The following is a 72,089-nucleotide window of genomic DNA, read 5'->3' on the forward strand; positions in this document are numbered from 1 at the left end:
AGACCCAAAGATAATGCCCAAAGCAGGTGCTATACAATCAATTATGAGTCAATATCACATGTTCTAGATAAAGTATTCCATTAAATGAAGAATTGCAGATATCAACAAGCAGATGACTTTTTTGTTTGTTTCTTTGTCTGGGAGTGTTGTGGTAAAGGGGTCTTGAAATCAGACCAGGCCTATTTTTGAGGATAAAAGATAAAATTTTCCTTTTAGGTGTGTATCAATTAAGAATGCATTTTTTTTTCTGAAAGTAGTAAATGACCCCCTCCCCCACAAGGAATAAAAAACAGTGGTTTCAGGAATAAAGAATAAGACATTTAATTATCTCACTTGACAAAACATCTGGTGGAAGAAGTTCCTTGATAGCCTCACAGTTCTGCTCTTTCATCCTTAAAATATTGTGGCTTCATGGTTGGAACATGGTATCTGTTGCTCTAGGTATCACTTCACCATTTAAGACAAGAAGAAGGAAGAAAGGAGTTGTCATATGCACCAATGCTCAGCAGACATCATTGGTATCAAACTGCGTTTGACAAATATTTTAATGAGCTATCATGTGCGTGGCAATGTGTCAGGCTGTGAAATTTAATGCTTTATATTCTGGGTCTTTCCTACATATCTAAATATGAAACTTGTCCTTCCTAGGGATTCCTTTTCCACTCTACTCATGCCTGACCTTGCGTAGCAGGGTCTTTCTCCAATCCCTATATACTTAAGGTAATTCCTCTGCTTTGAGCCTTCCTGGTACATTTTAAGAATTATCCTATTATTTATTTTTGCTATAAAATGTTTTTAGGATAACTTTTTCTAATTTTTTTTGTGATAGAATTAATATAAAATCATTTTAAAAAATATAATTTATACTGATGGTATGAAAGATTAAAAAAATTTTTTTCTTAACATTTATTTTTGACAGAGAGAGTGAGAGACAGAACATGAGCAGGGGGAGGGGCAGAGAGAGAAAGGGGACACAGAATCCAAAGCAGGCTCCAGGCTCTGAGCTGTCAGCACAGAGCCCGACATGGGGCTTGAACCCACAAACACGAGATTGTGACCTGAGCCAAAGTCGGATGCTTATCCAATTGAGCCATCCAGGTGCCCCTGATGGTAGCAAAAAATTTATTCTTTCTCTCTCCCCTCTCTATCTCTTATCTTTTAAACCTAATAAACTATTATGCTAAATAATATGAAAGTGCCATCTTTCAGGCACATTCTTTGTTATGAGAGTCTGATTTCTATTTAAGCAGGGGGTGATTTATGGTTGATTTTGATGGCAGAAAGAATATTTCTTTTCTTTTAATAACTTTTACTAATAATGACAATTTCTTATTATCTTACAACTTTAGAAAGACTGTTCATTCCTTCTGTAATTTCTTGGACTAATTCTTAACACTCATAGAATAACTCTTTAAGTGAACAGAAAAAAACAATTTATTAAAAATTCAATATAGGTGGGCACCTGGGTGATTCAGTTGGTTAAATGTTCAACTTTTGATTTTGGCTCAGGTCATGCTCTCACAGTGGTAAGATTGAGCCCTGTGTCAGTCTCCGTGCTGGGTATGGAGACTGCTTAAGATTCTCTCTCTCCTTCTTTCTCCCACACCCCCTCCCCCACCAAAAACCCCCATAACATAGTTAACACATGTTATTTGACAACCTTGTATTACTAAGTTTCAAGTATCTATGAAAAAATTCATCCTCTGATATCTTCTCCTTCATTTGCTTCCTATATTATGGAATCCTCTCTTACCAAGTTTGTCTCTTCGGAGAAGTAGCCTGTCCTTGGCTTGTTTGTATAAACATTATATAAATAATGGAGAGGATTTCCCCCCGTGATATTTTTCTGAGATGGTTTTTTTCTCCAAAAACGTTTTCAGTTTCAAAAGCAAACTCCACAGATCCACGAAAGATAAGTAGACACAAAAACAGTTTAGCTGGTTCAACAGAATGTGCAAAAGACAGGAAGCAACAGCTAGATTCTCAGTCTTTCATTGTCCCAAATCACAGAAGTCATCAACTGAGTAATCACAGAAGGAAAACAAGCCACTTTTAGTTGCAAGAAGATTTGAATCCGTAATATGCACTGTAAACCCACAACGGATGTTTCATAACCATACCAAATGATTTTTGTGACTTAATTGGAGTTTCCCAGTACAACATACACTGAAAATTCCACAAAAATACCATACAGGATCATTGTGTAAAAACACTCAAATACTGAGATACAAGATTTTCTTGCCTCTTGGGAGCAGTCTTAACAGGCATCAGTAGCAGGTGCAAACTATTCCAGGCAAAGGGCGGCTGGAAAGAATATATGTATTCCTCAGTTCCAGAAATCGATGTTTCTGAGGGATTAGGAGGAGGAATATCTGGTACCAAGTAAATCTTAACTATTCTGAGTCACTGAAAGAGGAATCTAGAAGTGTTCATTTCGTTTGTGTGATCATATAAACTTAAGCTTGACTTATTGTTCTTTAGTGTTCCTGATGTTCAGCTTCCTAGTTGTAAAATGGGGATATACTGTTGTGTCTAATAGGCAGCATCTGGATAATCTAAGGTGAATGAGGTAGATTGTGGAGAAGGGCTGGCTCTAGCTGTGTCTCCAAGAGTGACTCTCAGAATATCAACTGAGGAAGAGTAACTTCTACCACTGTCAGGAAGCTGAAAAATCAGGAAGGCATTGTTGGGACACTTGGTTCCATGATCACACCACCTTGGCTTTGGACTGGAGTTCAAACTGCCACTAGAAATAGCGCTCCAGAGCAGACCATGCCTACTAAATCCACTCCAGCAGGACGGATGTTGCTGGCATCCCCATCTTTCCTTCCTTTTTATTTACTAAACGAACGCAGCACACATTTATTGAATACTTACTATAACAAACAAGTAAAATATTTGGCATGTTAGACAGTGATGAGCGCAGTGGAGAAAAGTAGTGCAGGAAATGTGGAGAGTATCGAGGGGGTGAGGGAAGGCCCCCCAAGAAAGTGACATGTGAAGACATGAAGGGAGTAAGAGGATGAGACGTGTGAGTTTTGGGGAGAGCGAACAAGGTGAAAATCTCTGAGACAGAAGCTTCCCTGCAAGTTTCAAGGAACAGTATGGAGACCAGAGTGGCTGGATGAAGTGAAGACATGAGATCTCAAAGTAGAAATTTCTTCAGAGATTTCTAAAGTAATTAATCTCTTGGTTTGCTATATTATTTGTATTTTGAACTAGGATATTCAAGATTCAAATAGGATTCAAACTAACATATGCTTCTTGAAATGAAAGAACTGATACCAATCTATTGGAAGCCATTGTGCTTTTAGATAACATTCTGTGCTATTAAAGATGCTATGTGTAGTTTGGTGTTTTTTTTTAATTTATTTGTTTTAGATATTATCAATGAAAAATTTAAAAATACATGCATCTTTGATGTAACATTTTTGTGTGAAGAATTGATGGGTTACATGATTAAATCACCATTTAGGGGATTTTTACGATAGGCTTCAGGTTTATTATAGTACAGTCATTATATCTGAAGAAAATCTGAGTGTAAGTTGTCAGATGCACCATGGAAACATGTCTTAAGGATGGAGAATAATAAGCAGGCTGTCTTTGACATACTACCTATTTCCAATGGAAGGCTAAGAGTGAGAAAATAAACTCATTTCTGTAGGAGACAGCAACTTACATTTATCTTTCTATGACAAATACTCCACCCTCACAAATAATATACATATTCTCTGAATATTAGTTTCTGTCTGAGGCAAAAGAGATCTTATTGTAAAAACCATTGTGTGGTCATTATAATCATGTATAACTCTAGAGATTAAGAAAAACACATGGAAGGTGGGCTGAGAAGAAAACTACTCAGAAGACATCTGAGAGAGAAAGCATTTGAGCAGAGGTTCTCAGCCTTGGCATTATTGTTATTTTGGGCTGTACAATTATTTGTCATGGCAGCTGTCCAGTGCCTAGGATTTTTAGAAGTATCTCTGGCTTCCACCTACCAGATGCCAGTAACATCTCCCTCTCCCTCCCTAAATTACAACCAAATATGTCTCTAGGCATTGCCAAAATGTCTCCTGGGGGCAAAATCACCCAGGTTTGAGAACCACAGAGTAAGAGTCAGAGGAGTGAAACAATTTTAAAAATAAATCTGAGCTTGAAATTTGGAAGAGACAGCTCCCTTCATGAATATGGGAGCAGAAAGACTCAGTGAAGAGAGACGTAGTGATTTAAAATTGGATCTTAGAGACAATTTTAGTATTAATTGCAACCCTAGTTACATAATTATTGGTAATAATTGCTATTTTAATATCTAGTTTTCAGACTAGATTGTAAGCTACATGAAGGAAGGGACTGTATCTCTTTTTTTTTTTTTTTTTTTTTTTTAATTTATTTATTTTTTTTATTTTTTAATATATGAAATTTACTGTCAAATTGGTTTCCATACAACACCCAGTGCTCATCCCAAAAGGTGCCCTCCTCAATACCCATCACCCACCCTGCCCTCCCTCCCACCCCCCATCAACCCTCAGTTTGTTCTCAGTTTTTAACAGTCTCTTATGCTTTGGCTCTCTCCCACTCTAGCCTCTTTTTTTTTTTTTTTTTTTTTCCTTCCCCTCCCCCATGGGTTTCTGTTATGTTTCTCAGGATCCACATAAGAGTGAAACCATATGGTATCTGTCTTTCTCTGTATGGCTTATTTCACTTAGCATCACACTCTCCAGTTCCATCCATGTTGCTACAAAAGGCCATATTTCATTTTTTCTCATTGCCACGTAGTATTCCATTGTGTATATAAACCACAATTTCTTTATCCATTCATCAGTTGATGGACATTTAGGCTCTTTCCATAATTTGGCTATTGTTGAGAGTGCTGCTATAAACATTGGGGTACAGGTGCCCCTATGCATCAGTACTCCTGTATCCCTTGGGTAAATTCCTAGCAGTGCTATTGCTGGGTCATAGGGTAGGTCTATTTTTAATTTTCTGAGGAACCTCCACACTGCTTTCCAGAGCGGCTGCACCAATTTGCATTCCCACCAACAGTGCAAGAGGGTTCCTGTTTCTCCACATCCTCTCCAGCATCTATAGTCTCCTGATTTCTTCATTTTGGCCACTCTGACTGGCGTGAGGTGGTATCTGAGTGTGGTTTTGATTTGTATTTAAGGGACTGTATCTCTTACTGTCAGAGTCATATCATAATACTAAGTCAATCACCAGTTATTTACTGCATTGTTATTAGAGGTTTAGCAATGGGCTATTGTGCTTTGGAAATAAAACTGAGGACTTAGGCTTGAGTCCTTAGAATAGTTTCTTATCTAGTTGCACAGAAAAGAACTATTGTATATAAAACAACGAAAGAATAAGCCATGAACTCAATAGTACTCAGGACCCTTGCTGGAAGAAGGGTGAAAAGAATATGAAATAGACTTTCAGGGAGGGAGAAGGACTGGACTGGAGCTGCCTCTTGTTAGATGCACAAGTGGGTGGAAGAAAAAGTAAATGAGTGTCCAGATATGGCGACCAGCATAAGCAAACTCCCTTTGATGGAATATTTAGTTGGGAAGGTGGCCAATGTTTATTGGTAATAGGAGTTTGTGTTATCATAATAGGACTTTGTTTGGGGTATTTTAAGGCTAAAACAGGTCTTTGATGCCAGATATGAGTCTAACAACCAGACAACCAAAAGGACATATCTTGTTTGACACCAGAATCTTCATGGGAAGATACAGGCAAAGGCATATTTTTGGATATCATCTTCTAAGGGAGTAGATTAGACTATTATTAAAGGAATTAACCAAAAGAAGAATTGCTTGCTGAAGCCAGAGCCTTAAAGACACCAGGTGTTGAAGCACAGAACAATGACTAAAAGGCAGCAAAATGGGTAAGAGAGAAAGAAATCAAAAAGGAAGGAGAAGAACCAGGAAAATACAAGGTCAAAACATGTTTAGAAAGCAAATGATGTATAATCTTTAATATTTTCTACTATTCTGTGAAATACAAGGGAGACAAAGCCAGTTTGGGGAGCCCCTGAAGTCATCAGACCTGAGTAATTAAAAAAAAAATTAATGTTTATTTATTTTTGAGAGAGAGAGAGAGAGAGAGAGAGAGAGAGAGAGAACGAGCGAGTGAGCGCAGGGGAGGGGCAGAGAAAGAGGGAGACACAGAATCTGCAACAGGCTCCAGGCTCTGAGCTGTCAGAGTAGAGCCTGAACCCATGAACCACAAGATCATGACCTGAGCTGAAGTCGGACACTTAACCGACAGAGCCACCCAGGCACCCCTGACCTGAGCAATTTTATCAAGAAGATGAAGAGCTCCATTTGACCCTTCAGTTCTCATGGCTACAAAACATCATGAGAGGATGATTCAGTTACTCTGTAGTTTGTATTTCTATTTGTGGTTACAAATTGGATGGTTTACACTTGGTAACAATTTTTATAGAAAAACAATTAAATTTTAAAAAAAGGAATTACTGTAAAAGGGTGAGTGTGGAAGGACAAGTGTCACATGTACAATTGACAATGAGATCTAACACAGATCATAACAAAGTTCTCTAAACATGCTCAGTGTTACAATGAGCTAGAGCAACATGTCTTCTCTCATGTATCCACCATTATAGTATCATACAGGGTTATTTTCACAGCCTTAAAAATCCTCTGTGCTCTGCCTATTCATCCCTCCTCTCTCAACTCTTGGCAACCCCTGATCTTTTTGCTGTCTCCATAGTTTTGCCTTTTCTAGAATGTCATACAGTTGGGATCATACAGTATGTAGCCTTTTCAGATTGGCTTCCTTCACTTGGTAATATATATTTAAAGTTCTTCCATGTCTTTTCATGGCTTGATAGCTCTTTTTTGAAAAGTGTTGAGGGGCATCTGGGTGGTTCAGTTAAGCATCTGACTCTTGATTTCAGCTCAGGTCATGATCTCACATTTCCTGAGACCCAGCCCCACATCAGGCTCTGTGCTGACAGCACAGGAAACTGCTTGGTATTTTCTTCCTCTTCTCTCTCTCTCTCTCCCCTGCTCATGCTCCCTCTTTCTTTCTCTCAAAACAAACATTAAAAAAAGTGTTGTATAATAGTCTACTGTCTGGAGATACCAGAGTTTATTTATCCATTCATCTACTGAAGCAAATTTTGGCTGCTTCCAAGTTTTGGCAATTGCAAATAAAGCTGCTGTAAACATCTGTGTACAGATTTTGGTGTGGACGTAAGTTTTTAACTCCTTTGGGTAAATGCCACGGAGCATGATTGCTGGATTTTATGGTCAGAATATGTTTACTTTTGTAAGAAGCCACAGCTATCTTCCAAAATGCCTGTACCACCTTGCATTCCTATCAGCAATGAAAGTTGATCCACATCCTCATCAGCATTTGGTGTTGTCAATGGATTTGACCATTTTAATATGTGCATAGTAGTATCTCATTGTTTTACTTTGCATTTTCCTGATGACATATGATATGGAGTATCACTCTGTATGCTTATTTGCCATCATGCATTTTCTTTGGTAAGGTATGTGTTAAGGTAGTTTGCTTATTGTTGAGTTTAAAAGGTCTTTGTATAATTTGGATAACATTCCTTTAATAGATATGTATTTTGAGAATATTTTCTACTATGTGGTTTGTCTTTTTATTTTCTTGATATCTGGAAGATCAGAAAACTTTAACTTTTTAAAAAGTTTATTTATTTTGAGATAGAGAGAGAGCATGCACGAGACAGGAGGGGCAGAGAGAGACAGGGAGAGGGAGAGAGAATCCCAAGCAGGCCCTGTGCTGACAGTAGAGAGCCCCATGCAGGATTCCATCTCACAAACCATGAGATCATGACCTGAGACTAACAAGAGTCAGAGGCTTAACCAACTGAGCCGCACAGGTCCCCCAGAAAATTTTAATTTTAAAGAGGTCTAGCTTATCAATTATTCCTTTCACAGATTGTGCCTTTGTTGCTTTATCTAAAAAATCATCAACAAACTAAAGTTATTTAATTTTTCTTATAGTTTTGTGTTTTACATTTAGGTCTGTGACCCATTTTGAGTTAATTTTTGTGAAGAGTGTAAGGTCTTCCTGGTCTTCCTCATCCTCCCCCTTCTCCCTCTCCTCCCCTTCCTCTTCCTCCTTTTTTTTTGCATGTGGATATCCAGTTGTTCCAATATCATTTGTTGAGAATCTAAGCACATTTTAGGTGTTAATTTATTTAACCCTTATGAAAACCTTATGAATTAAGTGCCATACCCATTTTATAGACAAGGAAATTGATAGCAGAGAGGTTTAGTAACTTATCCAAGGTCACTAGGAAAGAGTGGAGGTTGTATTTAAACCTTTAGTCTAGGTTCATAGACTGATTGTAACCATTGGGCCAATGTTAACTCTTGCCAATAACTATAATAATGATATTGATAATCACTGATATTTCTTCAGCATTTTCTATAGTAAAGGAACTTTGATAGGTGGGGAGTGAAATTAGACATGGCACTATTTAGTTTCTAGAAAGAAATATTATATGCATATATTATGATATCTATATATTATTTATTCTGCTGTAGGTAATATTTTTATCCCATATCATAGCTAGAGAAACTGAGATGGAAGGAGGTTTAAATATCTGATAGTAAGTGGCAGACACACTCTGAAACGAGGTCTGTCTGACTCCATAACCATGTGCTCAGTTGTACTTGGCTTTTGGAAATTTAGTTTTGCCAGTTGTCTCTGCTGCATCCTGCAGGTCTTTCCCAATAAAAGGAAATAAAAACTCTGCCTGAAGTCTAAAGATGGGATTAAGAACCCAGTGTCTCCTTTAAATTGTGCCATTCCAGCCCATCTAGTGTGGTTTTACAACTCATCCCAGATTGCATTTATTATTCTTGTTCCAAATACAGGCCATAGAGACCAACTAGTCCAATTCGTGAAATATGGGAGAACAGACAGTCTTTTGGTTTTCTAATGGGGAAGTAGAGGATGCCAGCAATAACTTCCCATGTTTCCATTAAGATATATTATTGGTGTTTGCATTCACATAGTTGGATCCATAAATTTATGGAAAATTGTACTCATTTTTTCATCCCAGAAGTTGAAAGTTTCCAAGTAGGAAAGCAAATTGACTTTCATGTAATTTTCTTAGTTCATTTATGTTGAAAAGCCTTTTACTATCTGAAGTTTTCTGAGTGTAGCTCAGAGGCAAATGAATCTTTCACTTTAAATAGCATGAAACATCTGGGAGTTAGTTCTTATCTGTTAAATTAATAGTTCATGGAACTCCACTTCTGTAGAGTTTGTCCTAAATTCAGGGTTGAATGAAAGTCCTTTTCCCTGATGGAAAAAAACCTTTGCTGCTATGCTGAGATTGGTTTTGCCAAAGATTGAAGTCTGCTCATTGATTTAATTAGGTGATTCTCATTTTATTTGACTTTAAGAAGATATCTCTATGGGATTAAGTGAATTTTTTTTAACAGATATGATGCAGACAAAAATTAGCTATCAGCCAATATCAGAAATTGTTGATTCAACCATTAGACTGTCAAGCTGAAGTCACCTGAGGTTGAGATACTTTTCAGGAGCACTCTTCAGATGGTAAAAATTGAACAATGTTCCATACAAGTTCACCCTGTTCTATTAACCATTTCACTTTTTAGAATTCAGCAAATGGTAAACATGAAATTCTGTATTAAACACCTTTCTATAATAAATACTGTTAGACATTTTCTATGGAGAATTTATTTCACTAAAAACTTGCAAGCCCAAACATGCAATTCCATTCAACATACAAAACTGTCCCTTTTTGATCCAAACATAGCACTGTTCTTCAAATGGGGTCTGACCTTCACAGAATAAAACTGATTGATCTCCTTTCTCATTGTAAACCTTTAATGATAATATGGAAGACCCAAACATAGTGTAAAATAAGAAGTTACTAAATATTAATTGCATTTGAAAATAGGCTAAGTTCATATGACCTTTTTTCTGTATCCTACATTTAACCCATAATAAGCCATCAATCAAAGCCCCTCTGATTTTTAAAATTATTATTATACCTGCTGCTGTTAAGTCACATCTCCCTGGATTTGTGCAATTGTTTCCTACATTTGTTCTTAGTTAGCTTCTTATTTGTGAATTTTTGGTTCATCTTAGTTCATATAGGTCTTTTTCAGTTTTGATTTTGTTAACAGTGTCTTCTGGAAATTTTTTGGCTATAACCTTATCCAAGTCATTAACAGCAAACAATGAAGCGAATAAGAAATATTACCTGGACAGCACCAAGGACAGAGTCAATATCTAGTTAAAGCCTTTGGACTGATTCTGTTACCTTGTGTGTATATACAAGGACTCAACTTTAGCATTAACACAGACTTTTTTTTTTTAATGTTTATTTTTGAGAGGTGGGGGGGAGCAGAGAGACAGAGAGGGAGACACAAAATCTGAAGCAGGCTCCAGGCTCTGAGCTGTCAGCACAGAGCCCAATACAGAGCTTGAACTCATGAACCATGAGATTATGACCTGAACTGAAGTCAGACACTTAATTGACTGAGCCACCCAGCTGCCCCTAACACAGACTTTTTAACTTACAAAAGACTAATTCACACACCAGAATGCCAATGGATTGATTTGTAACAGAAGATTTATATACTGTGACTAATGTTATCGTGTCCATCAGCTGAAATTCTCCTTCCTATTATCAAATACCTGGGACTTTAACTCAACTAATCAGAGTTGCTTTTTTGAGAATGATCTTGCTGAGCATAATCCAGTTGAATTTATCTAAGAATTATTTTCATCATTTTATATTCTCTCACACAGATAGCAAGAAGTCTTGAATTACCAGTTGGCTCTGTTTCAAATGTCAACTTGGGATTTTTTTTTTTTTTTGGTTAGAATTTGTAACATATTTTTTCATAAATAATGACATTATCATGGTGGTTGAATTCCAAGCCATTCCCAAAAGATTTGCGTGAGCTGTCACATAGGTAAAACAATGTACTTTTAGCAAAAAATAGGTAGGAAATGATACCTATCTTATAACTAATGATTAAACAGACACATTGAATGAAAAGTGGTCCATGAAATATTCACAGAAATTCTCCAACCTTCAATTTCTCTTGTGTTAACCCAGTCCCAGTCTACTTTCAACACATCTCCATCTATCACACTGGATAGATTTATAAAGTGGCATTATTACACTGCACTGTAATTATCAGCTTATTTCACTGTCTTCTTTACTAGAAGATTCTTTTGTAAACTATGATGCTAATGGAGATGTTCAAAAAAGTTTTTGGAGGAGTTAATTATGAGCAAGACACAAGCAAAAAGGCATCTAGAAGTTTAATTCAAGGATTCAGTCTTGGTAAGGACACTTACAGGAAAAGGGGATGATTATCTAATCTGTATTGAATCATAGAAAGTAATGTTTTGTAATAGTCACTGAGTGAGTCAGCTGGGAGGGTGGATGCATGATTGCTTTCTCAGAAGTCTTAAACCCATTAGACCTCATGAGAAAATGCTTATCCATTTTTTTCAGGAGGGCTAATTTCTTCCCAGAGGCAGGTTTGGAATAACATTACAAAATAGGGCTCTGTCTCATACTAGGCGTTGATTTTTTTTTTTTTTTTACAAAGCTAATGAGGTCTTGTATATATAAACAACATTAATGAAAAAATATGTGGTTTAGTTCAGTCTTGTTAATGAACCCAAATTTAGCTCTTCACTCTTGGAGATCACAGGTGTATAATTAATGAGGATATTACAGACAGAAAGTGTGTGTGTGTGTGTGTGTGTGTGTGTGTGTGGTATGTGTGTGTGTATAAGCTCCATCTCTACAGATATGAGATCAGGAAAACCTTGCCCTCAAGCACTGTGATCGTTTATGATAAGGCAGATGTTGCTGAGCACGTTGAAACAAATAGCAAGAATGCAAGTGTTAACCACATTACATTTCAAGCCAGTAAGGGCTAGTTCAAGCATATGAAGACCTTAAAGACCTGCAAGGTATTAAAATTGTGGAGAAATCATTTTTGTCTTAGCAAAATGATACCATAGCAATGTATCCTGAACAACAGAAGAAGGTGATTAATGAGAAGTGTTACCTAATATGTCTGGGTTTTAATGCCATGGATCTGATTTGTTTTGGAAGCTGCTTCTTTTAAGAATATATTTAAAATTGCCATTTCAATCATTATAACTCCCTATTTTATATGAGACCCTGGTTTGTGCCAACCTAATGCTTGACAAAAGTACGATTTTCCAGGATGATAGACCCCACAGGTTGACAAGAGATTAGTATATATATTCACCTAAGGCAGGGATTATCCCTAATTTGTTTTTGCTCAGTGGGTGGTTGGAAATTTTTCATGGGTGAACTTATTGGATAGAAGAGAAAATGTTTTCTGCAGTTCTGTTTAATCTATCAGGGGTTAACCAGTGCAGGATACTATGCCAAGTCACAGTAATTTGATGAATGAATGAATGGAATTACTATTGATCACCATATCTGTCTTTAGTAACTACTCATTTCCTTTACTCTTTTTAACATATCACTTAAACTAAAATATTTTACTTTTTCAAGAGGCTTTATTATTATTCCTTTTTATTTTTTAATAGCTTAAGAACAGCTGTTAAAAAGATTAGACGGAATATAGACGTTAAAGTAATGTGATGCCATTACAGATTTGTCTTGTGATTATATTTTTCTACAACTAGTATTACTTTTTATATAAAAACACATAAAAATATCTTATACCTAATGTTTACTTACTTTCTTCTCAATTCCTGAGTTTCCTCATACCCAGAGCTAAATACTCACAAAACAACTGGACCCTATGCTCACATTCACGTAGCCCTCAGTAGATATACTAGAAGAATTGTAGTACAAGGAATTCAAACAGCAAAAATAAGATTGGACTAGATTTTATGTTTCTACAACATTCATGAAACAGCCTATATTAAATAAAATTTATTATTTATTTTTGAGAGAGAGAGAGTGTGAGTGAAGTGCAGAAAGACAGACAGACAGAGAGAGAGAGAGAGAGAGAGAATATCCCACAAGGGGCAGAGATAGAGAGATGGAGGGAGAGAGAGGGAGAGAGTGCAGAGCCTGAAGCGGGCTTGAGCTCACCCAATGCAGGGCTTGAACTCACGAACTGTGAGTGTGCTGTGCCTGTCCTGTGCCAAAGTTGGATACTTAACCAACTGTGCCACTCAGGTGCCCCAAACAGCGTATATTTCTTTTAAGCACATAACTGGTATGATAAGGAAGACCAAGATAAATAAGATGCTGGTCCTATCTCCATGAAGCTTTTATGTAGGCAGGTACACATACTGTCTACAATTCAAGTAGTGAGTGATAGATGAGTAAAATTCCAGGGATGCTATGGAGTCCAGAGGATGTTGTGACTCATTGCACTGTCCCAGGAGTATCAGCACGTTTTAAAATAGGCAACTGATTCCTTTTAATCTGAGTGTTGAAGGTTTGAGAGTTGTGAGGTAGACAAGGGAGGAAGTTTAGTCCTGGTAATGAAGAAGGAACCTGTACAAACATGTAGCCAATGTCACAGATGGCCATGGTAGTAACATGGTTAATTTAGAATTGGTGGTCATCACAATTTCTGGGTTCACTTTCATTGTTGCCACTAAATGGAAGCAACTCACACAAATTGGCAATTGTTAAAATGATAAGACTCAATAGTACAATAGAAGAGGTTATATGTCTGTTCTCAAAGTATTAGAGTCCCCTTGACATCAAGAAAAGATCATGAAGTGGGGAGCCTGGGTGGCTCAGTTGGTTGAGCAACCAACTCTTGATTTTCGCTCAGGTCGTGGTCTCATGGTTTGTGGGATCGAGCCCTGCATTGGGCTCCATTCTGACAGTGTGGAGCCTGCTCAAAACTCTCTCTCTCCCTCTCTCTCTCTCAATCTCTCTCTCGCTCTCTCTCCCTCTCTCTGCCCCTCCCCTGCTCTCTCTCTCAAAATAAATAAACTTAAAAAATCCTGAAGTTTCAGTAACTATATGACATTCTATTGAAATGCTATTAAAAAAAAAAAAAAGAAAAGATTGTGAAGTGAGGCAGATAGTGCTTTTAAATGTAGATTCTAGAGTCAGACTGCCTGGCTTCATATTTCCAGCCCCACCATCTGGTCCATCTTCCAACATAAGATTACTTGGCTTCTCTCTGCTTCAGTTTCCTCATCTGTAAAATGGGAATAGTTCAAAGTGACTATTTTACAGGGTGTTTGTGAGCATTGAAAAGTACAATATAAGAAAGATCACTGTGGGTTTCTGTGTGTGCATGTGTGTGCATAATGGAATATTACTCAGCCATAAAAAAGAATAAGATATTGCCATTTGCAACAAAATGGATGGATCTAGAGGGAATAAGTTAAGTAAAGTAAGTCAGAGAAAGATAAATCCCATATGATTTCACTCATGTATGAAACTTAAGAAAAAAAATGAACAGAGAAAAAAGAGACAAAAAAAAACCAGACTCTTAAATACACAGAATAAATTGGTGGTTGCCAGATGGAAGGTGAAGTGGGTAGGGGGATGGGTGAAATAGGTAAAGGAAATCAACAGTACATTTATCATAATAAGTAGTAATGTATAGAACTGTTGAATATTACACACCTGAAACTAATATAAGAAATTATTCTTCAATTTAAAAAATGAATGGAAACAATGAAATAGAAATAACCTAGTGCATTTTTTTTTTTTTTTTGCCTTCATTGAATGTTTCTCCTGACAATTTACTATTAGCACTACTATTGCTACTATTTACTCATAGCTTCTTGGAGAGACATTTGTTTTCTGTTGGAAAAATCCCATACTTACTGAGTTATCCAGGAAACATTGAAAATTGAAGAATGTATAACAAAGGGTTTGCTTTGGCCTGTTCATGAGTCAGTGTTTTGGGGATGCTGGTAATGTGCATTAATTTTATCAAAAAAAATTTTTTAATGTTTATTTACTTTAAGGGGGGGGGTGGGGAGAGACAGAGCGTGAACAGGGAAGAGGCAGAGAGAGAGGGAGACATAGAATCTGAAGCAGGCTCCAGGCTCAGAGCTGTCAGCACAGAGCCTGACGCGGGTTTCAAACTCATGAACTGTAAGATCACGACCTGAGCTGGTTGGACACTTAACCGACTGAGCCACCCAGATGTCCCTGTGCATTAATTTTAGACTTAATTTGTCTTCTTTACCCTCACATTGCTGGCGTTTTATTCTAGGAGGAGCTTCATGATGGTTTAACTCATCCTGCATTGTCATTCTTGATGGTATTCATCATGAAATAGAGACATATGGATGCAGCTCAGGATAAGAAACTAAATTAAAATTTGTTAGTTTGAAGTTAAGACTGGTTATAGTTGTGAACCTAAAACTGTCTTTATCTGGAAGTCAACCCTACCCATGTACCTTGCCTTAGATTTAGAATGCAATTCCTCTTTTTTATTTGATGTTCACATTTTTCTTCAACCCATGTAATTTATTTTTATGATTGGCATCTTGGTTAGATTAATTTTCATCATTTATGCTCAGTTATGTTAATACTTACACATAACTTTATTAGTTCCTGCTTTGACAAGTACAATTTATACTTAATTAATGAAATATCCTACCTAGGCTAAATGATATTCACAGAGAATTGTAATAAATGTATCAGAGAAATAAAATATATTGAGTTATTTTTAGAAAGTGAATCAAGATAAGTTTTAGTGAGGAATAGCATTTTTTTTACATCCACCCCTTCATTAATAATACTGTTTGATTGCTATTACTATTAAACATGTGCCTAAAATGTTTCTTAATTAATATAATAAAATATTTCTACTGAATTTCATAATCTCAAGTAGTTACTAGAAAGACAAAAATTGATTCTCTGGTCCAAGACTCATAAATATCCATTGAGAGGTGTTTAAAAATTTAAACAACTCCTAGAATAAGATCTTTGGCTTATAGCTTTTTTATTTAAATAGAAATGTTCCCGTTCTGGTGAAAATTTTTAAGGTATAAGACAGAGCCGATTTATAATGCTGACATTGGAAGAAAGGTTCACGCTTGATTAATAAGTTTATGTATTATGTTTAGAGGAAAGAATGTACTATAGGAAGTTTATTTGACTCTCAAGCTGGTTACATAAATATGAGCCACATTTTTGCTTTCTGATTTGTCAAACAAAAAGAGCCACCTATTAATTTGCCATAAGAAATACAACTATCAAACCAATCAGAACCTTCTTATTATTTTTAAATTTTTATGTATGTATACACACACACACATTTAATTTGAGAGAGAGTGTGAGTGGGTGAGTCGGACAGAGGAAGAGAGAGGGAATTTCAAGCAGGCTCCATGCTGTCAGCCTAGAGCCTGACATGGGGCTCAATCTCACCAACCATGAGATCATGACCTGAGCCAAAATAAATAATTGGATGCTCAACTGACTGAGCCACCCAGGTGCCCCTTTCTTTTTTTAATCAAAGTATAATTAATATACAGTGTACGATATAAGGATTCAATAATTCTATACATTACTCAGTGCTCATTATGATAAGTATACTCATGATCTCCTTTATCTATCTCACCCCTCTCCCACCCACCTTCCCTTTGGCAACCACCAATTTATTCTTTGTAGTTAAGAGTCTGGCCTTTTTTTTTTTTTTTTTTTTTTTTTTTTTTGGTCTCTTTTTTCTCTGTTTGTTCATTTGTTTTGTTTCTTAAATTCCATACATGAGGGGCGCCTGGGTGGCGCAGTCGGTTAAGCGTCCGACTTCAGCCAGGTCACGATCTCAGGGTCCGTGAGTTCGAGCCCCGTGTCAGGCTCTGGGCTGATGGCTCGGAGCCTGGAGCCTGTTTCCGATTCTGTGTCTCCCTCTCTCTCTGCCCCTCCCCCGTTCATGCTCTGTCTCTCTCTGTCCCAAAAATAAATAAAAAACGTTGAAAAAAAAATTAAAAAAAAAAATTCCATACATGAGTGAAATCATATGGAATTTATGTTTCTTGGACTGATTTCACTTAGCATTATATCCTCTAGATCCATCCATGTTGCAAATGGCAAGCTCTCATCCTTTTAATGTCTGAGTAATATTCCATTGTGTGTGTGTGTGTGTGTGTGTGTGTGTGTGTGTGTGTTTGTGCATACACATACCACATCATCTCTATCCATTCCTCTATCGATGGATACTTGGGTTGTTTCCATATATTGGCTATCATAAATAATGCTGCAATAAATATAGCAGTGCATATGTCTTTTCAAATTAGTGTGTTTTTTTTTTTTTCCTTTGGGGAAATACCAGTAGTTGAATTACTGGATCATATGGTAATTCTTTCTTAATTTTTTGAGGAACCTCCATACTGTTTTCCACGGTGGCTGCACCAGTGTGCATCCCCACGAACAGCCCATGAGTGTTTCTTTTTCTCCACATCTTTGCCAACATTTATTATTTCTTGTGTTTTTTATTTTAGCCATTCTGACAGGTGTGAGGTGATATCTCATTGTGATTTTTATTTGTATTTCCCTGATGATTAGTGATGTTGAGCATCTTCTCTTGTGTCTGTTGGCCATCCATTTATTCCTATGTTTTCTTTGGCAAAATGTCTATTCAGGCCCTCTGCCCGTTTTTAATTGGATTATTTGGTTCTTTTTGATGTTGTGTTGTATAAGTTCTTTATATACTTTGGATATTAAGCCCTTATTGGATATATCATTTACAAATATCTCCTCCCATTCAATAGGTTGCCTTTTTGTTTTGTTGGTGGTTTCCTCCAACATGCAGAAGCTTTTTATTTTGGTGTAGTTCCACTTATTTATTTTTGCTTTTATTTCCCTTGCCTGAGGAGGCATATCTAGAAGAATGTTTCTCTGGCTTATGTCAAATAAGTTACTGCCTATGTTTTCTTGTAGGAGTTTTATGGATTTAGGTCTCACATTTAGGTCCTTAATCCATTTTGAGTCTATTTTTGTGTATGGTGTAAGAAAGTGATCCAGTTTTATTCTTTTGCATGTAACTATCCAGTTTTCCCAACACCATTTGTTGAAAAGACTATCTTTTCCCCATTGTATATTCTTGCCTTCTTTATCACAACTCAAAATAATAAAGGTCATATATGAAAAACCCACAGCTAACCTCATACTCAGTGGTGAAAGTCTGGGAGCTTTCCCACTCTCATCATTTTTATTCAACATAGTACTGGAAGTCCTACCCACAGCAATCAGAGAAGAAGAAGAAATAAAAGGCATCAAGTAAGGAAAAAGTTAAGTTTCACCACTTGCAGATGACATGATACTGTATACAGAAGTGAGTTTGGTAAAGTTGCAGGATACAAAATTAATATACAGAAATCTGTTGTATTATTATCCACTAATAATGAAGTAGAAGAAAAAGAAGTTAAGAAAATAATCCCACTTACAATTGTACCAAAAAGAATAAAATACCTAGGAATAGACTTAACCAAGGAGGTGAAAGACCTATATTCTGAAAACTATAAAACACTGATAAAAGAAGTTGAAGATGACACAAACTAATGGAAAGATATTCCATGCTCATGGGTTGGAAAAACCAATATTATTATAATGTCCATACTACTCAAAGCAATCCCTATCAAAATACCAACAGCATTTTTCATACAACTAGAGCCAATAATCCTAACACTTGTATGGAACCACAAAAGACCCTGAATAGGCAAAGCAGTTTTGAAAAGGAAGAACAAAGCTAGAGGTATCACAACCCCAGATTTCAAGACATATGGCAAAGCTGTAGTAATTAAAATACTTTGATAGTTGTTACTGGCACAAAAATAGACACACAGATCAGTGGAAGAGAATAGAGAGCTCAGAAATAAACCCATGTGTATATGGCCAATTTTCCATTCAATTTTTAAATTATAATTTCTAATTTTTTGCAAAATTTCCCCTTGACACACACCCATTATAGAAAAAGTTTCAAAATAAAGAGAAATCAAAAGCAGAAAAATATCCTATGAAATATTTACTACTTAAAGAAAAACACTCTAAATAATATTGTACACTCTCCTAAACAGTTTTAACCTAATATGTTCATACTGAATATACATTCAAAATGTATATTGCATTCTTTATTCAATATGCACACATATTATATTCTGTATTTTATTCATTTATCAATGTATCATAAACATGTATCCATGTTATCATTTGTAACAATTTCACAGTATTCTGATAAGTATACAGTCCCAGAATACATGAACATTTTATTAAACTGATACATATAGACCAGTAGCTTTCCAAGGATTGTACCAATTTACACAAATAGATCTTCATATTATGTGGGAGTATTTCCCTATTTTTTTAAATATTAATCTGTTTTTAGATGGTTTGTTCCATTTCTTAGATCTCTTTATCAATTCTTTTTATTTTTTTATGTTTATTTTTGAGACAGAGAAAGAGAGAGAGAGAGAGACAGACAGAGTGTGAGCAGGGGAGGGGCAGAGAGAGAGGGAGACACAGAACTCAAAGCAGGCTCCAGGTTCCAGGCTCCGCACTGTCAGCACAGAGCCCCACATGGGGCTGGAACTTACAAACTGTGAGATCATGACCTGAACCGAAGTGGGATGCTTAACCAATTGAGCCACCCAGATGCCCCTCTTTATCAATTCTTAGGTCAGCACCACAGTTTAAATAATAAAGCTTTAGAGCGTGTTTTGGTTTTGGACAGGCAAATGCCCCCAAAGATTCTCCTTTTGCACCACGTCTTTAAAAAATGTATTAGGCTTGGGGCGCCTGGGTGGCTCGGTCGGTTGAGCGTCCGACTTCGGTTCAGGTCACGATCTCACAGTCCATGAGTTCGAGCTCCGCATTGGGCTCTGTGCTGACAGCTTGGAGCCTGGAGCCTGCTTCAGATTCTGTGTCTCCCTCTCTTTCTGCCCCTCCCCCACTCATGCTCTGTCTCTCTCCTTCAAAAATAAATAAAAACATTAAAAAAAAGTGTATTAGGCTTTCCCCCATAATAACATTACAATTGTTTCTAAATTTTTAAAAATGTTTATTCATTTTTGAGAGACAGAGAGAGAGACAGAGCATGAGTGGGGGAGAGGCAGAGAGAGAGGGAGACACAGAATCCGAAGCAGGCTCCGGGCTCTGAGCTGTGGGCACAGAGCCTAATGTGGAGCTCAAACTCACGAACCATAGGATCATGACCTGAGCCGAAGTCAGACGCTTAACTGTTTGAGCCACCCAGGCGCCCTGCAATTGCTTCTAAATGCAGTAAAAACCTTGCAATTTTTATTGTGTCTTATTGCTTTAAACTCTTTAATGACTTATCTTTTGTTTAGGGCAACTGTGCTCAGCTAGGGGTGACTTTACTCTCCAAAATCTGACAATCTTTGGAGGCATTTTGGTTGTTGCATTTGGGAGGGCAGTGCTGCTAGTGCATCTAGTGGTTAAAGGCCAGAGATGCTGCTACACAGTCTTCCATGTACTACAGAGGACAACCTCCCTTGCAACAACACACAGTTTCTCCACATTGTTCAGTGTCAACAGTGTGGAAGTAGAGCAACCCTGGCTATGGGAGAAATTGCAAACTCCTTTGCTTGGCACATCAGTGCCTCATTCGAGTAACTTAGTCTTCAAATGGGGTGTGTATATATATATATATATATATATACACACACACACACACACACATACATATACACCTTTGGTGGTCAGTTTTCAGATCCTCAAACTGGTCTGCTGGATCACCTGCCCAAGTTCAAAAAATATTTCTACATTAAAAGAGAGGGAGGCAGGGGAGGAGGTGAAGGAGAAAAAGAAGGGGAAAAAGGAGGAAGAGAAGAAAAAGAAGGAGGATAGAAGAAGCAGAAGAGGAGAGAAACATTTTTTACCCATCTCAAATCATACTATGCATAAATCCATGTGGCTATCCATGTGACTTCAGCCTTTTTTTAAAAAAAGATGGAACACAGCATATTGGGTAAGCCTAGTCTTTAATTTTTTCTAGATAGTTTCACAAATTTATGATTACGTTTGAGCTTGAAAACTGGTTCAGTTAAAAAAAAACTCAATTCACTGGCATAATTGGATTACATTGACTTTATGGATTAATTTAGGGAGTGTGAATGGCCATTTATCCTTCTTTTATATCCTTCAGTAAAGTTTCAGAGCCTTCTTTCCATTTCTTATTATTGTGAGTCAGATCTATTCTCCCTTGACATTTAAAATGGTTAGTGTTTGAATATGAAATTGATCTGATGTAGACTCCCCTCCCTGTGACTCTTGACCACACATGCTTGTTTGCAATTCTCCAGCCTTGTGGGCTGGCTGGGTCTCACTCATCTTTGTATTCCCCATGCCCAGCAGGGTGCCTTATACATAGCAAATGGGCAAGAAATGTCTGCTGGATTAAGAACTGTTAAATGTTTGAGATAGGATGCCTGCATTGTAGTTCCAAGTACTTCACACAGTGCGTCGTTTCCCTCTAATTTACATCCAAATTAGGATATAGTGCAACAATGATTTCAGGAATAGATTCCTTAATTCCCCTTACCCATTTAGCCCATCCCCTCTCCCATAACCCCTCCAGTAACCCTGTTTGTTCTCCATATTTAAGAGTCTCTTATGTTTTGTCCCCCTCCCTGTTTTTATATTATTTTTGCTTCCCTTCCCTTATGTTCATCTGTTCTGTGTCTTAAAGTCCTCATATGAGTGAAGTCATATGATATTTGTCTTTCTCAAATTTCGCTTACAATAATACCCTCTAGTTCCATCCACATAGCTGCAAATGGCAAGATTACATTCTTTTTGACTGCCGAGTAATACTCCATTGTATGTATGTATGCATATTGCATACACACACACACACACACACACACACACACACACACACATATATACCACATCTTCTTTATCCATTCATCCATCGATGGACATCTGGGCTCTTTCCATACTTTGGCTATTGTTGAATGCTACTATAAACATTGGTGTGACCCTTTGAAACAGCATACCTGTATCCCTTGGATAAATACCTAGGAATGCAATTGCTGGGTCGTAGGGTAGTTCTATTTTTAATTTTTTGAGGAATCTCCATACTGTTTTCCAGAGTGGCTGCACCAGCTTGCATTCCTACCTACAATGCAAAAGAGATCCTCTTTCTCCGCATCCTTGCCAATATCTGTTGTTGCCTGAGTTGTTAATGTTAGCCATTCTGACAGGTGTGAGGTGGTATCTCATTGTGGTTTTGATTTGTATTTCCCTGATGATGAGTGATGTTGAGAATTTTTTCATGTGTCGGTTGGCCATCTGGATGTCTTCTTTGGAGAAGTGGCTATTCATGTTATTTGCCCATTTCTTCACTGGATTATTTGTTTTTTGGGTGTTGAGTTTGATAAGTTCTTTATAGATTTTGGATACTAACCCTTTATCTGATATGTCATTTGCAAATATCTTCTCCTATTTGGTCGGTTGCCTTTTAATTTTGCTGATTGTTTCCTTTGCTGTGCAGAAGCTTTTTATTTTGATGAGGCCCCAATAGTTCATTTTTCCTTTTGTTTCCCTTGCCTCCAGAGACGTGTTGAATGAGAAGTTGCTGTGGCCAAGATCAAAGAGGTTTTTGCCTGCTTTCTCCTTGTCCCTCTCCTTTTTTTAACCAAGTATTTAGATTACTTCATTATTATGCAGGAAATACATGTACAAATTAAGCAATTGCCTTGTTTATGTTTTTCCCAATGACAAAAGCAATGATAAACATTGAGCAGTTATAATACGCCTAGCATTGTACTAAGAGCTTTCCCTATAGATAGCTCATTCCATTCTTCCCAAAGCCCATGATGGAAGTATTGTTATTAGTTATATTTAAAAAAAATAGACTATAATTTTTAGAGCAGTTTTAAGTTCACAGCAAATTGAGCAGGAAGTAACAGAGATTTCCCATATACCCCCTACCTCTGCACTCCCACCTCCAAGCCTCTCCTACTATGAATATCCCCCTACCTGAGTGATACATTTGTTTTAACTGATGAACCTACATTGGTACTTCTTCATATGTATACATATACATCATTAACATACTCATACTACCTTTGTGATTTTGGAGAACTGTATACTTTTTGTGTTTCTAGTTATAAAATGCAAATAATCTTTCCTGAGGGCAAAGAACAGGATCTATTTCCCTCTGTCTGAGGAGCTCTTTCTAGAATTATCCCAGAAGGTGGGTGGGAGAATTCGAGAAGTGTTGCACTTGAATACAGGGTGGGTGGGAGAGAAATGTGAATATCAGGTTCCCCGAGTAAACCAGTGAAATCAAATAAAAAAGCTAACTCCCACTAAAAGAACAAAAGAAAGACTAACCTCCTTTTCCCCCAAAAGAGAACACAATGAAAACACAAAACACTACACTAAAGTTGGTGGTATTATGATCCTTGTTTTATGAGGGAAACAGGCTCAGAGCAGTAACTTGACTCAAGTCATAAATCCATGAAGTATCTAGATTAACTCAAATCTATCTGATGACCATATGGCCAGTTTTTTTCCAAACAGCAGTCTTTTGGGTTTTACCTCCAGGTGTGTGTGTATGTTTCGAGGATAGTTTTGTCCTAAGCAATAATTTCAGGGAAATTATGTTTTTGATGTGTTAGTTATATTTCCCCCAAACAAGATTGAACACATTCTACCTGCAATTCTCTCAGAGACACTGACTTTCTGGTTTGTGTGCAGTTAGGAGCACCTTGCTTGAAAGGCTAACACAACAATAGCCTAAAGGCAGGGACATGAGTGTTGAGTCTAATAGGCTTCAGGGTCTGTTATGGAGGGAGGGACTAGTGACCAAAAGAACGCTTGTCCTCAAATACTTTACCAATGGCATTGGATTCCTGAGCTTGTCCTATTCCTACATCTCAGGCATCCAAGAGTGATGTGTCTTGTAAGTTATTCCTTCTCAGTCACTTATAGGAAATATCAGTCATTACACCAATAAAAATTATTTTTTAATACCACCTATGCTAATTAACACACCCTCTGGTGTAGATATCAATAAGCATATTTCAAGGACACATTAACCAATTCTTAATCACCTGTTGCAACTACCCATTACACAAACGAAAGATTATTTTTAATACTGCTTATGTTAACTAACACACCCCCTGGTATAGCTATTGAAAAGAGTACGTTAAGTACCAAATAATCTCTTAAAATGTGGATCCTTTTTAGCACATTTGAGGTAGTAATTAATTGCCCCTACAATGTGGATTAGGGATAATTTGCATTACACTGCCAATTGCATGCCTACAACCCCCCTCCCCCTCTTCCCCCACCCCCCCCACCCCTGCCCCATGCTATGTTGATGCAATTTAAAGTAAATGATCATGCACACCACAGAACAGCCTCAGCAAGTAGTAATTACTAGGGTATTCATCCCAATGTTATGTATACAAATGCATTTTATTTAAATGTCTAATAAGAATGGCTTGTTTTAAAAAAATCATGATACATTCTCAGGTTTCTCAATCGCAGCACTTTTGAAATTTGGGGCTGGAGAATTGTGGGGGATTTTCCTGTGCATTGTAGGATTTTTAGCGGCACCCTAGATGCTCACTTTCCCCAGTTGTGCCAATCAAAATGTGCCAATCAAGCTTTCAAAATGTCCACTGGGGGCAAAATTGCACCTGACTGAGAACCACGTATTCTACAGCACAGAATACTATACTATAAAGCTATTATATATACATTGTAAAGAATTTTAAGGGCCTAGGAAGATGTTCATAATATTTTAATAAAAAAATCATGATATGAAACAAAAGGTAAGTGTGACTCTGATTTGCAAAATTAAAAATAATGGAGATAGTCGTTGAAATATAATGACAGCTAATCTTTTGTGTGTGTGCATACTCTGACCAAACATTAAGCTTTCACGTGTTTTATCTATTTAATTCTCAGAATAACCTCATGAGGTTGGTACTATTATTAACTTCATTTAACAGATAAAGCAACTAAAGCTCATAGAGGTTAAGAAACTTTGAAAACCATAATATTAACAGCAGTCGTGCCCAAGTAGTGAAACTGAGTGGTATTTATCCCTCTGTATTTTTCAAGCTTTCCTCAATGAACATTACCTTTTATCAGAAAACTTAAAAAAAGATACAGAGTCATAAACCTTTCTTTTACTGAGTGCTTTCTGATTGTTTCATCTAATACCTACATCCTTAGTCTTTTTCCTATGCCTTAACTTTTAAAAAATTTTTCTTTTTTTATTGAGATATAACTGACACACAATATTATGTTAGTTTCAGGTATACAACATAATGATTTAATATTCACATATATGTAAAAGGATCAGAAGTCTAGTTAACATTTGTTACTGTACATAATTACAACTTATTTTCTTGCGATGAGAACTTTTAAGATCTACTCTCTCAGCAATTTTCAAATATGCAACACAGAATCGTTAACTATAGTCACCATGCTGTACCTTGACTTCTTTCTAGATAACATTTTCTTATTTGATTACTAAAAGCTGTAATGAAGAATCTTCCCCATTATTCTACTCAGATGTATATTTAGTGCTTCAACCTAAAGCCTTGAATCACTAAAATAAAACCTTGATGAACTCCTTCTTGAGAAGCAAGGTACCCAGATACTTTGAAACATTTTTTTAATTAACTTATAATTACCTAGAAAATCAAAAATCCCTGTTGAAGATCTTTTGAAAAGAGATCACCCAATGTCTCCCTCCTTGGTGAAGTATACTAACAGGCCGAACAAGTAAAAACAGCATTCCTGTTCTTTGAGGATGGAGCTTCCTTGGGGCTGTAGATGTATAGGTTTCATGATTAGGACACAATACTGATGTTGAGGAAAGACATTTCTGACCACTGGAAACTTACATATGTTGCTCCTTGCCTGTTTGAGGATTATTCAAAGTTGCAGACATAGTTGGTTTCTGATTATTAATTCAGGTATTTTCTGTATCCTACTTATTTATGTTATACTCCTGATAGGACAGAGAGAAGCCTTCATGATTGGCCTTGTCTTTCTCTTTTGGCCTTGACTTTTCTTGGCAATTCCTCCAATTTCCCGATCCTCATCCAGTCTGCCTTAGTAGCCCTCTCTTTGTATTTTCCTAGAAGCCAGTGAGCTACCATCACAAATTTATCACAGTGCCATCAATGGAAATGTTCAACTTCATAAGCTGCCTCTTTCTGGAAGCAGGTCGGGGTATTAGTGATGAATAGGTATCAGTGTTGAGTGGTAAACATCATCCAAAGCTCACATTATTTTTTATATATTTTTTGATGAAAAAAATTACCAAATGATATTTGACTTTAAACTTCCAAGCAAGTTCCAAATTATGGAACTTTCAGCTCTACTTTGTTTCAAGTTCCCATTCCTACAACCTGCTCACCAAGAAGATATTTCGCAAAATAATCATCAAACAAACACACACAGTTTTCACATGTATATTGGATCTTTGTCCAATATTCTCTTCATTCAATACTTTTTTCTTTGGAGTAATTCTGTAAGAAAATAAAAGTCAGGTATAAATTTTAGCCAAACGTACTTTAAAATAGACATCCAAAGATGGAAGAGCTAGATTCAGTATTAGCCATTTCATTACAATATGTTTGAGCAACCTTAGAATCAATGAGGTCTTCTCAGGTTGGTTTTTGCCTCTAAAGTAAATCTTTATCAGCAGCCAGGAAAGGACTCTGCAATCTGTGAGGATCAGACCACTTTTGTCCTCTACCTATTCTCTTCTTTCCTATCCCCCACAAATGTACGTGGCTAGAGGTGAGAAAGTTTAAAACATCTTAGTGTATATGATGGGAAAGAGGAGACAACTGGGGGAGGAAGGAGAATGGATTCTGCATACTCAAGTGCATTGAAATGTATCTTCTATAGAAATCAAATCAAATCAAAATGCTCAAATGTGTGTGCCAGTCACTTGTTTGAAATTATCTGCTAAAAGATTTTAGGTTAAAAATTAGCAAAGTGAACAACGGCTCAATCTATATTCAACTAGCATGCATTTACTAATGTATGTTACTAGTAAAACATTTTAATAATTCAAAAACATAAATTATCATTAATGTTAATTTGTATTTGCTCTTACAACATTCACTTATCTAATGATTATTTCATATGCTCATATCTTACCCTTCACAAAACACCTAGTAAATGCTATTGTTACAAGTTAGGTAGTCAATTAATTATAGGTATTATTATTTCAAAGTTTTTTGGAGAAGAGAGTATTAAGAGTGTAAAACAATGGAATTATTAAAATTCATTTTGTATTATCTGTACAATGACTTGGGGAAAACATTTTAAATATTCAGTTCTATTACCACATTAGGCTAGATGGTAAGTCTTGTTCAACATAATGCAATTAATAGGTAGCTAGCTAAGCAGGGGCTCAAACCCACGTGTCTCCAAAACCAACTCTTCCAGTTATTATGCCATTGGTAACCCAGCTTTGGTGGAAGAACACAGAAGTTGAGGTAGTGCTGTCAGCATTAGAAGACAACAAAAAGTCTGTTGAGCAGACTCATGACAAGATGGGAAAGAGAGATCAAGTAAGTCTCTTAGACCTGAAACATGGCTTTAGGACTTTAAAGGTCAAAAGTCCAGCAATTCTAGAAAGAGTGGATACTTCTTGAATGTTAGGAAACCAGTTAACCAAATTGATAAAACTAATGGTGAAATATCATATGTCAGCAGAATGAAACAAGAGGGGAGGAGCACAGCCAGGACTTTTATCATGGTTCAGGTGTGATATAATAAGGAGCTGAACTGTAGTAGCACAGGGCTTTAAAAGGAGGACTCAGGCTGGATGCAGAAGCAGTGGGTTGGAAGGGAACATCTGCTTAAGAGCTCTGCAGCCAGAATTCCTGGTTCAAATCCCAGCTTTGGGCCCTGCCATATCTATAACTTAAGACAAGTTACTTAACCATCTTAAGCCTCAGTTTTCCTTTCACAAAAACATAATAGCTTGTCCTCAATAAGGGCTATTGAGACTACTGAGAGATTAAATGATGTTTAGTGCATGTGAGGAGCTTAGTGCAGTGCCTGACACATAGCAAAGTTCAATACATGACCATGATTGCTGAGAAAGAGGATAAGGAGGAAGGACAGTTTGATCCAGGATGATGTGGATCCTGGTGGTACCATTAAGAAAAACTGAAAACTCATAAAGAAGACGTGGGTGATTCTTAAGGAAGATGTTTAATAAAAGCAGTTGATAATGATGACCTGGTATAAGAGATGGTGAAAGTAAGTTTTTAAGGTTTATGTTAAAGTGTCTAACACCATTAGCCTGGGGGGAGGTTGCAGTATTTATTTTTATTTTTCTGGACAGCAGGGGGCTCCAAGGCACTGGAAAGCAGTAAGCAAGTCTACTGTTTTCTGTACTTTGCAGTTAACTTTCTTACTGCTGGCAAAAGCGAGCTGGCCTCGTCTGATGTCATGGTTAAAAAGAAGTTATGTAATTCTAGAATCATAAATGCACAACTTTCTCTATTAGGTACCTGACATCCACTGAACCTTATAGAGCTGGAACGTATCTCAGTCTATAGTTTAACGTCCATCCATCCAACCATCCATCCATCCATCCATCCATCCATCCACCCATCCATCCTTTCTGCAGCAATTATGGAACAGTCTCTAGACCCCATGAATAAGACAAGATGCCTTCATCAGAAACTCACAGGTTAAAGGGGAAAACAAAGGAAGAGCATCTAGCATAAAAAGGAATAAAAGTTGGAGTTACAGATCCAGCAGTGGAAACTCACAAGAGGGAGGTTGTATTCCTGCTCAGGGAATTTGAAGACTCATCATAATAGCTGGGTAAGGTGAGAAGGGTATTCCACACACAGGAACAGCACATGTGCAAAGGCGTGGAGGAATGAAAATGTCTGAGAAGTGTTCCAGGAGGAGCAAATGTAGTTTGTAGAAAAGGAACAAACAGGATAAAGAGAAGTCAAAATTCAAGTGAATAAAGAGTCCACGTCTGTAGATTTCTAGTTCCCTACTTCCTTCACTTCACTGTTTTATAGAGAGCTGGGTCACAGAGCTATGGGTGACTAAATCACAGATTCTGTAATTCTAGACATGGTATTTCTTTCAGCATATTTTTTAGTTACTAATTCCTTTCTTCCTCATTCAAAGAATCATGTCTCAGAAGTCACTTTTCTCTCTTTTTCTAATTTTGATATTACATTTTTTCTTTAACAATTTTTCTGTTATTTAAAAAATAAGTTTTTAAAAAAGTGGGTATCTACATAGTCTGGCTTTAACCCAAAATAGCAAACAAGTAGAATCCACTCCAGGTACTCACTTTTCATTCTCTTAGTTCACATTTAGCACTTACCTGTCCTAAGCAATGTGAGTGTACCTGTAGCCAAATAAATTAAAAGTCAACCAAGATGCCGGGTCTCTTTGAAAACTTTGGAGTCTAATCATTAGATGAATTTAAAGCAAGAGAGAGGCTGTTGTTTTTGTTTTATTAGTGGAGTAGTTTCAGGTATGTAAGTTAATTTTGAGCATTACTATTTTTCAAGACTGAGAAATTTTTACTGTGTGGATTTGAAGGGATGGAAGGAAATAAAAGGTTAGTAAGGACAACCTAATTAATGTAAAAACAAAACAAAACAAAAACAAAAACAAAACCAACAGTGACAAGAAAAATGTCCACACTAGCATCTAGAGCACTGTGCCTGGCAAATAATAAGTGCTCCAAAATACTTGAATGTTGAATGAATGTTGATGCTCTGTCCTTTACCTCCATAAACATTAAAATCAGTGTGAATTGGTGCACATGAGTTCAGATGCTAGGCTATTTCAATACTGCATAGAAACCAAGCCTCTACTTGATAGCCTTGGTGTTTTTTTCAAAACAACAAACTGTAAGTTGAAGTACGAACTGTTTCTTCTTATCTTATGCCCATCTAAAATGCCAGGCTCTTTTTTTTTCTGTTATATGCATCATCATTTATTAAGTGTTTTTCTATTCTGTGTCTGGCAGAAGTTGTCAGTATGGTTATGATGGTGATGACTCTATTAACTGTTCCTTTAATAGAGAGATTCCATAAAAAGTAATACTGATGTGTAAATGAGGTGTAAGGAGCAATGCCCTTCATTTCTCTACCCAATAAGAGGGAAAAGAGTGACTGATAGAATTCTTTTAGAAATTCTGATTCTCTTTCTGATTAACTTGACACAGGTCAGATGGAAATGGTCTCTTGGTAGAAAACAATGGCATTTTTCTGCCCAATGGAGAAATGGAGAAATCTTATCTGTTCCCGGTAAACTCCACTTGGTTTTATTGATCTATGAGTATTGCTAGGTTAAGTTGTAGTTAAATGTTACCTTGTTTTTCCTACTAGAAATGTAATGTTTTCGAGACAGGTTGGAAGATGGGGGCATACGAGGACGCGGGGCTCACCACGCGTCCTGCTGATCACTTAGATTCCACCTACACCTGCCTAAATAACCCAGAAAACCACCAGAGGATTAGCAGAATGGAGTCTCCGGAGCCAAGCCCAGACGAGAGGCCCACGGAAGAGGGTAGGAAGGGTGGCGAGGCGGTGCCCGCTCCACGGACTGGCGGGAGGGAGCCGGGGCGGAGGGGCAGCCTGCCGGCCAAGCAGAGCCCCCGAGTCTGGCTGGCAAAAGCGGAGGGGCCGGATGGAGTGTGTTCCGACAGCAAGTGTGACTTAGCGTCTGGGAGGTCATAAGCTAACAGCTCTGCTCAGAAAGCGGGAAGGCTGGAGGACAAAGGGAGGGAGAGCTGCTGAGCCCCCGGAAGGCAGAGCTCAGCTTGGCGGGGAACAAAGGCGCTCGCCAGCGCCATCTCCCTCGCCCATCCCCCAGCCAAAATCCCAAAGGGAACCAGTTCCTGCCAGGGAACTTGCTCGCTCCTCTGCGCAAACACCCAACTCTGTGCTTCTGCGGAGCCAACCCTCCGGCAGCGATCTGACTCCCTCCCGCTGCCACAGGGCCCCTCCTGAAGTGGATCACCTAAGGAAAAGTGAGCTAAGCCTGCCCCTCCTGCCCCCTTGCACCTTGCCTACCCACCCCAGCTAATACGCCAGATCCCCAGCACCACAAGCCTGGCAGTGTGCAAGTAGCCCAGACGGGCCACGCCACCCCACAGTGAATCCCGCCCCTAGGAGAGGGGAAGAGAAGGCACACACCAGTCTGACTGTGGCCCCAGCGGTGGGCTGAGGGCAGACATCAGGTCTGACTGCGACTCCGCCCACCAACTCCAGTTATACACCACAGCACAGGGGAAGTGCCCTGCAGGTCCTCACCACTCCAGGGACTATCCAAAAAGAGGAAACGGAAGAATTCCCCTCAGAAAAACGTCCAGGAAATAACAACAGCTAATGAACTGATCGAAAACGATTTAAACAATATAACAGAAGGTGAATTTAGAATAATAGTCATAAAATTAATCGCTGGGCTTGAAAACAGTATAGAGGACAGCAGAGAATCTCTTGCTACAGAGATCAAGGGACTCAGGAACAGTCACGAGGAGCTGAAAAACGCTTTAAACGAAATGCAAAACAAAATGGAAACGACGACGGCTCGGATTGAAGAGGCAGAGGAGAGAATAGGTGAACTAGAAGATAAAGTTATGGAAAAAGAGGAAGCTGAGAAAAAGAGAGATAAAAAAATCCAGGAGTATGAGGGGAAAATTAGAGAACTAAGTGATACACTAAAAAGAAATAATATACGCATAATTGGTATCCCAGAGGAGGAAGAGAGAGGGAAAGGTGCTGAAGGGGTACTTGAAGAAATAATAGCTGAGAACTTCCCTGAACTGGGGAAGGAAAAAGGCATTGAAATCCAAGAGGCACAGAGAACTCCCTTGAGACGTAACTTGAATCGATCTTCTGCACGACATATCATAGTCAAACTGGCAAAATACAAGGATAAAGAGAAAATTCTGAAAGCAGCAAGGGATAAATGTGCCCTCACATATAAAGGGAGACCTATAAGACTCGTGACCGATCTCTCTTTTGAAACTTGGCAGGCCAGAAAGGATTGGCACGAGATCTTCAGTGTGCTAAACAGAAAAAATATGCAGCCGAGAATCCTTTATCCAGCAAGTCTGTCATTTAGAATAGAAGGAGAGATAAAGGTCTTCCCAAACAAACAAAAACTGAAGGAATTTGTCACCACTAAACTAGCCCTACAAGAGATCCTAAGGGGGATCCTGTGAGACAAAGTACCAGAGACATCACTACAAGCATAAAACATACAGACATCACAATGACTCTAAACCCATATCTTTCTATAATAACACTGAATGTAAATGGATTAAATGCGCCAACCAAAAGACATAGGGTATCGGAATGGATAAAAAAACAAGACCCATCTATTTGCTGTCTACAAGAGACTCATTTTAGATCTGAGGACACCTTTAGATTGAGAGTGAGGGGATGGAGAACTATTTATCATGCTCCTGGAAGCCAAAAGAAAGCTGGAGTAGCCATACTTATATCAGACAAACTAGACTTTAAATTAAAGGCAGTAACAAGAGATGAACAAGGGCATTATATAATAATTACAGGGTCTATCCATCAGGAAGAGCTAACAATTATAAATGTCTATGTGCCGAATACTGGAGCCCCCAAATATATAAAACAATTACTCATAAACATAAGCAACCTTATTGATAAGAATGTGGTCATTGCAGGGGACTTTAACACCCCACTTACAGAAATGGATAGATCATCTAGACACACGGTCAATAAAGAAACAAGGGCCCTGAATGATACATTGGATCAGATGAACTTGACAGATATATTTAGAACTCTGCATCCCAAAGCAACAGAATATACTTTCTTCTTGAGTGCACATGGAACATTCTCCAAGATAGATCATATACTGGGTCACAAAACAGCCCTTCATAAGTTTACAAGAATTGAAATTATACCATGCATACTTTCAGACCACAATGCCATGAAGCTTGAAATCAACCACAGGAAAAAGTCTGGAAAACCTCCAAAAGCATGGAGGTTAAAGAACACCCTACTAAAGAATGAGTGGGTCAACCAGGCAATTAGAGAAGAAATTAAAAAATATATGGAAACAAACGAAAATGAAAATACAACAATCCAAACGCTTTGGGATGCAGCGAAGGCAGTCCTGAGAGGAAAATACATCGCAATCCAGGCCTATCTCAAGAAACAAGAAAAATCCCAAATACAAAATCTAACAGCACACCTAAAGGAAATAGAAGCAGAACAGCAAAGGCAACCTAAACCCAGCAGAAGAAGAGAAATAATAAAGATCAGAGCAGAAATAAACAATATAGAATCTAAAAAAACGGTAGAGCAGATCAACGAAACCAAGAGTTGGTTTTTTGAAAAAATAAACAAAATTGACAAACCTCTAGCCAGGCTTCTCAAAAAGAAAAGGGAGATGACCCAAATAGATAAAATCATGAATGAAAATGGAATTATTACAACCAATCCCTCAGAGATACAAACAATTATCAGGGAATACTATGAAAAATTATATGCCAACAAATTGGACAACCTGGAAGAAATGGACAAATTCCTAAACACCCACACTCTTCCAAAACTCAATCAGGAGGAAATAGAAAGCTTGAAGAGACCCATAAGCAGCGAAGAAATTGAATCAGTTATCAAAAATCTCCCAACAAATAAGAGTCCAGGACCAGATGGCTTCCCAGGGGAGTTCTACCAGACGTTTAAAGCAGAGATAATACCTATCCTTCTCAAGCTATTCCAAGAAATAGAAAGGGAAGGAAAACTTCCAGAATCATTCTATGACGCCAGTATTACTTTGATTCCTAAACCAGACAGAGACCCAGTAAAAAAAGAGAACTATGGGCCAATATCCCTGATGAATATGGTTGCAAAAATTCTCAATAAGATACTAGCAAATCGAATTCAACAGCATATAAAAAGAATTATTCACCATGATCAAGTGGGATTCATTCCTGGGATGCAGGGCTGGTTCAACATTCGCAAATCAATCAACGTGATACATCACATTAATAAAAAAAAAAAGAGAAGAACCATATGATCCTGTCAATCGATGCAGAAAAGGCCTTTGACAAAATCCAGCACCCTTTCTTAATAAAAACCCTTGAGAAAGTCGGGATAGAAGGAACATACTTAAACATCATAAAAGCCATTTATGAAAAGCCCACAGCTAACATCATCCTCAATGGGGAAAAACTGAGAGCTTTTTCCCTGAGATCAGGAACACGACAGGGATGCCCACTCTCACAGCTGTTGTTTAACATAGTGTTGGAAGTTCTAGCATCAGCAATCAGACAACAAAAGGAAATCAAAGGCATCAAAATTGGCAAAGATGAAGTCAAGCTTTCGCTTTTTGCAGATGACTTGATATTATACATGGAAAATCCGATAGACTCCACCAAAAGTCTGCTAGAACTGATACATGAATTCAGGAAAGTTGAAGGATACAAAATCAATGTACAGAAATCAGTTGCATTCTTATACACTAACAATGAAGCAACAGAAAGACAAATAAAGAAACTGTTCCCATTCACAATTGCACCAAGAAGTATAAAATACCTAGGAATAAATTTAACCAAAGATGTAAAAGATCTGTATGCTGAAAACTATAGAAAGTTTATGAAGGTAATTGAAGAAGATATAAAGAAATGGAAAGACATTCCCTGCACATGGATTGGAAGAATAAATATTGTCAAAATGTCAATACCACCCAAAGCTATCTACACATTCAATGCAATCCCAATCAAAATTGCACCAGCATTCTTCTCGAAACTAGAACAAGCAATCCTAAAATTCATATGGAACCACAAAAGGCCCCGAATAGCCAAAGTAATTTTGAAGAAGACCAAAGCAGGAGGCATCACAATCCCAGACTTTAGCCTCTACTACAAAGCTGTAATCATCAAGACAGCATGGTATTGGCATAAAAACAGACACATAGACCAATGGAATAGAATAGAAACCCCAGAACTAGACCCACAAATGTATGGCCAACTCATCTTTGACAAAGCAGGAAAGAACATCCAATGGAAAAAAGTCTCTTTAACAAATGGTGCTGGGAGAACGGGACAGCAACATGCAGAAGGTTGGAACTAGACCACTTTCTCACACCATTCACAAAAATAAACTCAAAATGGATAAAGGACCTGAATGTGAAACAGGAAACCATCAAAACCCTAGAGGAGAAAGCAGGAAAAGACCTCTCTGACCTCAGCCGTAGCAATCTCTTACTTGACACATCCCCAAAGGCAAGGGAATTAAAAGCAAAAATGAATTACTGGGACCTTATGAAGATAAAAAGCTTCTGCACAGCAAAGGAAACAACCAACAAAACTAAAAGGCAACCAATGGAATGGGAAAAGATATTTGCAAATGACATATCAGACAAAGGGCTAGTATCCAAAATCTATAAAGAGCTCACCAAACTCCACACCCGAAAAACAAATAACCCAGTAAAGAAATGGGCAGAAAACATGAATAGACACTTCTCTAAAGAAGACACCCGGATGGCCAACAGGCACATGAAAAGATGTTCAACGCCGCTCCTTATCAGGGAAATACAAATCAAAACCACACTTAGATATCACCTCACGCCAGTCAGAGTGCCCAAAATGAACAAATCGGGAGACTATAGATGCTGGAGAGGATGTGGACAAACGGGAACCCTCTTGCACTGTTGGTGGGAATGCAAATTGGTGCAGCCGCTCTGGAAAGCAGTGTGGAGGTTCCTCAGAAAATTAAAAATAGACCTACCCTATGACCCAGCAATAGCACTGCTAGGAATTTACCCAAGGGATACAGGAGTACTGATGCATAGGGGCACTTGTACCCCAATGTTTATAGCAGCACTCTCCACAATAGCCAAATTATGGAAAGAGCCTAAATGTCCATCAACTGGTGAATGGATAAAGAAATTGTGGTTTATATACACAATGGAATACTACATGGCAATGAGAAAGAATGACATATGGCCTTTTGTAGCAACGTGGATGGAACTGGAGAGTGTGATGCTAAGTGAAATAAGCCATACAGCGAAAGACAGATACCATATGGTTTCACTCTTATGTGGATCCTGAGAAACTTAACAGAAACCCATGGGGGAGGGGAAGGAAAAAAAAAAAAAAGAGGTTAGAGTGGGAGAGAGCCAAAGCATAAGAGACTGCTAAAAACTGAGAACAAACTGAGGGTTGATGGGGGGTGGGAGGGAGGGGTGGGTGGGTGATGGGTATTGAGGAGGGCACCTTTTGGGATGAGCACTGGGTGTTGTATGGAAACCAATTTGACAATAAACTTCATATATTGAAAAAAAAAAAGAAATGTAATGTTTTCTTAAACACTTAATATTAATGATATTTAATTTTAATTTAATGTTTAGTAGCATATTGATGAAAAGGAATACTTTTTTTGGTTATAATCTTATGTTTAGGGTCTGTATATTTGATATTATTTATCAATCAGGATAGATTCTAAAAAGAATATAATAAAAAAGGAAGAAGTTATGTTTCCCTCTCTATTCAGAGGTTTAAGAAGAGAATCTCAGGTGTTGGGGTTCCCCAACTCCTTTTGATTAATGGTAAAGGAGCATTATGAAAATATTCTTGTGCAGATGGACATACAGAGTATACTTCGTATTCTTAAAAAAATTCATATAAACATTGTGGGTGTCTGTGTTTGGATTAAACAATGGATCCATTGTATGCTTGGCATTGATATGACTGAAGATTTCTACTGGCTTCCTGCATTTACCAATAGTCCACAAAGGATGCATTTACATACATTTCCTACCAACCCCACAGTACTTTGGCTGAGTTTTCCAAGTCAGGTAAACCTCTCCTATTGTTTATATTGGTGTCTATGCCAAAGAGAAGTGATTCAATGGAAAGGCAGTCTTGCAGCATATAGCTGCCAAGTTTCTGGAACATAACTATTTAAAAGATGTAAATTTGGGACCAATTCTAGAAGCAAGGAAAAATACAGGATAATGAATAGCTTAATATTTTACATTTTATGTCTCTATATAACATTTAAGCCCTAAGGAGAAATGACAATCAAATGTCAAAACAATGAATCTGAACTTTTAGACTCTATTTTAATGCAGTACACTGATGCATTCAGACTACTGCATAAGCATTCTTTACAAGCTACCTCCAATATTACTGAGGTAGAACTCTGTGTAAAGAAATCCCAGGGACTTATAGAACGGATTGTGATTGGCTTCTCTTTTTCTTCATCCCTATTATTTTTATAATACAAGTAATGTAGCATATATCTGTTGTTAAAATTGAACAGTCCTGGGCAGATGTTACGACTCCACAATGTTTTTGGGAATAGGATGCCTTCGGTGTTCTGATACTGAGTGTGGTTCCTATCCTCAAAGGAATATCATGGTCCCGAAATGTCTATTGGAACTCTAGCAATCAAATCTTTTTGATTTGAGCCTGCTTCAGATTCTGTGTCTCCCTCTCTCTCTGTCCCTCCCCCACTTGTGCTCTCTTTCCCAAAAAAATAAATAAATGTTAAAAAAAAAATTAAAAAAAAGTTTATATGTAGGATGATTGGAATGGAGGCAGAAAGAGAAGGTGAGTGGTGTTCAGAGTCCAGAATAGTTTTTGTGAGGGATTTGAGATGGCCAAAATGGAGTGAATTAAAGGATTATTGAACAATATGGAAAAGACAGCTGAGGCTGGGAATCATGTATTTATGATGAACATGGGCACATGGCAGTACTCGACTGCTTAGGAACAGGAGTGAAGACAATGGACAAATAGATTAAATTAGGGTTAGGACTGACAGGGTCGGGCTGGCAGAAGACCCAGAGTATAGAACGCTAGATGGTGCTGATATGAGTTAGAGAAACAAATTTACCACGGGGTTCTGGCTAGGAAAGAAGAAATATAAAGGCAGGAGAAGACTTCAAAAATTAATTTCTCAGGGCACCTGTGTGGCTTAGTTGGTTAAGCATCCAACTGGACTTTGGCTCAAGTCATGATCTCATGGTCATGAAATCAAGCCCCATGTCTGGCTCTATCCTGACAGCACTGAGTCTGCTTGGATACTCTCTCTCCCTCTCTCCCTGCCCCTCTCCACTTACACTCGTGTGTGCGCTCTCTCTCTCAAATTGATTTCTTTTGAATGAAATCAAGAGTCAGATGCTTAATCAACTGAGCCACCCAAGTGACTCTCAAAATAAATTCTTATAGGAGCGCAGTAAGCTACAAGAAAAAACAGATAAATAAAAACAGGAAATTAATACATGAACAAAATGAGAAGTTCAGCAAAGATACAGACAGCATAAAAAACAAAATTCTGGAGCCGAACAATACAAAGATTGAATGGAAAAAATGCAATAAATATCTTCAATGGCAAACTGGATCAATCATAAGAAACAGCAAACTCAAAACAAGTTATTTGAAATTATCCAGTCAGAAGCACAAAGGAAAAAAGAATAAAAAAGAGTAAAGAAAGCCTATACAACTTATAGGACAACATCAAAAAAACAAAGATACCTATCATGGGATTCCCAGAGGTGAAGAGAAAGGGACAGAAAGCTTATTTTAAACAGTAATGGCTGAAAATCACAAAATCTGAGGAGGGAAATAGTCATTTGTATTGATGAAGCACAAAGGTTCCAAATAGGTTGAACCTAAAGAGGTCTATAATGAGAAACATTATAGCAAAACTGTCAGAAGTTGAAGACAAAGAGAATTTTGAAAGCAGCCAGGGGAAAATTACTAGTCAGATACAAAGGAATCCCCATAAGACTATAAGTAGATTTCTCAGCAGAAACCTTACAGGCCAGGAAAAAATGGAATGATACATTCAAAATGCTGAAAGAAATGAATTGTTATATCCAACAAAACTCTCTTTTAAAACTAAAGGAGTGGTAAAAACTTTCCTAGGCAAACAAAAACTGAACAGGTTCATCACCACAAGACTTGCCTTAGAAGAGGTAATAAAATGAGTTCTTCAAGTTGAAACAAAGTTGTTAAACAACAACATGAAACCTTATGAAATTATAAATTGTACTGGTAAATATATAGGCAAACAGAGAATAATGTAATAGTGGTGTGTAAATCACTTTTAACATTAATGTAAGAGTTAAAAATACCAAAATATTAACAACTATAAGCACAAACAATTTGTTAATAGATACACAATACAAAAAGTAAATTATGACATCAATAACATACATGGGTTGGGAATAAAATGTAGCACTTTTTGTACACAATTGAAGTTGTTATCAGCTTAAGATAGATTGTTATAACAACCAAAAGGTTTTTGCAAGGCTTATGATAACCACAAATAAAAAAACCTATATAGACGTAAAAAAGATGAGAAAAAAAATCAAAGTATAGCACAATAAAAATAATCACATCATAAAAGAAGACAGCAAGAGGGAAAGAGAACAAAAGAACTACAAAACAGACAAAAAACAATGGATAAAATCACAATAGTAAGTTCTTACCAATCAATAATTACTTTCTATGTCACCAATCAAAAGATAAATAATGGCTGAAGGGATGAAAAAATAAGATTCAATTATATGAAGTCTACAAGACTCACTCTAGGTTTAAGAACACATATGCTGAAAGTATAGGGATGGAAAAAGATATTCCATACAAAGGATAACCAAAATAGAGCAGGAATGGTTATACTTATATCAGATAAAATAGACTTTAAGTCAAAACCTGTCACAAAAGACAAAGAGGTCATCAGTCAATGATAATAGAGTCAGTTCAAAAGGAACATGTAACAGTTATAGATATGTATAAATCTAACATTAGAGCACCTAAATACTTAAAGCAAATACTGACATATCTGAAGGGAGAAATAGACAGGAATATAACAATAGCAATAGAACTGAACAAAACAAACCAAATGGAGCTCACTGATATAGAGGAAACATTCTAAATATATATTCTTCTTAAGCTCACATGGAACATTCTTTAGAATAGATCACATGCTAGATTATAAGACAAGACTTAACAAATTTAAGAATACTGAAATAATTCCAAGCATCTTTTATGACCAAAATGGATTGAAACTAGAATTAAAAAACAATATGAAACTGGAAAAACTCAGAAACACATATAAATTAACATATTATTGAATATCCAATGGGTCAAAGAAGAAATCAAAAAGGAAATGAGAAAATATCTCAACACAACATATACAAACTTGGGAAATGTAGCAAAATAAGTTCTAAGAAGGAATTTGATAATGATAAATGCCTACCTTAAAAAAGAAGATTGAAATAACCTAAATTTTTACCCCTACAAACTAAAAAAAGAACAAATCAAGCCCAAATTTAACATAAAGAAGGAAATAATAAGGATTAAAGCAGAAAAATGAAAGAGAATAGAAAAAAATCAACAAAACTAAGATTTACTTTCTTTAGAAGATAAATTCAACACATCCTTAGCTAAAATGAGAAAAAATTAGAGAAGACTCAAATAAATTAACCAGAAATGGAAGAAGAAACTGCATAACCAATATCACAGATATAAAAAAAAGATCATAAGCAAATATGAATTATATGCCAGAAAACTGGACAACCTAGGAGAAATAGATATATTCCTAGAAACATACAACCTGCCAAGACTGAATCAAGAAGAAATAGAAAACCAAAACAGACCAATAATGAATATGGAGATTGAATTAGTAATCAAAATCATCCCAACAAAGAAAAGCCCAGGATCATATGGCTTTACAGATGAATTCTATTAAATGTTTAAAGAATACCAATCCTTCTTAAACTCTTACAAAATATAGAAAGGAACACTTCCAAACTCATTTTATGAGTTCAGAATCACACTGATGTCAAACCAAGACAAAGATACCACGTGAAAAGAAAATTACAGATGAATATCTCTGATGAACATGGATACAAAAATCCTCAACACAATATTAGCAAGGGGAATTAAAGAGCAAACTAAAAGGATTATATACCATGGCCAAGTAGATTTATCCCTGGGAAGCATGGATGGTTCAATATATGCAAATCAATCAATATGGTATACCACATTGATAGAATGAAGCATAAAAATTACATGATCATTTCAATAGATACAGATAAAACCTGACAAAATTTAAAACCTTTCCATGATAAAAGCTCTCAACAAATCAAGTATAGGAAGAACTTTCCTAAACATAATAAAGGCCATATATAAAAGCCCACAGCTAACATGATACTCAGTGGTGAAAAGCTGATCACTTCCCTATAGAATATGGAACCGGGCAGGGATGCCCACTCTCACCACTTCTATTCAACATCATACTGGAAGTCCTAGCCAGAGATACTACGTGAGAAAAAGAAAGAAAATTATCCAAACTGGAAAGGAACAAGTAAAATTATCTGTTTGCATATGACATGACCTTATATGTAGAAAACTCTAAAGACTCCACAAACACACAAAATACTATTTGAATTAATAAATGAATTCAGCAAAGTTTCAGGATACAAAATCAACATACAAAGATCAGTTGCATTTCTATACAGTAACAATGATCTATCTGAAAAAGAAATTTGGAAGACACTCCCATTTACAATACCATAAAAAAATACTTAGCAATAAACTAAATGAAGGAGGTAAAATATCTGTATACTGAAAAGTATAAAACACTGATGAAAATATTAAAGAACACAGACATAAATGGGAAGACATTCTTTGTTTATGGACTGGAAGAATCAGTATGTTAAAAAAGTCCATATAACCTAAAATGATGTATAGACTCAATGCAATCTTTATCAAAATCCCAATGGCACCCACAAGTATATGGTCAATTAATCTTCAACAAAGCAAGCAAGAGTCTCTAATGGGAAAAAATAGCCTCTTCAACAAACAGTTTTGGGAAAACTAGAAAGCAAGCAACATGCAAAAGAATGAAATTGGACCACTTTCTTATACCACACACAAAAATAAATTCAAAATAGTTGAGAGACCTAAGTGTGAGACTTCAATTCAAACCATAAAAATCTTAGAGGATAACACAGGCAGTAAACTCTTTGACATTGGTTGTAGCAGCTTCTTTCTAGGTGCCTCTCTGGAGGCAAGGGAAACAAAAGCAAAAATAAACTATTGGGACCTCATTAAGGTAAAAAGCTTCTGCACAGCAAAAGAGACAATAAATAAAACTAAAAGGCAGTCTATGGAAGGAGAGAAGATATTTGCAGATGACATATCCAATAAAGTTAGTATCCAAAATACATAAAGAACTTATAAAACTCAACACTCAAAAAACAAATAATGCAATTAAAAGTGGGCATGAATAGACATTTTTCTAAAGAAGACATAGAGATGGCTAACAGACACATGAAAAGATGATCAACATCACTCATCATCAGGCAAATACAAATCAAAACTACAATGAGATATCACTTCACACCTGTCAGAATGTATAAAATCAACAATACAAGAAACAATAAGTGCTGGTGGGGATGTGGAGAAAGGGAATCCTCTTGTACTGTTGGTGGAATGCAAACTGGTACAGCCGCTCTGGAAAAACAGTACAGAGTTTCCTCAAAAAGTTAAAAATAGAGCTAATTTACCATCTGGCAATTGCACTCTTAGGTATTCACCAAAAGAATACAAAAATGCTAATTCAAAGGGATACATGCATCCTGATGTTTATAGCAGTATTATCTACCATAGCCAAATTGTGGACAGAGCCCAAATGTCCATCAACTGATGCACGGATAAAGAAGATGTGGTATGTATGTGTATATAATGGAATATTATTCAGTCATAAAAAAGAATGAAATCTTGCCATTTGCAACAACATGGATAGAGCTAGAAAGTATTATGCTAAGTGAAATAAGTCAGAGAAAAACAAATTCCATATTATTTCACTCATATGTGGAGTTTAAGAAACAAAACAAAGGGGGGGAAAAAGAGAGGGAGGCAAACCAAAAAACAGACTCTCAACTATAGAGAACAAACTGATGATTACCAGAAGGAAGCTGGGTGGGGGATGGCTAAGATAGGTGATGGGGATTAAGGAGAGCACTTGCCGTGTGAAGAGCACAAGGTGTTTTATGGAAGTGCTGAAGTCACTATATTGTACACTTGAAACGAATATTATATGTATGTTAACTAACTAGAATTAAAAAAAATCTCAACAGCATTTTTTAGAGAAAAAGAAAAAAAATCCTAACATTCATGTTAAATCACAACAGACCCAAAATAACGAAAGCAATTTTGAGCAAGAACAACAAAGCTGGAGGCATACTTCCTGATATCAAAACATATTATAAAGCTACATAATCAAAACAGCATGGTACTGATATAAAAACAGACATATAGATTGATGGAACGGATAGAGAGCTTAGAAATAAACATGTAGATAATTAACAACTTGTCTTCAACAAGGGTGCCAAGAATGCATAATGGAGAAAGGATAGTTTCTTCAATAAATGGTGTTGGGAAAACTGGGTATCTACATGTGAAAGAATAAAATTGGACCCTTATTTTACACCATACACAAGAGTTAATTCAAAATAGATTAAAGACTTAAGTGTTAGACCTGAAACCACAAAACTCATAGAAGAAAACATAGGGGCAAAGCTTCTTGACATTGGTCTTGGCAATGATTTCTTGGATATTACACCGGAAACATTGGCAAGAAAACCAAAAATAGACAAAGGGATTACATCAAACTGAAAAGCTTCTGCACAGCAAAGAAAACAATCAACACTATATAAAGACAACCTATGGAATCAGAGAAAATATTTGCAAACTACACATCTGACAGAGGATTAATATTGAAAAAATATAAGGAACTCATACAACTCAACAGCAAAAGCCAAAATAGCCTAATTAAAAAATAAACAAAGGAAGTGAATAGACATTTCTTCAAAGAAGACATTCAAATGACCAACAAGAATATGAAAAGGTGCTCAACATCACTAATCCTCAGGGAAATACAAACCAAAACCACAATGAGAGAAAACTTCACACATGTTAAGATGGCTATTATCAAAACAAAAACAAAGATAACAAGTGTTGGCAGGAGTGTGGCAAAAAGGGAACCCTTGTACACTGTTGGTGGGTATGTAAATTGTTATAGCCATTATGGAAAAACAGTAATGGAGGTTCCTCAAAAAATTAAAAATAGAACTACATTATGATCTGGCAATCCCGCTTCTGGGTATGTACACAAAGGAAGTTAAATCAGGCTCTGAAAGTGATATCTGCACTCCCATGTTCACTGCAGCAATTATTCACAATAGCCAAGACATGGTAGCAACCTTTACACCCATTAATAGATAGATGGATAAAAAAAAATGTAGTGTACACACACACACACACACACACACACACACACACACACACACAGGAATATTATTTAGCCATGAGAAGAAAATCCTGCCATTTGTGACAACACAGATGAACCTACCAAAGATGAACCTGGAAGACATCATGCTAAGTGAAATAAACCGGAGATAGAAGGACATATTCTACATAATACCACTTATATGAGGAACCTAAAATAGTCAAACTCAAAAACAGAGAGCAGAATGGTGGTGTTCAGGGGCTAGAGGAGTGGGCAATGGGGTATATGGCATACCGTTTCCTTTATATAAGATGAATAAATCCTCAAGATCCACTGTACAGCATACAGCCACTTAAAATTTGGATGAGAGTAGATCATACGTTAAGTGTTCTTATCACAAATAATACAAGAGGAAAGGAGTAAATTTTTGGAGGTGATGGATATGTTTATGGCATAGATTGTGGTGATGGTCTCATGAGCGTATACTTAAGTCCAAACTCATCAAGTTGTACACATTAAATATGTTCAATTTTTTGCATGTCAGTCACATCTCAATAAAGTTTGTTTTTAATTAAAGAAGTTAAACTTTACAAGCTTAAAATCATAAATATTTATTATCTTGAAATTTCTGTGTTCAGGGATTTCGTATTCTCTTGTAAGGATGCAGTCAAGGTGTTGGGTGGAGCTACAGTGTCATTTGGGGGCTTGACTGGGGGAGGATTGTCGTTCAAGCTCATGCACATGGTTGTGCCAAGATTCAGTCCCTCATGGCTACTGGATTGAAGACTTCCGTTTCTCAGTGGCTCCTGACCAGGGGCCTCCCTCTATTCCTTGCTACATGGGCCTCTCCATAGATCAGCTCACTGTACAACAGCTGGCTTTCTTCAGAACAAGCAAGCAAGGAGATAAAATTCACTCTTTTTGTAAATCTAATCTTAGAAATAACATCCCATTCCAAGAGACCATTTTAAAGGCTGCCTACCTCCAATACTAAAACCATTTCTGTCAGTTATCACCATTTCAATCAAGTTGTGTCATCAGTTACAAAAGGAATACATTTGTTAACATACTTCCTTGCTTGGGTATTCTTTGAATGGTGCATTGCACTAAGTACAGTTCAACAAACGTTTATGATGATTCCATAATATTTTGATTTTACTGAAAAGAAAATTAAATCTTAAAATGAGGTAGCAATGTTTTCCAGCAGATATTGCTTCTTGAGTACTAATAACTATTCTTAGAATTGACATTGCCAAAGAAAATAGTTAACTTGTATATCTTATTCTAAAATATATTTATTAAAGCTGTTTGGACAAATTTGACATTTATTCTATGTCTCAAAACTCTTGAATGTCACAGTACACAAAAGGCCCTACAGAAAAGTGCCATAAGTTTTCTAGTTTCTATGATTTTCTGGTGTCATGTTTAGTTGAATCTTAGAAAAAGGCTGTAATTGAAATGTCTTCAAGATACAGAGCATGAAGAGAAGATAAACAGCCAATGCTATATTAAAAGAAACATATCTCTTTTTATACTTGCTATAGAAATGAAGTTGTGATATTCTTTTCAGACTATAAACTGACAGTCTAAAATTATACAGTATCCTGAATATGAGCTTTAATATATTCTCTGTCAATAAAAAAGTTACTGTTATCTATATTTCATACATGACTTTCATAAGTCATTTAAATTCATCTAATAAAAGAGCAAATGTATTTGGACAGATACTAGAAATGCTTTGTACCTTACAAGAACTAGATTTTTCTTGTTTGAGGCAAATAAGCTTCTGTGCATCTCTACAGAAACTATTCAGTAAAACTTCTATTTATTAGATAAAACTCAGTCTTCTGGATGCTTACTTTTGCATACTACTTTCAGAAAAGGAAATAAATCAAAAAGAGAAACTGATACCAGGGCTTTCAAGAAAGCAAACATCCTAACCTCCTTGAATTACTACATATGTTTATTTCTCAATCAAGCTATATATTCATGACAGGCCAGCTTCCACTCTGCTTGATGCTATCTTCATTTCAGGACCCAGGATGAAGGAGCTGCCTGCCTTAAGACACTGAAGGAAAAGAAAAGGCGGATTGTGTGATGGCACCAAAGATGTCACTGGGAAGCTGCATATGTCCCTTCTGCTCACAGTTTACTGAGTTAAGCAAATCCTGTGACCAAGCTTGAGGCCAGTGGAGTGGAGAAATAATCTTCCTGCCATAAGACACAGAGAATATCTTGAACAGTAACACAACTTACCATACAGTTACAAGATGCGATGGGCATGATTAAATGTGTCCTATATGATCACTGACAATTTAAAATGGTCATCCAACCCACTGGAATGGGCATTGTCCAACTCAATTTCACTGTTGTAGGTCAGACCTCATTCAGTTTCCCTTGTAATCCTAACACCAATTCTCCTGGATCTTTTAGATCACATAGTATTGTGATGTTCATTGATGCAATGTTCAGAAACATGTGCCCATGGCAAGAACCCCACTCACATCCCTTATGTCAGATGGAAGAACCACATTTATAAAGGTCCTATTTGGTTCAGTGAACTCTTGGGTACTTTAATCTACTCAGCAACCAAGTGAGAAAGAAAAGATTATTCTCATTTTACTTGTGAACAAATCAACCCAGACAGCTTATACAAAGTCACGTGGCTAGCAACATGTGAAACTGGGATTTGAAACCAGCATTTTGACTTCAGAGTTCTGGAAAACTGTCCTAGAAAGACAATGACTACATTTTGGACATTCCATAACCAATAAGGAATTTTTGCCAGCCGCAAGACAACATGACTGTGTTCCCCAAACACTTCAAATGGCTCAAGCCACTAAACTGTTCACTGAAAAAATTACAAGTATTTGTTTTAAGCCTTATAAGGAAAATTTCCTCTCTCTAATGCCTAGAGAAATATTTTTTTTTTCTTTTTGCACAGAGCACTCAGAGGCATTCTGTTTGCAGTTGGAAAACATAGGGCCCATTGCTCAAAAGAATAATTGTCAAGGGATGGTTGAAGACGAGGCAAAGAAGTGGAATTAGATCTAAGGTTCCTAAGGCACAGCTAAAGAACACATAAAAGGGGTGCCTGGGTGGCTCAGTCGGTTGAACGGCCGACTTTGGCTAAGGTCATGATCTCGCGGTCCCTGAGTTTGAGCCCCGCGTCGGGCTCTGTACTGACAGCTCAGAGCCTGGAGCCTGTTTCGGATTCTGTGTCTCCCTCTCTCTGACCCTCCCCCGTTCATGCTCTATCTCTCTCTGTCTCAAAAATAAATAAACGTTAAAAAAAAATTAAAAAAAAAAGAACACATAAAAGAACTGGGGACTAGGTTTCCTAGGGAAAGGTGAACAGGCAGGAAAAAAAGATAAGAAATGAGTTGCAACAAAGGTAGATATTAAATGAATTTATGTAAGAAGATGCAGAGAGACAATTGGGCTTTTGTGTAAGGAGTTTCAGGTTTTTGTTTGGCTGCTGTTCTGCATGAATTAGGAAGGGAGCTAAGGAAGATTGGTCTAGGTAATAGGAATAAACAAAATTTAACTTTCAACCTCCTTTAGCTGAGTTTTAAGGCTTGATGTGGTATAAGGGAAAGAGCATAACCCTTGGAGCCACCTGGATCTGGAGTCAAATCCTACCTCAGCTGTTTCCCTGCCTACTATGTGACCTTCGGCAAGTTTCTTACTTTCTTTGAACCTCAGGTTTCCATCTGAAAACAAAACAAAACAAAACAAACAAAACAATCTAACACAGAATTTTTGTGATTAAATGAATTGTATACCTACCTGTATCTGTGCCATATCTGTAGGGCATCTGTATGCTACATCTATATTTGTGTGTGTGTGTGTGTGTGTGTGTGTGTATACACATATATATCTGCATCCGTACTTGTATCTGTGTCCACATCTATCTAATGCTTAAGAAATGCTCTATGAATGTTAATTGCCCCTGCTGTATCAATCAGTTTAACCAATATTTACGTGTATCTTTTATGCTAACATTGTGCTAGTTTCTAGAGAGGACGAAAAGGTGATGAAGATCCAGAAACTGTCCTTAAGAAGCAAAAATGAAAAAGAGACATAGAGACCACATAATTCCAGATATTACATGATTTCCGAAAGTTGGCTGAGACTGCTGAGTTCAGAGACTGACAGCTTGTTGCATTTGGAGTTGATGTCATGACCTCTCAATGAATCATGTGATCCACTTTATACAAGTACACTGATAAAATATGCTTCAAGGCCAGTTCTTTTTCTTTTCATTAGAAGATACTGTACTCTTTCAAGCAAGCCTGACTTACCATTTTGGACTCACTGTGGAAAATTTCATTAACTTACACATGTTTGCTTCAGGTGCTAGCCTAGTCAGTGCCTTCCTCCTTCTCTGTTTCCCCTTCCTCCTTTCCCACTATTCTGCTGTTTTCTTTCTCTTTCCTTCTCTCTTTTTCATTCACTTAACAAAATTTTATGTAGTGCCTATTAACTGTAGGTACCATTTTAGGCATGGGGGATATAGTTAACAAGAAAATATTTGTTCTCATGGAGATTATGTTCTATTAGGAGAAAATAAACAACAGCATAGGAAACAAATATATGACAGTTGGTGTGTTAAGAGAGAAAAAGCAGGATAAAGACACAAAGAATGACGAAAATGGAGGCATGTATATACACTAGATCAGGGAAAGCCTCTCTGATGAGGCAATATTTGAGCACAGACCTGAACACAGTAAGGGAATTAGCCATCCACATAACTGGGAAAAGAGAATTCTAGGCAAAAGGAACAACAAATTCAAAAGCACTGAGATGAGAACAGCATAGAGACCAGGTGGCTGGGGTGGAGTAAGTGAAGGAAAGAGAAGAAGGAGATGAGATCAGAGAAATGGAAGAAATGCCATATGGGATGAATTAGGAAGAACCTTGTAGGCTATGGCAGAACATTGGACTTTATTCTAAGATGGGAACACACTGAAGATTTTGAATGAGGTGGCATGATCTTCTTCAAGGTGAACAATGTAGGGAAGAAAAATAAGGGCAATTATGCAGGGTAAGACCCTATGTCAATAGTCTAGATAACAGGGAGTGGGAAGATTAGTCTAGAATGGTAGCAGTTAGACACTCTTTGATTTTGGATCTTTCATAAAGTACAGCCATGTTGATAAATTGCATGTAGGGTGAAAGAGGGAGAAGCAAATTGTGGGTGATTCCAAATTTTGTATTCTGAGTAACTGACAGAATTGAATTTCCATTCTATGGGGATGGGGGACTGAAATTAGAATATATATAAGGGATGTGGGGAATCAAGATTTAAGAGTGAGATATATTAAGCTGAAAATCCAAGGGTAAAGATAGAGTTAGAAGAGATATCTGACCTAAAGATAAAAGTTTGAGATGTTGGCATACCACATAGATAGTAATAAAAGCCATAAAACAAGATGAAGTCACTATGCAGTGAGGAGAGAAAGACAAGAGAAGAGGTACAAGGAGAAAACATGAAAACATTCTAAATATAAAAAACTCAAAGATGAGAGGAATCAGTAAGCAAGGCTCAGAAGGATGCTCACAAAAACTTCCTTCAGGGACCACTGTCCTTCTTTGCCTGATATCCAGTGTCATAAAGTCTGTTCTATCATATATTTTGTGTTTCTTGGTTGTTCAGAATTGAGGATAAATCTAGTTCATGTTACTCTATCTTTACAAGACACAGAAGTTGTATCTTTGTATCTAAAGTGCATCTCCCCTGTAAAAAAAGTAATTAAAAACAAACTGCATCTCTTTTAGGAAGAATATATTTGTTTCTTGCTTTTGTCATCTCTACCTTTTAGTTGGAATATTTAGTACATTAATATTTAATGTAATTTTTGATATGATCTAATTTAGATCATTTTACTTGTTTTATGTTTGTTCCCTTTCTGTTTTGATTCTGTGTATCCCATTTCCTACCTCATTTTGGATTAATTTAATGTTTTTAGAAAACCATTTTAGTTTACCTAATGGCTTAAAAAAACAGACTTTATTTTTAGAGCAGTTTTAGATTCACAGACAAATTAAGCCAAAAGTACAAGAGTGTCCAGTACTCCTGTCTCTCTCCAGCTACATAAACTCCCCACTATCAACATCTTTCACCAAAATGGTACATTTGTTACAACTGATGAACTTATACTGACACATCATTATCACCCAAAACCCATAGTTTACATTAGGGTTCACTCTTGATGTTACACATTCTATGAATTTTGACAAAGGTATAATGACATGCATCCACCATTGAAGTATCATACAGAATAGTTTCACTGCCCTAAAAGTCAATATGCTCTGCCTAGTCATCCCTCCCCCTCCAACTCCTGCAACCACTGATCTGTTTACTGTCTCCATAATTTTGCCTTTTCCAGAATGTTATAGAATTGGAATTATACAGTATACACCCTTTTCAGATTGGGTTCTTTCAATTAGCAATATGCATTTAAGGTTCCTCTATGTCTTTTCATGGCTTGATAGCTCATTTCTTTTTAGCTGAATAAAAAGAAATGATAGCTCATTTCTTTTTAGAATTCCATTACCTGAGTGTACCACAATTTGTCCATCTACCTACTATAGGATATCTTGGCTGTTTGCAAATATTGGCAATTATGAAGAAAGCTGCTAAAAACATTTATGTTCAGGTTTTTGTGTGGATGTATTTTTAACTTCTTCATACAAATACTAAGGAGCATTATTGGTGGATTATTTGGTAACAGTACACTCACTTTTGTAAGAAATTGCCAAACTATTTTCCAAAGTGGCTTTACCATTTTGCATTCCCAGCATCAATGAATGAAGGTGCCTATTGTACCACATGCTTCCCAGCATTTGGTGTTGTCAGTGTTTTTGATTTTGGCCATTCTAATCAGTGGATATTGATATCTCAATTGTTTTAATTTGCAATTCCATAATGACATGCAATGAGCATCTTCTTATATGCTTGTTTTCTGTGTATCTTTGATGAGGTGTCCAGGTCTTTTACCCACTTTTTAACTGGGTTATTTTCTTATTGTTGAATTTTAAGAGTGATTTGCATATTTTGGATCACAGACTTTTATCAGATACATATTTTGCAAATATTTTCTCCCAGTCTTTGGCTTGTCTTCTCATTTTCTTGATAGTGTGTTTCACAAAGCAGAAGTTTCTTTAATTTTAATGAAGTTCAGGTTAGTATTTCTTTTATGGATTGTGCCTTTGATATTATATCTAAAAAGTCATCACTATATCCAAAGTCATCTAAATTTTCTTTTATCTTCTAAAAGTAGTATAGTTTGCATTTTACATTTAGGACTATGATTCATTTTGAATTAATTTTTGTGAAGGTTGTAAGTCTAGGTCTAGATTCTTTTTTTTCTTCTTTTTGGCATATGGAAGTCCAGTTGTTCCATGACTATTTATTGAAAAGACTGCATTTTCTCCATTGTGTTGTCTTTCCTCTTAGGTCTATGATCCATTTTGAATTAATTTTTGTGAAGGTTGTAAGTCTAGGTCTAGATTCTTTTTTTTCTTCTTTTTGGCATATGGATGTCCAGTTGTTCCAGGACTATTTATTGAAAAGACTGCATTTTCTCCATTGTGTTGTCTTTCCTCTTTTGTCAAAAATGAGCTGCCTGTATTTATGTGGATGTATTTATGGGCTCTCTGTTCTGTCCCACTGATCTATATGTCCATTCTTTTGTCAATACCACACTCTTTTGATTACTGTAGCTTTATATTAAGTCTTATAGTCAGGTAGTATAAGTCTTCAAATTATGCTCTTCTCCTTTAATATTATGTTGGCTATTCTGGGTATTCTGAAATTCTGTATAAACTTAGAACCAGTTTGTTGGAATGCACAAAATAATTTGCTGAGATTTTGTTTGGTATTGCATTGAATCTATAGATAAAGTTCGAAGAACTGGCATCTTGTCAATATTGAGTATTCCTGTCCAGGAACATGGAATATCTCTCCATTTATTTAGCTAAGTTTCATTTTTTCAGTTTTGTAGTTTTTCTGATATAGATCTTGTACATATTTTGTTAGATTTATACCTAAGTATTTCTCTCTCTCTCTCTCTCTTTTTTTTTTTTTTTTTGGTGCTAATGTAAGTGGTAATGTGTGCTTTACATTTCAAATTCCACTTGTTCACTGCTGGTATATAGGAAAGTGATTAACTTTTGTATATTCTACTTGTATCCTGCCAACTTGATGTAACTGCTTCTTAGTTCCAGAAGTTTTTCTGTTGATTTTTTTAAATTTTCTACACAGATACCCATTCTATCAGTATTTTAGCTGTAACTCTTTGCACTATTTTTTGGTGGTTGCTCTAGACTATAAAATATATGCTCTTAATGTTTTACAATGCACATAGGATCAATACCATACCACTTCACATAAAATACATAGCTCCATTTATCCTCAAGAGGTAACCATCGGTTTGTTCTTTATAATTAAGAGCCTATTTCTTTGTTTGCCCCCTTCCCTCTTGTTTTCCCCTTGCCCATTGTTTTGTTTCTTAAATTCCACATACGAGTGAAATCATGGTATTTGTCTTTCTCTCACTGACTTATTTCACTTAGTTCTCTCTAGCTCTGTCTACTTCATTGCAAATGGTAAGATTTCATTCTTTTTTATGGCTGAGTAATATTCCATTGTGTGTGTGTATATATATATATATATATATATATATATATATATATATATATACACATATATATGTGTGTGTAGGTATATATATGTATATAGATACATATATACATACATATATAGACACACATACATACACACATATAGAGAGATCTATATCCATATCTATATCCATAATATCTATATCTATATCTATATCTATATCTATATCTATATCTATATCTAATCTATCTCACATCTTCTTTATCCATTCAGCAATTGATGGACATGGGCTGTTTTCATAATTTGGCTGGCTAGCTCAATTGATGGAACATGTGACCCTTGATCTTGGGGTCATAAGTCTGAGCCCCACGTTGGGTGTAAAGTCATATATTTTTTGAAAAACAGGAATGAAAGTCATTTATATATATACACAGACATTTATAATTTCTTATGATTCTCATTCCTTTGTAAAGGTCTAAGTTTTCCTCTCTTATCATTTTACTTCAGCCTGGGGTGTTTCCTTCAGTTAGACTGGTAAGAAATTTTCTTAGTTTTCTGCTACATCAAAACATGTTTATTTTGCCTTTGAAGGATATTTTTGCTGGATATAAAAATATCTGTTAAATCTTTCCTTTTTTCTTTAAAAATTTTTTTTTTAACATTTATTATTAAGAGACAGAGCATGAACAGGGGAGGGGTAGAGAGAGGGAGACACAGAATTGGAACCAGGCTCCAGGTTCTGAGCTGTACAGCACAGAGCCCAATGTGGGGCTCGAACTCACAAACTGCAAGATCATGACCTGAGCCGAAGTCGGATGCTTAATCAACTGAGTCACCCAGGCGCCCCTTCTTTTTCTTTTGAGAGAGAGAGAGAGAGAGAGAGAGCGAGCATGAGCAGGGGAGAGGGGTGGGGGGGGTGGAGGGAGAGAGGGAGGGGGAGGGGAGAGGGAGGGAGGGGGGGAGAGAAAGAAAGAGAGAGAGAGAGAGAGAGAGAGAATCTTAAGCAGGCTCCACACTCAGCATTAAGCCCAAGACAGGGCTCGATCCCATGACCCTGGGATCATGACCTGAGCTAAAATCAAGAGTTGGATGCTCAACCAACTGAGTCACCCAGGTGGCCCAAATTTTTCCTTTCTAAATTTAAAAAATATTGTCCTAATATCTTCTACCTTTCAATTTTTCTAACAGGCAGTCAGCAGTCATTTGAATCGTTTGCATATATTTTTCCCATGGAAAATTAAAAATATATCTGCAAAGTTTTTGAGACACTTGAAAAGGTGGAGCCTAATTTCCCTCCATTTGAATGTAGTCCAGACTTAAAGACTTTATTCTAATAAACAGAATAAACAGTGGTGGAAGTGAATCTGTGTAACTTCTAGGGACTAGTCATAAAAATGTAGTTCAGGAAACAAAGAGCTTCTATCTGGCTTATTCTTGATCTCTCTGTCTTGTTCTAAGGGAGGGTGGGCACCATAGTATGAGGACACTCAAGCAGTTCTGGGAAAGGGTTCCCAAGGAGAGGAATGAGGTCACCTGCTCACCATCAGCACCAATGCCTGCCATGTGAGTGATACATCTTCCACGTAGATCATCCACCAACCCCAATCACATCCAGCTTCAAATGACCACAGTTTTGGTGACATTTGACTACCATGCTATGAAAATCTCAGATCATAACCTTAGCTTTTTTCAAATTCTTCTCACAGAAAATGTGAGACATAATAAACATTTATTGTTGTTTTAAGCCAATAAATTTGGGGGTGATTTGTAATACAGCAACGGATAACTACATTTCCTAACTAAAATGTCTCTACATGTTATAGTCACTCTAATTCACCAATGCTTCAATTCACTTCTACCAAAAAAAATTGTAAAATTCAAGATACACTGTAGCTGAAAAAATCAATCTATGGAAGGAAATTATTAATTTTTGATAACTCCAGTCTATTTTAAAATACCATTTTGTCTTTCTGGTTTACCTTTCCAGCCTGAGCACCTTGTATAATGTCTGGTATATAATTAGACATTGATTAAATATTGCAGAATGAATAAATGAATTTGCTCCTCCAGGTTTTAGCTTCTGGAGGGTAAAATCTGTGTCTTATTCATGGTACAATACTTAACACTGAACAAATAGGCCCCGTTTGCTGTTGAAGTAAGTCAAACTTACCTGAAGTTCTTGTTGAAGTAAATGATCTGGAAACAGAAGTGAAAAATCATGGCAGAAAACTCATTTTAAACATTTATACTGTACATTGACCAGTGCTTATTTTCAAGCCCCACCTCCTATCACCATAACAAACAAAAAACCCACCAAACAAAAATACCCTAAATTTATATACTCTGTCGGTTCCTCACAAACCTTAAGGATTTTTACAATCTCCATCACTAGAACCCATCTTCGAATATTTCTAGAGAATCTTTATGAAACAACATACAATGATAGGTATTTGTGCTTAGATTGTAAACTATTGTTAAGATGTTGAATTTGGCAAATTAGCCTCAGAGGCTAATTTGGTAATCTGAATTCCTCCTTACCTAGTCAAAGCCTTAAACCATTTTAGTAGAGCTGAATTTTATGAGCATAGGCAGTTTGAACACCTCATGCAACATATAAATTGAGCAACTACTTTTCCCTCTTGAGGCAGTGTGCATATTTAGGTGTGGTCTGGTGGTTTACAGCACAAAGCAGCCTTCCTAGGTGCAAATCCCCACTAGACCATTTAACCAGCATTGCGATCTTTGGCACACAGCTTAACCTCTGCCTTAGATGCCTCATCTGTAAAATGCAGAAACTAACAGTATCTCCCTCACAGGACCGTTGTGAAGAATAAATGAGTACATGAGAAGTGCCTGGCACATCGTAAGCACTAATAAAAAATAGTTCTTATTGCCTTCAATGCCTACCACGAACCTAGATTGTGGCAGGGGACTTGTAGATCTTTACTGAACAAATGAGTAAGATAAGAGTACTGTATGAACATCTCTGCCACATTTTTTGGAGGGGAGTGGGGGGGACTGTGTTCGTGAAAACACAAAGGTTTGGATTGTTTCTTTTTAGAAATTCTCCATTAGATCAAAATGAGGCAGTTGATTATGCTCATTGAAAGAGGACATACAAGTCATACTAGCACATGATTACATTGAATTGGGAACTATGAGACAACACATGTTGGGGTAAGAGGAATTTTCATGGTTCATTTCAGCCCCTTCATAAACTTCATGAAAGCGGCAGAAAGTCAAATATAAAAAGGAGCACAGAGTTTCTGAATATCAAGTGCTTTCTGCACTGTTGGGCACGTGGAAAGGCTATTCTTACTAACTCAGAGAGACAACTTCCCAGACTGTGAGCAACACCTGTGGAGAGGTTACGGGCCTAATTAGACTTTAAACCCCCAACACCAGGCCACAGTGCCTAACCGACAGGAGAAAAGTCAGAAAAACATATTTTACAGGAATGGAGTATTCAGTAATCAAGGCAACTGGGGCAGACTTTGTGGCAAGATATTCTACGTTTGGTCCCAAACCTTCCGTCTGTACCTCAACTTCCACCTACCTGGAGAGATACAAGTCTTCCTCTTAGACACTCCAAGGAGCAAGAAGTGATCCAGTTGCAACCTCTTCGCGGAGTTACGGGGAACCACCTCCTCCGATTGCCGCTAAAATGGGAGGAAGGCCAGAGATGAGTCTGGGAGAAAGGAAGCGCCTCCAAGCGGCTGAGCGACAGCGGCGTCCCACTTGCCAGCGGTCCCGTCGGCTCTGTTAGTTACCCCCGTCCCCGCCCTCACCCGCCCTAATTCTCGCACTTGGAAACCAACGGTTAGCAATACATGCCTGGAATGGGCCCCGCCGCCTCTGGAATGGGCCCCGGGGACTCCGGCAGCCGCAGAGAAGCGACTTCCCGGGGACCCCACGGAGTCCCAGTCAGTGTTGGGCTTTGGCCCCGAGGCCCTTGCCCGACGCGCGGCTCCCCCGGGGGCAGCAAGCGCACGGACGGCCAGGAGGAGGCCTCCGTCGCCCCCATGCCGGCTGCCGGAAGACCTCAGGCGGCGGCTGGCGGGCGCCTTCCAGCTGGCTGTGCCGCGAGGGGGCTCCCGGCGCCCCCCGGCGGAGGCGGAAGCGGAGGCGCAGGAGGAGCAGAGACCCGAGCGTCTAGAGCGCCCGGGCCGGGCTGCAAGCCGAGCTGGTGAGAGCGCGCGTGTGCTACCGGCTCTCGGCGACACCGTCGCCTTTCTCCTCCCCTCGGGCACCAGAGCCTTGTGGTCCATTTGAGGACTTGAGAGGCCGCGGGGAGCTTTTCCCGGAGAGGAAGAGATGAGAGCGCGCAGCGAGGTGGAGCTGGGCACTGGCCGTCGGTCTTCTGGCGCAGGCCCCCGGCTCCCGTCCGGACTCGGTGCTCACGCACCCACCTCCCAGCGGCAGCCTGGAGCGAGGAGGGCCTTCGGGACCCGGGGTGATGGCACCTGCCCGGGGCTGAGTCTACTAGAGACACACCCAAGACCCCAGTGACCAACCCCTCCAACTTGTTCTATATTTTTCTGCCATATGGAAAGCTCCCTGTGGGGTGGGGAGGAGGTGGAGAATAAAATTCCAAACAGATGAGGGTTCAAATCCCAGCATTAACATTTACATGCTCTTCTAGTTCCTACTGGGTCTAGGACTTCAGGAATGGTAATGAGCAACTTTGGGTTTCAGTTTACTTGTATATAAAATAGAGATAATAACCTCATTGGACTGCCATTAGGATTATATGATAATGTTATATAAGCATCTAGAACATAGGCACTATTCAGCAGCTCTTATTATTATAATTATTATTTTTAAAATTTTTTTTAACGTTTATTCATTTTTTGAGAGACACAGAGTAAGAGCGGGAAAGGGGAAGATAGAGGGAGGCACAGAATCGGAAGCAGGCTCCAGGCTCCGAGCTGTCAGCACAGAGCCCGTCACAGGGCTCGAACTCACGAACTGCGAGATCATGACCTGAGCCTAAGTCTGACGCTCAACCTACTGAGCCACCCAGGCGCCTCTTTATTATCGTAATTATTATAGACCTTGGAAACGGTACCAAGAAAACAAAAACAAAAACAAAACCCAGAATGACAAATACACAGGTATGAAAGATCAAGGTTTTTTTTTTTTTTTCCAGAAAGAAGCCAGCAATTTTCACACATACACAGATATTCTGTTCTTGGGTTCTAGACCGTGGTCAACATCTTGATCAACCATTTCACCAAGGTGTATGACTGGTCATGAGGAAGAGGCAAAAGGGTCTGGTTGCTTTACCTTAACACCATCACCACTAGAAGAAGCAGTTTCTGATAAAAGGCTGTTACCAGATTTCTGTAGGAATCCACACACAACCATACGCATATGTCCATGTGTCATGTGTTAGGGTGGTATTTGTGTAAGGAACAATGGTGAACAGGTTCAGTTAATTTAGAGACATGTTGCTATTTGTCAGTTATGCTATTATTTGTTGTTTGGTCTTCTTAGGATGCATTGATTTCTAGGGTCTGAATTTTGAGAGTTCCATATACCTAAAATTGTAGGCAAATTATGTATGTGCATAAGGTGCACTTCTGACCAGCTGCAGTGGGGGCTGGTGTGGAGACAAGTGCGGGAAATGAAGCTAGAAGACTAGGGCAGGACTGGAGAGCACCTGTGCGGTACTGGAGAACTGAGGCTCCCTGGAGACAAGGGGCAGGGACTTTCTGTGTGGCTCACTGTGTTACTCTTAGCGTGCTGTATGTTCATTTACTTTGTCCTTTGCGAATTCTCTCGCTATCAGAAAAGTGGTTCCAGGTGCTGAAGAATAAAAAAACAAAACAAAACAAAAAACCGTGGCAGAGGAAACTGAAAAAAATTTTTATCCAATGATTTTACTTTGCAAATTGGGGTGGGGGAGACCAGTATTTGCTTTTTACCACGCTGGTTTGTCCTGGGGTGGTTCTGTTGGTGAGTTGCTGAGGGTTTTAAGCCGAGAACAGGGTCCTCCTGTATTAAACAAGGCCCTAATTGAAGAAATTTGCAAACATTTAATTATTAGTTTTCAACCACAAAATAAAGATTATGTTGGACTAAGCTTTGTTGGGCAGTCTTATAGGTAAACTGCCCTAGAGATTTATTTTTTAATACATGAGGACCTTCATAAACCCCCACTGGAGGAGGGTATAAATCAGTCTTGCTGTATAACAGATTTCACTCTAGAGTGAAAATTGTTAGATTATATAAGTACATATAACTGCACATGTGCCTCTAAGGTGTCGTTAAATGGTTTTGCTCGGCAGGGTGACCATTTAAAATCCTAAAAACTTGAAATGACAAGTACCCAAGTAAATGGGCCCAGGTCCTGAGAGCTCAGGTGGCCCTGGGCAGCTATCCTGTGGCTCAGAAAGCTCATAAAGATAAATGATTTCATTGCAGATCACACGCCATTGCTTGAAAACAGCCTTCCGTGCACAGGAATTTTTCATATGGACAGCTTTGTGCGTCAGCTATTTTTGTTTTCATTTCAAGGCCATTTCAAAAGCTATTTGTATATCTGGATTTTACCTTGTCGCATAGAAAGTCAGTTTTATAGCCAGGCCAAACAGTCAGAAATGGAGAATAAGATGAGAAATACATCTTTCTTGATATCTTATTTTCCTTTCCTACAAAGTCCTTATTTTTCCTGTGCAGAAAGCAGTTTCATTTGATCCGTTATCTCAGGCTAATAAAAATCCTTATTCTTTTTCTAACTTTTAGCTGGAAATGCATTTCCAAAACCACCAGCTGGCCAGAACTTTCCTGGATTTAAACACGAAAATGTCGCAGTTGAAAAAGGGTATGAACTGTAAATTGTATCCGAATCTCAAAGCCCTGAGGAGAACGTTGTGACCCTGGAAGAAGAATATGCACACTTGAAGATCTGAACCCGAAAAGTAACACGACTCCAAAACAATTCCGCCGCTTTGAGAGAAAGGAGAGAGAAAATGGTGTGTTATCAAGTTTAAAAGTTATATATTCATAGTTTTGACTGGGAAATAGAAATGCAAGAAAAATATATTGAAGAATGCCTAAGGCCAATTTCTAGCATTCTGTCTTGTGCCACCTCAACTTTCTGTCATTACCTGAACTTTTAGAATCCATGCAAGTTTTTGTTTTACTTGATTATTCTTGGTTTGTCTGTCCAGTTAGCTCTCAGTATCTTCCCCTGCCTCTTTTTTATTTGATAATTATGTCCACCTAGATTCTAACCATACCCTTAGGGTAGAGTCTGTCAACACAGATGCCCTACCTCCCTGGATAGAGTCACTCAGATCAAGGCAGATTGATCAGCTTGTCCTAGGGGCTTTTGAAGTAAAACAAAAGAAGTGGATGAGTATTGCCTGATGGTAGAGGCCATGGGGTGGGGGGCTTGGAGGCTGCTGGTGACCACCATGTGAGAAAGTGCCAGCTCTAGTGAAGGAGGTTGAAACTGAACCAGAGTGCACAAAAGTGAGGGAAAGAGCCAATTTTCCTTGTCCCTGGGGTTGAGCTGCATAAAATCCCAGCCCTGAATCCCACATGAAAATACTGTGATATCCTCCCAATAAAATCTCCTTTGGCCTAAGTCAGTTGAGTTGGATTTTTATGTCTTGCACCCCAAAGATTCCTAACACAATTCCTTTGTTAAGTTTTTAGGACTTAAGAAGATTCATGTTGAATTAGAATATCTATCTTATCCCTAAAAGTATTGCCTCTGTAATGCAAAAAATAAAGTTAATAAAAAAAAAATAGTTGCAGATTTAAGTGATATTCACAGTGGTCATTATCTGTAAAAATAAATATTAATTTACAAGACATATAATTTTATTATTTAAAAATAAAAATTAGTTGTTGAAGAGAAAGGAGAACAGAATGGACATGGTCTTTCTCTTAAAACAAACACAAGTTGTTTTATGTGTGTGAGGATTTGAGGATTATCTGGACCACATTTCATTTGTCCTTAACTTTTTTTTCCCACTAGAAGTGAATCATTCAAGCCTTTTGGTACTTTATTTCTTCCCTCTGTAGAACTGAGGTATTACTATGTTCAACTTATAGGACATTGTCAGCAAGCAGTGGGTAGCATCCTGATATCTGATCTCTGGATTTCTTGAGAAATTCTCCATATAAGCTCTTGGCTGATAAATATCCACTGATTTCTTAAATCATTTTCATAAAATAGATTTTCTATATGTCTCTCCCTCAAAGTTACAGAAATTCTGGGGAAAGAGTGGAATTCCTTGTGATCTGTTCTTTGAAAAAAATTCTAATTTATTGGAGCAGTCATTCTCAAGTACATTTTTAAGGTTAATATTCATAAATTGTGATTTTGTGTTTAGAAAATATTCAAGATGATTCATTTTATGAGTTAAGTTCCTTACAGAATACAGAGAAGCTTATACTGATTAGTTTTCATGTGAATAATTAAATTATACTGATAATGTACTCTATCGGGAATCAAAAGAAACTTAAAAGAGAACTTCTTTAATGTTTGTTTAACTTTGAGAGAGAGAGAGAGAGAGAGAGAGAGAGAGAGAGAGAGAGCGCATCAGCAGAAGAGGGGCAGAGAGAGAGAGGGAGACACAGAATGTGAAGCAGGCTCCAGGCTCTGAGCTGTCAGCACAGAGCCCCATGCTGGGCTCAAACTCACTAACCACAAGATCATGACCTGAGCTGAAGCCACGCTTAACTGACTGAGCCACACAGGTTCCCAAAGAAGAGCTTCTAAATAATGGATCCCTGTCTTCCACTTTTTCAGACATAAAAGTGCTGATCAGTTTATTGTAAAGTTTTTGGTCACTGCTTCTCTGTCCCTCATCCTCCCTCTCCCAGTCTTCTAGTGATAAGCTTTGGATCACTGTATCTTTTAGGAGTGACAGATGCAGAAACAGAATAAGAAACTTTTTTCAAAAGCCTCTGGTTTGGGGGAGCCCTAACCGGTGGAACTGGCCTGGGATATCAGCTGGCCATACAGAGATTAATGAGAGCCCGATATGTGGGACACTACCGTTATTCCAGGTTTTTGCTTTGTTTCCCCTTGCAAAGTGAATTCTCTCATATGACATCACCTGGTTTTTGCTTGTTTTAAAGTAGCAGAAGCCACATTGTTTTAATATTTTTTCTTTACAGTGGCACTCATCTGTTTGTTGTTAGCTTGCTGGATTCTGGTCCTGTCCGCTGTGGCACATGGAAAGGCAGCAGGGACACTTTTCCGAGGGATGTGGATGTGCCTACAACAGCTACATTTCCTGGCTTTCCAGAGTGTTTAAACAAGCTAGGGCAATAGTGTGACATTTTAAGGAAATACAAGGTGGAAGGGACCAAACTAATGCCAGCTGGAGGGGAAAATGAGAAAATAATTATAGCCTAAATTATGCAACAGGGAAGCAGCAAGTGGATAAGCCAAAGAAAGTAAGATGTTCATACCAAGAGTGAGGAGAGAGGGCCAGAAGAAGAGGAACTTAAAAACAAAACAGTTCAGTGAGGAAAATGTGGTGTTAAGTTTTTTCAAATGACACAATTTCTCACAGCTTTAATTATGGAGGGGAAAACCATGTTAGCAGGAAATGGGCTTTCCCAGTACAATATGATACTTGTTTAGCACCTACCAGTGAAGAGGTGCCAAATTAATTATGACAATTAGAAGCCTCGCACAGGTTGTTAGGCATTAAATCCCTTTACAGGTGGCCTGGATGAACCCACGTTTTGTTTGGCTTGCCAAATGACGTCTGCTGTAACAGGTGTTTCTGGAGCTCCCATCTGGGGACAGATCACAGTAAACCCATGATGGCTGAGCCCACACCAAGTGTAATTACAAGAATCCCGCCTCCCCCAGCCCCTTCCCTGGCAGGGTATGGGCCCCCGGTGCAGCCATCAGCTCTGTTTATTTACCGCTGCAATCAATGCCGGAGTCCCTCCAGGCCCTGAGCCTGGCACAAGGCCCTCCAGGGCCAGCTGCTTTCTCTCTCGGTGCTCTGGGTGCTGCTGCCGCCAACACAGCCATTTCCCTCTGCCTCTCGGTCACGTGATTAACGAGGGTTATGGGAGGATTAGAGACACGCATAGGTTTGGAGCGGAACCTTTGCCACCCTGCCTCCCTCTGGGTCTGGCAGTCTCTTGTTTCACCTGAACCAAGTGCTGGGCAATAGAACTCTGAGACGGGCACCGCTTCTCAGAGGGCCGCATACTTCTCGCTGCTTCCTGATCCTGGCTGGGATGAATGCTGAGGGTCAGGAGACTCCGCCTCTTCCTGAGGAGTGAGGGCGCCGCCATCTTTCCCTGCCGGGGCCAGTGCAGGAGGAACCATGGATTGTAAGGATAATAAGGAAACTAGCAGTGATATGAGCCACTACTCCTGTACCAGTCCCCATGCCGAGAACTGCATGCGTATTAGCTTAGTTAATCCTCACGATGATTCTAGGCAGGTAGAACAGAAATTATAACAGAAGCATGTATGAAGTATAGGGATGCTTTTTGCAAGAGTAAGTCAAAGACAGCTTCATTGAGGACATGCCTGCAAGTTGTCTGTGTCTGCCTGATAAAAAAGCCCTTATTTTGGGTCTCACATTCTACATAAACTAGCTGGGTGCTCTTGGACAGTAACTCCACTCTGTACGGGACTCATCCGTCACATTCGAAAATGAAAGAGTGGAGGTGGCCTGTAAAACATTACTCGAACTTATAGAAACTATTCTGTTCTAATCCTGCCTGTGGGAAGTGGACTCTTCAATCACTCACCTTCCCTCGCCCAGGCTTTCTGATACCTGTGGTGGCACAGTAGGTCACGGACTCGATCAGTGGCCCTGGCCACGAAGTGGACTCTCCAGGCCCCAGCCCTTGCCCTGATCACAGCCCTGGCTATTGCAGCCTTGATGATGACAGGAAGCAATTCTTGTCTCTCTGGGAAGCCTCTCTGCTCTTCTCACCCATACATGACTGCAGCCAGGGGAAATGTCACATTTGCACTTCAGAGGGAGACAGGCACTGCTCAGACTTTTTATGTGTTAGATTTTAGAAGCAGCCTGGTGGATTGCCTGCTGTGGCAGGCACTGTAGGCTGAGAGCAGTGTTATGTGTAGTGTGGAGAGCAGCCTCTGGAGCTAGACAATGGAGTTCGAATCTTGGCTTCACTGCTTTGCTCTGTTACCATCTCCGAGTTGAGTCTGCTTCTCTGTAAAATGGTAATAATTACACCTACCCCCATGGGCTTGTTGTGAAGATCTGATGGATTAATACACATGAAGTATTAGAATACTCTCAAGTAGTGTCTATTATTCTAACAGCCTACCCAACAGACGTTTTGCTCATCCTTCCTGCCAATTAGAAGAGCCCAATTCCAAGACAGAGACTGAGAATGCCAGCTTCACTTTTCACAGACCCCCTGGGGGCTCAGGTTGCCTATGGAACCCAATTTTGTCCAATAAGACATAAGGGGGGAAGTTTGCTGGAGGGTTTCTGAGAAACACGTGTTTTTCTTACAAAAGGAAAGACAGGAGGTAAGCTCTCGTCCTCCTTCTTCCTTTCTTGCTTAGGAACATTGTCACATGAGGGTGTAAAGCTTGTACCTGCTGCAGCCACCCTGTGACTAATGTGGGAGATATATGGACACTTTGAGGATGGGAAGATAGGAAGATGAAAAGAAGCAGTGTCTCTGATGGCATCATTGAACTGCTGAGCCAACCCTCAGATTGCCTACCTGTGGTTAGTCTTGACCTGTGAGGCAGCAGCAATGATAGGATTCTATTGTTTAAGCCACTTTCATTTGGGCTTTCAGTTTCTCGCACCTGGAGCATCCTGACACACTTAACAACCTCCTGGGATAAAGTTCAGGATGATGTGTTGGTCTGGTTGCAACCGTGCATATCATTAGAAACTATGGGCAAAGGACTCCAGAGACATCACCTGGGTGCTTAAGTGCCTCACACATGCCTTTAGTGAGAACCCATCTTCTGAAATAGGAGACCAATTAGAGTATACTGGGGGAGACTTGTCTGAGAGGAACAAGCCTCTGGAACCCTGTGGAGACCCTAGAATTCTACAGTGAATGTTCTGACCATCAAAGACATTTCCTCATTCTCACACTTGTTAAAAACAAGACAACATGGCGCGTGAGTGGCTCAGTCAGTTAAGTGTCCGACTCATGATTTTGGCCCGGGCCATGATCTCACTTTGTGAGATTGAGCCCTGCATCAGGCTCGGCACTGAGTGCTGAGTAGAGCCTGCTTGGGATTCTGTCTTCTCTCTCTCTCTCTGCCCCTCCACCACTTGCACTCTCGTGTTCTCTCAAGAAAACCAAAAACAAAACAGAAAAACAAGACAACAAGCCCAAAACTATATTAAGCCCAAAGTCACCAAACTGAGACTTATGGTTTCAGCTCCCCCAGAAATGGAATCTTAAACCAGTGAGACAACAATCGCCTGATCAGCACCATTAGGTAATCAGCCTGATAGACCTCTGCCAACCCCGAAAAGAAAGTGATTTTGCAATAACCAACCCGCTTGTTTTTGCCCAGTATGATTTCCTTGTTCACGCTGCCTTCTGCCTATAAAAGCCTTTCATTTTATATAGCTCCTTGGAGCTCCTTTCTATTTGCTAGATTGGATTCTGCCCGATTCAAGTCGATTTTTGTTTATATAAACTCTAAAAAATTTTTAACTCCATCAAGGATCTCCAAATGCCTATGGAACCTACCACCTACCTAATTCTGTCAGAGAAGCCACTTTCATTTGTCACAGTTGATGATGGGGAAACACTGGGTTTCAGAGTGTCTATAGTGAACAATTAAATAAGAGAAGGGAACAGGAAAAAAAAAAAGGATACTAAATTTAAATTCTCTATACTTTATCATTTTGCCTTAAGTTCAATTAACAACATGAATCTAAAAGTCCAAATGTTCTTTGTTTCTCTCTTTCTCTTTCTCTTTCTCTCTCTCCCTCCCTCTCTTCCTTTCTTCCTGTCTTTCAAATTTATTATTGTGTCTACTAGGTGTCAGGCATTATTCTAGGTATGTGTTGAGCACCCATTTTGAAATAAATATCTCACTGGGTGCTGAATTTAGGACAATAAACACGAAAGATGAGGTTCTCCTTCTCACTGTGCTTACACTGTAGATGAGGGGGCAGATAAGTCAGGAAGATATAATAGAAGATACATGCTGTGGTAGGGGAAAATTCAGCATGCTAAGGAAGTGAGTAAATAGGAAGCATGTTTAACCCAGACGTGATGGGAGAGGAAAAGCTTCCAGAAGCACAGCCAAAAGAAGGCTAGGAAAGGAAGAGGAGGAGCAGACAGTTTTAGGCAGAAACAATGGCTCAAGGAAAGTCCCTGAGGTGAGCAAAGTCATCATCTACTAAGAGGAGGTGAAAAAAGCTCAGTATAGTTGGAGGTTAGAAGGAAGGGGTAAGGGGTCAAGGAGCAGGACTGGAACAGTAAGTGGAGGTTGCTATAGATGACAGGTCTTTCATGCTCTCCTTTGGCTTTCAGACTATTTTTAGGAATAAGGGTAGCTATTAATGATACTTTAAAATTTAACTTTTATTATGGTAGTACATGTAAATAATACCTAAAAAATAACAAAGTCTTACACAAAAACTGTCAGTGCCCTAATGGTATCCCTATCCCAACCCCATACTGCCCCAAAGAAAACCACTTTCAGTTCTTTGGCCTTCTAAATAATGTGAGTATGCTTCTTTCTTTTGTTGATTTTAGACATGAAGCTTTCATTGTACAACAAAGGAAAATTTGAGTTCTCTTATACTCACTCTTTCAAATCCCTCCATTCTTGCATTTTTAGTATAGGGGCAAATGATTCCTTTTTGTAGATGGCCACAGACAGGTATCCACACACAACATAGTAGTAAGGGACAGTGAATGATTCCTTTTAGTCATGTAGCAGTTATTATAAAAACAACTCTATATGTTCATTAAAAAATCAGCTAAGTATTTTGAGATACTGTGTGTAATTTGAGATACTAAGTAATTTGAGATAATTTCTGTCTACTTGTTTAGGAAACTCAGAGGGTAGAATCTGGAAAATTTCTACATAAGTTGAAGCAATCATATTTGAGGAACTGAGGAAAATGCAGGTTTCCACAACTTTAAAGAAAATTTAAAGTTAGGAAAATCTTTTTTATTTTTGTCTTAAAGAATGTGGAAGATCTTAATACTTGCATATTGTTGTGACTTATTTTATGCTTCTCCTCTTTATGTCTCTTATCTTAAATAATGAATATTCCTAAGATTTCCTCAGTGTCCTTAGAGAATAAAGGAAAGGAGGAAAGAAGGAAGGAAGAAGGGAAGAAGGAAGGGAAAAAGAGAAAGAAAGAAAGAAAGAAAGAAAGAGAAAAAGAAAGAAAGAAAGAAAGAAGAAAGAAAGAAAAGGAGGGAGAAAGGGAAAGAAAGGGAGGGAGAAAAGAAAGGGAGAAAAAAGGATGAAGTATAGTTGTTTATTTACTCATTCATTTAAGACATAGTTGAGAGGCTTTTATTTATATATAAAAAACAACTTGTTTTAAAAGGATTTATGTCAACCTCCAAAAACATATACAATGTAAAGGCAGAAAATAAGATACAGATGAAAAAGTGAAATGAAGAAAAACAAAACAGGGTGAACAGTTGAGACAAGGTTAAGATCAGTACTTGAAATATTAAATCTTGAGTATTTGCAAGTAATGGGCTGAATTTTGAGTTGCAGGATCTCTAACAGTTAACAACAATAAAAACAAAAAAATAATCTAGTCTATTTCTGGTGTACCATCGAAGACAAATTGTTTGCAATATAGGTGTCTGGGAACTGAATAAGTTAACTCATTTTATTGGCTCATTAACCATAAAGCAATTAGGATCAATGAAGGCTGCCGGAAATGATGACTTTTGGCTTTAGGATAGTTGAACAGTAGGGCTTACAGAGCAGTAACTAAAAATAAGGACAATTTTTTTGTGTGTGTGTTGGCTAATCTTTGGTTATACCAATAAAAGCTATGCCTCCTCCATATTGAAAAAAAAAGTTATAATTCTTTTCAGTAATCTCCCTTTTCCCCACCTCTGTTTTTTCAACATTTTTTTTTTTTTTTTTTTTTTTTATTTTTATTTTTTTTGGGACAGAGAGAGACAGAGCATGAACGGGGGAGGGGCAGAGAGAGATGGAGACACAGAATTGGAAACAGGCTCCAGGCTCCGAGCCATCAGCTCAGAGCCTGACGCGGGGCTCGAACTCACAGACCGCGAGATCGTGACCTGGCTGAAGTCGGACGCTTAACCGACTGCGCCACCCAGGCGCCCCTCCCCACCTCTGTTTTAACTTTCTCATTCTACAGTGATGTCAAGACATTCATGTAGATTTTATCACATCATAGCATTTATTCTCCCTGAACTTTCACAAAACTGTCCTTATTGATGCCTGCTCTAGTCATGCCGTTAAAGTCATGACATTTTATGAGCATCAATAGCCTGGGAGTAGTTTGAGTTTATGATGTTTAGCCAGTAGTTGATTCATTTTCAAAGAATTAAAAGTTAAAGAAAGATCAACTAAAGTCACAAAAATCTCATGTTGCTCCCGACATATCTAGATCAGACAAGGTCGGGCCGTTCAGGGTGGTATGGCCGTAGACACTCCTGATATATCTAATCACCAGGTAGGAAATAGTATAACCACAGCCATGTCTAAAGGCACTGCTTTTCTTGTATAACACTGCCCTGCAAAGATCTGGTTTCAGTTCATTGGAAGGGAAACTGACATACTGTTCTATGGAGGATTATTTGATGCATTACCAGGTCGATAATTTGGCAGCAGTGTATGGTTGTCATTTTAATGCACGAGGTAGAGTGATTTCTGACACCTCTCCTGTGTGTCCAAGCAGAGTGCAAGGACCACAGAAAAAGACATAAGACTCAAGGAACGTAGAGTCCGGTGGGGAAGGGAGATGAGCTAGCAAACGGTTATGACATATGTGGTAGTATTAATATATGTTCTGTATAATACCTATATTTAGGAATTATCTAAATTGGATCAGGAATGGGAGAGGTCAGGAAGTTTATTTAAAAACTTAGGAGATCTTGGGGGGTGTGTGGGTGGCTCAGTCAGTTGAACGTTTGACTTTGGCTCAGGTCATAATCTCGCAGTTCGTGGGTTTGAGCCCCGCGTCGGGTTCTGTGCTGAGATTTCAGAGCCTGGAGCCTGCTTCAGGTTCTGTGTCTCCCCCCTGCCCCCCACCCTTTGCCCCTCTCCTGGTGACTGTCTCTCTCTCTCTCAAAAATAAATAAACGTTAAAAAACAAAACAAAACAAAAACACTTAGGAGATCTTCAGGCCTGGAAGGAGAAAGCTCACTTCATGGAACTAGAATAACTTAAATTGAGCCTCATTTATTTCTCTGGAACACCAGATCTGAAAGGAGCCATGAAGCTGTCTACAATTCTCCCTAAGATTTCAGGCAGGCTTGTGGTGTTACCCTTCTGGAAACATGAGAATTAAACTTACTCAAAAAAAAAGGGTCTTTTAGAAAAATTGTGGAAGAATAAACATAAAGCTGACCATTAGTGATGTTTAGTACATTCACAATGTTGTATAGCCACCCTATCTAGTTCCAGAACATTTTCATCACCTCAAAATGAAACCCATACCCATTGAGAAGTCACACTTCATTTCCTCCACCCCACAGGCCCTGGAAACCATTAATCTGCTTTCTGTATCTATGGATTTGCCAATTCTGGATATTTCACATAAATGGAATCATACAATATGTGGCTTTCTGTGTGTGGCTTCTTTCACTTAGCATAATGACTTCAAAGTTCCATAATGATTTCTTGCATATTATAGGATATATGAACATATGCTATATTCATTCCCGTTATGGCTGAATAATATTCCATTGTATGGATATACCATATTTTGTTTATCCATTCATTAGCTGATGGAAATTTGGGTCCACTTTTTGGCTATTGAGAAGGTTCTGCTATGAATATCCATGTACGAGGTTTTTTTTTTTTTTTTTTTTTTTTGAACACCTGCTTTCAGGTCTTTGAGGCATATAAGCAGGAATGGAATTTCCGAGTCACATGGTAATTGTATATTTAGCTTATTATGGAATTGCAAAGTGCTTGCCACAGTAGCTGTACCATTTACTGAGCTTACTTTTAATGAGAAAAGTATTTCTTTCAAGGCTACCCTGTGTCTTGGTAATTTATTCTCTCTCCCAACTTCAAAAGATTGTTCTGAGGACTAATAATCTTTGTGATACTGTTAAAGGCCTTCTGAAAGCAGCCTTTATATAAATTAAACATATTATGTACTCAGGCATTCATTACAGTCTAGTTTGCAAGGAGTTTGATAGTTCAATAAATTTACATGAAATTCGATCTGTATAGGTGTAAGCTTTTACAATCTTGGAAGACCCGAAGCTGAAAGGAGACAAATTGAGTTGAATTAGTTTGCCTCCATTTGACCTGTTTTTCCTAATGAGATATTGGAGGCATAAAGAAAGTGCAATCCTTTTGAAGTATGGGCACGCTGATTCCGGTTGTTAAATCCATTAATTAATTTATCTCTATTCAGAACATTCTAATGAACTGAAACCCAAGATTGCTGTTAATTCAGAGAAGAAGAAAAGCATGGCTGAGTAGAGGATGTTTGCTGCATTTTAGCAGACTTTAGTAATGGTTTTTGAGAGATAACCAAGTGAAAAACAAATTAGAACTATTTTTACGGCTTTAGACAAGTGTTTTAAAACCTCTTGTGAAGGGGAACACAGAGCTCCTATTCCATGTTTGACTCACATGGTGCTTTTGGGAAGCTCATCCACTCAGTATGTAGCACCTCTCCCCCAGAGTGTCTGGGTTCCTGGATGCCAGACTGTCTGAGAAAAATCTGTTTCCTAGACCTGAATCAATCCAAGATGTGTATAATGGAGCAAGGTGTCAGAGAGGCTCACACAGCAGGCACAGAAACCAAAATAAAATATCAATACCTCTGTCTATATTTTACTTTCTCAATTTCAAAATTGCCTGACACTACACGAAATCTTTCTTTTTTTTTTCTTTCTAAAGTTTATTTATTTTGAGACAGAGAGAGAGCAGGAGGGGCAGAGAGAGAGAGAGAGACAGAGAGAGAACACCCCAAGCAGGCTCCGCCCTGTCGGTGCAGAGCTGGACACGAGGTTCAATGTGGGGCTCAAACTCACGAACTGTGAGATCATGACCTGAGCCAAAACCAAGTGTTGGATGCTTAACGGATTGAGCCACCCAGGTGCCCCTACACAAAATCTTTCTATAACCTACTCAAGCACTTTGTTGGGTAAGGTGCTTCACATACTTTACATATGTTAACTCAGCAAACACCGAACAGGATTCCAAAGCATGAAGTTCTTTGCAACACTCTACTATGTGTTATATATTTTATATTTCTTATTTTACATCTTTAAGACAACCATGCGAGTGGATAGTACTTTTATGTTTATTTTAGAAATGAAGAAACAGGGTCTCCAAAGGATAAGTAATTGTCAAAACTAAAATGCACACCGAAGGATGGCTTATTCCAAACTCTGAGATCTTGCCAATACTCCGGTAACCTTCTAATCAAATAAGAAAAAAAGTAAACATAATAACAAATATTAAAAAAATTTTAAATTTGCTCCTCCAAACCAAGATATACATTAGATTATTTAAAAAGATACATTGGATTTATCTTCCTACTACCTAGATGTCAGCTGAAGTCATTCTGTTCTTTGGGCTTTAAATGAATTTGACTGTATTCCTCATCCCTGTGAATTTCACACCTTCCCCGGATTTCGAGGGGCTTATCTTTCGCTGACTCACTCTGACTCCAAGCTACAGCTTCTTCTGAAACAGTCATTTCTGGAGCTTTCCCTTTCATTTCTCTTCCCACTCCCACCCCCCTTCCAGCAGTGTCTGCTATTGGAATAAAGAAGGAATAAAGAAAAAAGTTCACTGGCTCAAGTCAATTTTGACTTAAATAACATTTTATTCTTTTTATGTGAAACTTGAGCAGAAAAATCCCTGAATAGTTCTTGTCACTAACCATCTTTCTACTACAATGAAAGCTCCTTATTAGAGGTTCTTCCTTAGGAATGTTTTTGATTTTATTTATTCATTTAAATTTTAGTTAGCACACAGTGCAATACTGGTTTCAGGAGTAGAATCCAGTGCGTCATCACTTACATACAACACCCGGTGCTCATCCTTAATACCCATCACCTATCTAGCCCATC

The 72,089-nt window shown here is 38.0% G+C and overlaps 1 protein-coding gene and 1 long non-coding RNA gene across 2 annotated transcripts; one reads left to right on the forward strand and one right to left on the reverse strand.

The window, feature by feature from the left end:
* Window positions 1–368: 368 nt before the first annotated feature.
* On the reverse strand, window positions 369–56,511 carry LOC122210922. Its single transcript, XR_006198376.1, has 3 exons — window positions 56,415–56,511; window positions 55,029–55,054; window positions 369–447 (listed from the first exon to the last, which is right to left on the reverse strand). It is a non-coding gene; the product is annotated as an uncharacterized LOC122210922 (long non-coding RNA).
* Window positions 56,512–56,698: 187 nt separating this feature from the next.
* Window positions 56,699–60,491, forward strand: AARD (alanine and arginine rich domain containing protein). Its single transcript, XM_042924178.1, is given in 5 exon segments — window positions 56,699–56,886; window positions 56,888–57,000; window positions 57,002–57,044; window positions 59,606–59,681; window positions 59,684–60,491. Coding segments are annotated over 5 exon segments (489 nt in total). The 5' UTR covers window positions 56,699–56,718; the 3' UTR covers window positions 59,773–60,491.
* Window positions 60,492–72,089: the final 11,598 nt, after the last annotated feature.

This window comes from Panthera leo, chromosome F2 (genome assembly GCF_018350215.1).
Source record: "Panthera leo isolate Ple1 chromosome F2, P.leo_Ple1_pat1.1, whole genome shotgun sequence".
Taxonomy (NCBI): domain Eukaryota; kingdom Metazoa; phylum Chordata; class Mammalia; order Carnivora; family Felidae; genus Panthera; species Panthera leo.